Genomic DNA, 60,948 nt, shown 5'->3' with positions numbered 1-60,948 from the left:
TGCGTGGGTCGGGTTTCCTCCGTCTCCGGTAAACAAGGTGCTGGATATCGCCTTGTGATGTCACCAGGACCGGGCCCTCCACCAGCCCCTGATGCTGATTGGCTGAGCTCCACGCCTCCAGCCAATCACGGGGCTGTGTGGTGACGGGATGAGACGTTCGCTGTCACTTCTAGGAATAATCTTCCGTGACGCGCGGAGATGTGGCACTTTCCACCCGGTGTCAGCAGGAACACCGTGACCACGGCAGCAGGACATCAGCCCCCGGCCTCCTATTATTATCAGACATTTTATAGCGCCATTTATTCCACGGCGCTTTACATGTGAAAGGGGCAGAGATAGACAAGCACAATAAACATGAGTGAAACAAGAAGGCACACGGGTACATAAGGAGAGAGGAACCTGCCCGCGAGGGCTCACAGTCTGCAGGAGGAGAGAGGAACTTGCCCGCGAGGGCTCACAGTCTGCAGGGGGAGAGAGAACCTTGCCCGCGAGGGCTCACAGTCTGCAGGAGGAGAGAGGAACCTGCCCGCGAGGGCTCACAGTCTGCAGGAGGAGAGAGGAACCTGCCTGCGAGGGCTCACAGTCTGCAGGAGGAGAGAGGAACCTGCCCGCGAGGGCTCACAGTCTGCAGGGGGAGAGAGAACCTTGCCCGCGAGGGCTCACAGTCTGCAGGAGGAGAGAGGAACCTGCCTGCGAGGGCTCACAGTCTGCAGGAGGAGAGAGGAACCTTGCCCGCGAGGGCTCACAGTCTGCAGGAGGAGAGAGGAACCTGCCTGCGAGGGCTCACAGTCTGCAGGAGGAGAGAGGAACCTGCCTGCGAGGGCTCACAGTCTGCAGGAGGAGAGAGGACCCTGCCCGCGAGGGCTCACAGTCTGCAGGAGGAGAGAGGACCCTGCCCGTGAGGGCTCACAGTCTGCAGGGGGAGAGAGGACCCTGCCCGCGAGGGCTCACAGTCTGCAGGGGGAGAGAGGACCCTGCCCGCGAGGGCTCACAGTCTGCAGGAGGAGGGAGGACCCTGCCCGCGAGGGCTCACAGTCTGCAGGGGGAGAGAGGACCCTGCCCGCGATGGCTCACAGTGTGCAGGGGGAGAGAGGACCCTGCCCGCGAGGGCTCACAGTCTGCAGGGGGAGAGAGGACCCTGCCCGCGAGGGCTCACAGTGTGCAGGGGGAGAGAGGACCCTGCCCGCGAGGGCTCACAGTCTGCAGGGGGAGAGAGGACCCTGCCCGCGAGGGCTCACAGTCTGCAGGGGATGGTGAGGGCACAGCAGGCGAGGGGAGAGCTGGGGAAGATGGACGACAACAAACATGGCGGCCGCTCTGTCCTGTAGTAGATCTGTCTGACAACCTCTATAATGCCGTGTGGCCATAGGGTTGTCAGACAGCTTTCCCCGTGACCCCGTCCGCCATGGTCCTAGAGGCTGCCACTGATCCGCCAATGTTTACCATAGCGGGGTCTCACCCGCAGCCACTGACCCCCTGTTCACCCCACAAAGGGGCGATCCGATGATACACCACCAGACGAAATGCAATGTTATTACCCCACCCCGATGACACCACAGGTTAGGGCGAAGTCTCCATAAATCCAGCTGCTCACAGCCCAGGACGTGCCCCATAATGGGATCGTTGGCAGCAGGCGCTGGCGTGTCTCTGTGGCAAGTACAGAAGTGGGTGTGGGCCCCGACCTGGAAATATGAGGATGCGGGGAAGACATAGACTGTGTCCCCCCCTACATTACTGGAGGAGCAAAGAAATGTCCCGGCCATGACGGCCATTATTACCAAAGGAACAGGAGACGCCCCTCTAACCTCACCCAGGCCTTGTGGAAAAACACAGACCGTGTGCCACCAGTAACGCCCCTCAGAGGTCCCTCACAGGTTAATACCTTTTTATGCCCTTCACACAGTACGATACCCCAACATTGCCCCCACACATGACGCCCACACAGTGCCTTCTTTTCATAATATGATGACCCTGCAGTGCCCCCTGATGCCCCAAGAATCCTCTTACACAATATGATGCCCCCAGAGTCCACCTACAGAAATTGATTTCCCCAGAGTGCCCCTTCACAGTATGATGCCCCACAGCCCCTACACACAGTATGATGCCCCACAGGCAGTCCCTACACACAGTATGATGCCCCACAGCCCCACACACAGTATGATGGCCCACACACAGTATGATGCCCCACAGTCCCCACACACAGTATGATGCCCCATACACAGTATGATGCCCCACAGCCCCACACACAGTATGATGCCCCACAGCCCCACACACACAGTATGATGCCCCACACACAGTATAATGCCCCACAGCCCCCACACACAGTATGATGCCCCACAGCCCCCCACACACAGTATGATGCCCCACAGCCCCCACACACAGTATGATGCCCCACAGCCCCCACACACAGTATGATGCCCCACAGCCCCCACACACAGTATGATGCCCCACAGCCCCCACACACAGTATGATGCCCCACAGCCCCCACACTCAGTATGATGCCCCATAGCCCCACACACAGTATGATGCCCCACACACACAGTATGATGCCCCCACACACAGTATGATGCCCCATACACAGTATGATGCCCCACAGCCCCCACACACAGTATGATGCCCCACAGCCCCACACACAGTATGATGCCCCACAGCCCCACACACAGTATGATGCCCCACAGCCCCACACACAGTATGATGCCCCACAGCCCCACACACAGTATGATGCCCCACAGCCCCCACACACAGTATGATGCCCCACAGCCCCCACACACAGTATGATGCCCCACAGCCCCCACACACAGTATGATGCCCCACAGCCCCCACACACAGTATGATGCCCCACAGCCCCCACACACAGTATGATGCCCCACAGGCCCCACACACAGTATGATGCCCCACAGCCCCCACACACAGTATGATGCCCCACAGCCCCACACACAGTATGATGCCCCACAGCCCCACACACAGTATGATGCCCCACAGCCCCACACACAGTATGATGCCCCACAGCCCCACACACAGTATGATGCCCCACAGCCCCCACACACAGTATGATGCCCCACAGCCCCACACACAGTATGATGCCCCACAGCCCCACACACAGTATGATGCCCCGCACACAGTATGATGGTCCCTGCACACCGTATGATGCCTCCAGTGTGTTTCTACATAGTGCCCATCTCTCCTCCGCTCCACCACTATGTTCACTATGTATCTGCACCTAAAGACCTAGATGCAGCTGAAAGCAGGACAAGACCCCAAAACCAGGGACTGTGCCCCTGGATCCGAGATGGTTGGTGGGGCCCGGGGGTAGTCTTGTTACTACCATTACAGCTCTCGCCAGGACTGTCACCAAGCTTTCCCAAACTCCAAATTTGTAAGAAGAACTCCAGAAAGACCCATTTCGAAATGTAACCCCATGAGTACCGTCATTTTTCACTATAGGGGATGGAACGCATATTGGACAGACATAATATAGAACTTTGGTTCCGGTCCAGGGTCAGTGTGAACGAGGCCTGAGCTCTTTGTGCTTTGTTCTGTCACACACACTGATTTACACAAGTGACAAGTGATCCGTGTTTTCGGCCCCTGTTCCAGGAGATGTTGTAATTAGATGAGGCTGCTGTGCCCAAAATATAAAAGCGAAGGTCCCACGAGTCAACACTGGACTCAGAGCGAGAGAGAGACGCAGCGAGACCAGGAGCGTGGACCATAGGTAGGAAGGGAAAATGTGGGAAGAGAAATAATACAATGAGAATGTATGGAAAATATAATAATAATAATAGTAATAATAATATAACGAAACATAAATTATAATGTAAAAATAATGTAAAATAATATAATCAACTAAGCTACAGAAAATATACATATTATAAATGATAATAATAATAGAAAATGTTATATAATATAAAATAACATAATCATTTAAATTACAAATAGACCAGAAAATGGCCTCCTCCATAAAGAATAATGTAATATAAAAAAAAACATGACCATATAAATGGTTGTAATAAGAGAATATGCATCATTATTATTATATTATTTTTATTTAAAATAATTATTAAATATATTGAAAAATAAAAATATATTATATTTAAAAATAAATTAAAAAATATACATAAAACACTAATCTATAAAATATAGATGTATCATTCATATTTACAGAACTTTCAAAAAGATGAAATATATTGTATATTAATTTTGTTAGTTTTCATCAATCATCACTGTTTCGTTGGGATTATTTCCAATCAATATATATCATAGGCCAATATACCCTATGGAGAGTAAGAAAAATAAATAATGAAAAAAAATAAAATATATATATTTAAAAAAAAAATAAAAAAGGTTAAAAAAAAATTTATAAAAAAATAAATATATTCAATATTACTACACACATGATGTATTACAATTAAAAATTAACGAGTTCATTAGGAAATATAATCGAAATGCCACAATTGTTGTTTTTTCAGTCACCCAAAAATTGCAAAAAAGAGCAACCAAAACATTGCATGCACCACAATTCTGTATCAATACAAACAACAGCTAAAAAAAAAACAGATCCAAAGTAAAAATGTTACGAAACTCCAAAAATGGAAACATAACATTTTTTTTTTTTTTTACAAAGTTCTGCATTTTTATTCACCACTTATGTAATCTGTCACCGTAATGATACTGAGCCGGAGAACCATAATGTCGGATCAATTTTCCTTCCCTAATGAACTCTGCAAAACACAAAAACAGCGGAATTTTGTTTATTTTTTCACCATTTCACTGCAATTGAATTTTTTTTTCTAATTTTTCAGTACATTATAGGATAAAATAAACTTTTTTTTCCAAATATTTTAAAATCCCTAATTTCCCGCTCCCCTAAATTGTCATAAAATTGGATAAAACTCATGTGCAGAATCCTTCCTGTATTTTCGGCGACATCCCTGGGTTCTTTCCCGGCCCCCGGGATTATTCAGTGAATGTTTTCAGCACCTCTGTACGTACATCGGCACCTGTACTCGTGGGGTTTCAGTCCCGCCCGCCTCGGGATTAAGAAGATCTATAAAAAGAAAGGAATTTACTGTCTTGTCTTTCCGTCTTTCTATCCTCAGTCCTGAGAATGAGACCGTTCTATTCTCTAGAGAGATTTCGGTTTAAGTCTCCGGACAGAATAGAATAGAAAGAATGAATCAGATCTGACGTAAAATGAAGGGTTGAAAGGCCGCCCCCGCCGCCCGAGGCGAGGGCTTGGGAACTGATGTAAAAATAAGCCCCAAAACAAATATATATATATATATATATACGGTGTACATACACCCATAGAATATCGGTGAGATGATGTCTCCAGACCACAGAGTAGCCTCTTCCGGAAAGTCAGGTAATTTTTTCCATTTTTTTAATAAAATAATTTATTTGTATAATTAGAGCTACAAGCACGCGGTGGTCGCACGACCGGTCGCCTGTGGTCCTCATAGGACCCCGATCCTACCCATCTCCATATGTCAGACTTTACGAATAGAATTCCAAGACGGCGGTGACAACTGACACAATTTTTGAAGAAATTTCTATTTTCACCAAGATTAAAACCTCTGTGATGTTCTGGTGCCGGTGACCACAGAGGACGTCGGGTCAGCGGAGGACGTGAGCGCAGATCTGACTTGGCAGGGGGAAAGGCTTCACATATGTCAGTGATCAGCACACCCGGGTAAGGTCACAAGTCATGGCACCCGGTGATTATATACGTGTCAACAAGTCTCACCCTTCACCCAGATTCCGTCCACAGATCTCCTAGAGGCCGGGTGCCCCCGCACTAGCACATTACCCCCAAAATACTACATTTCCCAGTGAGTCCCTTCCATTCAGCTGTTTTCTGCAAAATGTCACAAAATGTCCTGCTGCAAACTGGTTATATATATAATGGGGGCAGTCTGGTCTGTGGCACTTATTAAAGGGGTCTGGATTGGTGTTATGGAGACTGATGTCTGTAGTTTTGGGGGACTTTCATTAATCTAGAAACCTGATCTCAGATCTGCATTGGTGTAAGAGGTCTGGTCTTGGTTCTGGCATTTGTGTTAGTTTAGGGGCTCTGGGCTGAGGGTCTGTATATATTTAGGGGTCTGGGTTGAGGGTCTGTATATATTTAGGGGTCTGGGCTGAGGTCTGTGTTTATTTAGAGGTCTACTCTGGGGGTTGTATATAGTCAGGGGTCTGGTCTGGTGTCTGCATTAGTTTATGGGGTCTGGTTTGGGGTCTATATTTACTTAGGGGTCTGGTCTGGGGGTTGTATATATTCAGGGATCTGGTCTGGGGTCTGTATTTATCTGTAGGGTCCGGTCCGGGGTCTCTATTTATCTGCGGGGTTCGGTATGGGGTCTGTATTTATCTGCGGGGTCCGGTCTGGGGTCTGTATTTATCTGCAGGGTCCGGTCCGGGGTCTGTATTTATCTGCAGGGTCCGGTCCGGGGTCTGTATTTATCTGCAGGGTCCGGTCCGGGGTCTGTATTTATCTGCAGGTTCCAGTCTGGGGTCTGTATTTATCTGCAGGGTCCGGTCTGGGGTCTGTATTTATCTGCAGGGTCCGGTCTGGGGTCTGTATTTATCTGCAGGGTCCGGTCAGGGTCTGTATTTATCTGCAGGGTCCGGTCTGGTGTCTGTATTTATCTGCAGGGTGCGGTCCGGGGTCTGTATTTATCTGCAGGTTCCAGTCTGGGGTCTGTATTAATCTGCAGGGTCCGGTCTGGGGTCTGCATTTATCTGCAGGGTCCGGTCTGGGGTCTGTATTTATCTGCAGGGTCCGGTCAGGGTCTGTATTTATCTGCAGGGTCCGGTCCGGGTCTGTATTTATCTGCAGGGTCCGGTCCGGGGTCTGTATTTATCTGCAGGGTCCAGTCTGGGGTCTGTATTTATCTGCAGGGTCCGGTCCGGGGTCTGTATTTATCTGTGGGGTCCAGTCCGGGGTCTGTATTTATCTGCAGGGTCTGGTCTGGGGTCTGTATTTATCTGCAGGGTCCGGTCTGGTGTCTGTATTTATCTGCAGGGTCCGGTCCGGGGTCTGTATTTATCTGCAGGGTCCAGTCTGGGGTCTGTATTTATCTGCAGGGTCCGGTCAGGGTCTGTATTTATCTGCAGGGTCCGGTCTGGGGTCTGTATTTATCTGCAGGGTCCGGTCCGGGGTCTGTATTTATCTGCAGGGTCCGGTCCGGGGTCTGTATTTATCTGCAGGGTCCGGTCTGGTGTCTGTATTTATCTGCAGGGTCCGGTCCGGGGTCTGTATTTATCTGCAGGGTCCGGTCTGGGTTCTGTATTTATCTGCCGGATCCGATCTGGGGTCTGTATTTATCTGCGGGTTCCGGTCTGGGGTCTGTATTTATCTGCAGGGTCCAGTCTGTGGTCTGTATTTATCTGCAGGGTCCGGTCTGGTGTCTGTATTTATCTGCAGGGTCCGGTCTGGGGTCTGTATTTATCTGCAGGGTCCGGTCCGGGGTCTGTATTTATCTGCGGGGTCCGGTCTGGGGTCTGTATTTATCTGCAGGGTGCGGTCCGGGATCTGTATTTATCTGCAGGGTCCAGTCTGGGGTCTGTATTTATCTGCAGGGTCCGGTCAGGGTCTGTATTTATCTGCAGGGTCCGGTCAGGGTCTGTATTTATCTGCAGGGTCCGGTCTGGTGTCTGTATTTATCTGCAGGGTCCGGTCTGGGGTCTGTATTTATCTGTGGGGTCTGGTCCGGGGTCTGTATCTATCTGCAGGGTCCGGTCTGGGTTCTGTATTTATCTGCAGGGTCCGGTCTGGGGTCTGTATTTATCTGCGGGGTCTGGTCCGGGGTCTGTATTTATCTGCAGGGTCCGGTCTGGGGTCTGTATTTATCTGCGGGGTCTGGTCCGGGGTCTGTATTTATCTGCAGGGTCCGGTCTGGGGTCTGTATCTATCTGTGGGGTCCGGTATGGGGTCTGTATTTATCTGTGGGGTCCAGTCTGGGTTCTGTATTTATCTGCAGGGTCCGGTCTGGGGTCTGTATTTATCTGCAGGGTCCGGTCTGGGTTCTGTATTTATCTGCAGGGTCCAGTCTGGGGTCTGTATTTATCTGCTGGGTCCGCTCTGGGGTCTGTATTTATCTGCAGGGTCCGGTCCGGGTCTGTATTTATCTGCAGGGTCCGGTCCGGGGTCTGTATTTATCTGCAGAGACCGGTCCGGGGTCTGTATCTATCTGCAGGGTCCAGTCCGGGTCTGTATTTATCTGCAGGGTCCGGTCTGGGTTCTGTATTTATCTGCAGGGTCCGGTCCGGGGTCTGTATTTATCTGCGGGGTCCGCTCTGGGGTCTGTATTTATCTGCAGGGTCTGGTCTGGGTTCTGTATTTATCTGCAGGGTCCGGTCTGGGGTCTGTATTTATCTGCAGGGTCCGCTCTGGGGTCTGTATTTATCTGCAGGGTCCGGTCCGGGGTCTGTATTTATCTGCAGGGTCCAGTCCGGGGTCTGTATTTATCTGCAGGGTCCGGTCTGGGTTCTGTATTTATCTGCAGGGTCCGGTCTGGGGTCTGTATTTATCTGCGAGGTTCGGTCCGGGGTCTGTATTTATCTGCAGGGTCCGGTCTGGGGTCTGTATTTATCTGCAGGGTCCGGTCTGGGTTCTGTATTTATCTGCAGGGTCCGGTCTGGGGTCTGTATTTATCTGCAGGGTCCGGTCCGGGGTCTGTATTTATCTGCGGGGTCCGGTCTGGGGTCTGTATTTATCTGCAGGGTCCGGTCCGGGGTCTGTATTTATCTGCGGGGTCCGGTCTGGGGTCTGTATTTATCTGTAGGGTCCGGTCCGGGGTCTGTATTTATCTGCGGGGTCCGGTCCGGGGTCTGTATTTATCTGCAGGGTCCGGTCTGGGGTCTCTATTTATCTGCAGGGTCTGGTCTGGGGTCTGTATTTATCTGCAGGGTTCTGGTCTGGGGTCTGTATTTATCTGCAGGGTCCGGTCTGGGGTCTGAATTTATCTGCGGGGTCCGCTCTGGGGTCTGTATTTATCTGCAGGGTCCGGTCCGGGGTCTGTATTTATCTGTGGGGTCCGGTCCGGGGTCTGTATTTATCTACAGGGTCCGGTCTGGGGTCTGTATTTATCTGCAGGGTCCGGTCCGGGGTCTGTATTTATCTGCAGGGTCCGGGGTCTGTATTTATCTGCAGGGTCCGGTCTGGGTTCTGTATTTATCTGCAGGGTCCGGTCTGGGTTCTGTATTTATCTGCAGGGTCCGGTCTGGGGTCTGTATTTATCTGCAGGGTCCGGTCTGGGGTCTGTATTTATCTGCGGGGTTCGGTCCAGGGTCTGTATTTATCTGCAGGGTCCGGTCTGGGGTCTGTATTTATCTGCAGGGTCCGGTCTGGGTTCTGTATTTATCTGCAGGGTCCGGTCTGGGGTCTGTATTTATCTGCAGGGTCCGGTCCGGGGTCTGTATTTATCTGCGGGGTCCGGTCTGAGGTCTGTATTTATCTGCAGGGTTCGGGGTCTGTATTTATCTGCAGGGTCCGGTCTGGGGTCTGTATTTATCTGCAGGGTCCGGTCTGGGGTCTGTATTTATCTGCAGGGTCCGGTCTGGGGTCTGTATTTATATGCGGGGTCCGCTCTGGGGTTTGTATTTATCTGCAGGGTCCGGGGTCTGTATTTATCTGTGGGGTCCGGTCCGGGGTCTGTATTTATCTGCAGGGTCCGGTCCGGGGTCTGTATTTTTCTGCAGGGTCCGGTCCGGGGTCTGTATTTATCTGCAGGGTCCGGTCCGGGGTCTGTATTTATCTAAAGGGTCCGGTCCGGGGTCTGTATTTATCTGCAGGATCCGGTCTGGGGTCTGTATTTATCTGCAGGGTCTGGTCTGGGGTCTGTATTTATCTGCAGGGTCCGGTCCGGGTCTGTATTTATCTACAGGGTCCGGTCTGGTGTCTGTATTTATCTGCAGGGTCCGGTCCGGGGTCTGTATTTATCTGCAGGGTCCGGTCTGGGGTCTGTATTTATCTGCAGGGTCCGGTCTTGGGTCTGTATTTATCTGCAGGGTCCGGTCTGGGGTCTGTATTTATCTGCAGGGTCCGGTCTGGGGTCTGTATTTATCTGTAGGGTCCGGTCCGGGGTCTATATTTATCTGCGGGGTCCGGTCCGGGGTCTGTATTTATCTGCAGGGTCCGGTCTGGGGTCTGTATTTATCTGCAGGGTCCGGTCTTGGGTCTGTATTTATCTGCAGGGTCCGGTCTGGGGTCTTTATTTATCTGCGGGGTCCGCTCTGGGGTCTGTATTTATCTGCAGGGTCCGGTCTGGGGTCTGTATTTATCTGCAGGGTCCGGTCTGGGTTCTGTATTTATCTGCAGGGTCCGGTCTGGGGTCTGTATTTATCTGCAGGGTCCGGTGTGGGTTCTGTATTTATCTGCAGGGTCCGGTCCGGGGTCTGTATTTATCTGCGGGGTCCGGTCTGGTGTCTGTATTTATCTGCAGGGTCCGCTCTGGGGTCTGTATTTATCTGCAGGGTCCGGTCCGGGGTCTGTATTTATCTGTGGGGTCCGGTCTGGGGTCTGTATTTATCTGCAGGGTCTGGTCTGGGGTCTGTATTTATCTGCAGGGTCCGGTCCGGGTCTGTATTTATCTGCAGGGTCCGGTCTGGTGTCTGTATTTATCTGCAGGGTCCGGTCTGGGTTCTGTATTTATCTGCAGGGTCCGGTCTGGGGTCTGTATTTATCTGCAGGGTCCGGTCCGGGGTCTGTATTTATCTGCAGGGTCCGGTCTGGGTTCTGTATTTATCTGCAGGGTCCGGTCTGGGTTCTGTATTTATCTGCAGGGTCCGGTCTGGGGTCTGTATTTATCTGCAGGGTCCGGTCTGGGGTCTGTATTTATCTGCGGGGTTCGGTCCGGGGTCTGTATTTATCTGCAGGGTCCGGTCTGGGGTCTGTATTTATCTGCAGGGTCCGGTCTGGGTTCTGTATTTATCTGCAGGGTCCAGTCTGGGGTCTGTATTTATCTGCAGGGTCCGGTCTGGGGTCTGTATTTATCTGCGGGGTTCGGTCCGGGGTCTGTATTTATCTGCAGGGTCCGGTCTGGGGTCTGTATTTATCTGCAGGGTCCGGTCTGGGTTCTGTATTTATCTGCAGGGTCCGGTCTGGGGTCTGTATTTATCTGCAGGGTCCGGTCCGGGGTCTGTATTTATCTGCGGGGTCCGGTCCGAGGTCTGTATTTATCTGCAGGGTTCGGGGTCTGTATTTATCTGCAGGGTCCGCTCTGGGGTCTGTATTTATCTGCAGGGTCCGGTCCGGGGTCTGTATTTATCTGTGGGGTCCGGTCTGGGGTCTGTATTTATCTGCAGGGTCTGGTCTGGGGTCTGTATTTATCTGCAGGGTCCGGTCCGGGTCTGTATTTATCTGCAGGGTCCGGTCTGGTGTCTGTATTTATCTGCAGGGTCCGGTCTGGGTTCTGTATTTATCTGCAGGGTCCGGGGTCTGTATTTATCTGCAGGGTCCGGTCCGGGGTCTGTATTTATCTGCAGGGTCCGGTCTGGGTTCTGTATTTATCTGCAGGGTCCGGTCTGGGTTCTGTATTTATCTGCAGGGTCCGGTCTGGGGTCTGTATTTATCTGCAGGGTCCGGTCTGGGGTCTGTATTTATCTGCGGGGTTCGGTCCGGGGTCTGTATTTATCTGCAGGGTCCGGTCTGGGGTCTGTATTTATCTGCAGGGTCCGGTCTGGGTTCTGTATTTATCTGCAGGGTCCAGTCTGGGGTCTGTATTTATCTGCAGGGTCCGGTCTGGGGTCTGTATTTATCTGCGGGGTTCGGTCCGGGGTCTGTATTTATCTGCAGGGTCCGGTCTGGGGTCTGTATTTATCTGCAGGGTCCGGTCTGGGTTCTGTATTTATCTGCAGGGTCCGGTCTGGGGTCTGTATTTATCTGCAGGGTCCGGTCCGGGGTCTGTATTTATCTGCGGGGTCCGGTCCGAGGTCTGTATTTATCTGCAGGGTTCGGGGTCTGTATTTATCTGCAGGGTCCGGTCTGGGGTCTGTATTTATCTGCAGGGTCCGGTCTGGGGTCTGTATTTATCTGCAGGGTCCGGTCTGGGGTCTGTATTTATCTGCGGGGTCCGCTCTGGGGTTTGTATTTATCTGCAGGGTCCGGGGTCTGTATTTATCTGTGGGGTCCGGTCCGGGGTCTGTATTTATCTGCAGGGTCCGGTCCGGGGTCTGTATTTTTCTGCAGGGTCCGGTCCGGGTCTGTATTTATCTGCAGGGTCCGGTCCGGGGTCTGTATTTATCTAAAGGGTCCGGTCCGGGGTCTGTATTTATCTGCAGGATCCGGTCTGGGGTCTGTATTTATCTGCAGGGTCTGGTCTGGGGTCTGTATTTATCTGCAGGGTCCGGTCCGGGTCTGTATTTATCTACAGGGTCCGGTCTGGTGTCTGTATTTATCTGCAGGGTCCGGTCCGGGGTCTGTATTTATCTGCAGGGTCCGGTCTGGGGTCTGTATTTATCTGCAGGGTCCGGTCTTGGGTCTGTATTTATCTGCAGGGTCCGGTCTGGGGTCTGTATTTATCTGCAGGGTCCGGTCTGGGGTCTGTATTTATCTGTAGGGTCCGGTCCGGGGTCTATATTTATCTGCGGGGTTCGGTCCGGGGTCTGTATTTATCTGCAGGGTCCGGTCTGGGGTCTGTATTTATCTGCAGGGTTCTGGTCTGGGGTCTGTATTTATCTGCAGGGTCCGGTCTGGGGTCTTTATTTATCTGCGGGGTCCGCTCTGGGGTCTGTATTTATCTGCAGGGTTCGGTCTGGGGTCTGTATTTATCTGCAGGGTCCGGTCTGGGTTCTGTATTTATCTGCAGGGTCCGGTCTGGGGTCTGTATTTATCTGCAGGGTCCGGTGTGGGTTCTGTATTTATCTGCAGGGTCCGGTCCGGGGTCTGTATTTATCTGCGGGGTCCGGTCTGGTGTCTGTATTTATCTGCAGGGTCCGCTCTGGGGTCTGTATTTATCTGCAGGGTCCGGTCCGGGGTCTGTATTTATCTGTGGGGTCCGGTCTGGGGTCTGTATTTATCTGCAGGGTCTGGTCTGGGGTCTGTATTTATCTGCAGGGTCCGGTCCGGGTCTGTATTTATCTGCAGGGTCCGGTCTGGTGTCTGTATTTATCTGCAGGGTCCGGTCTGGGTTCTGTATTTATCTGCAGGGTCCGGTCTGGGGTCTGTATTTATCTGCAGGGTCCGGTCCGGGGTCTGTATTTATCTGCAGGGTCCGGTCTGGGTTCTGTATTTATCTGCAGGGTCCGGTCTGGGGTCTGTATTTATCTGCGGGGTTCGGTCCGGGGTCTGTATTTATCTGCAGGGTCCGGTCTGGGGTCTGTATTTATCTGCAGGGTCCGGTCTGGGTTCTGTATTTATCTGCAGGGTCCGGTCTGGGGTCTGTATTTATCTGCAGGGTCCGGTCCGGGGTCTGTATTTATCTGCGGGGTCCGGTCTGAGGTCTGTATTTATCTGCAGGGTTCGGGGTCTGTATTTATCTGCAGGGTCCGGTCTGGGGTCTGTATTTATCTGCAGGGTCCGGTCTGGGGTCTGTATTTATCTGCAGGGTCCGGTCTGGGATCTGTATTTATCTGCGGGGTCCGCTCTGGGGTTTGTATTTATCTGCAGGGTCCGGGGTCTGTATTTATCTGTGGGGTCCGGTCCGGGGTCTGTATTTATCTGCAGGGTCCGGTCCGGGGTCTGTATTTTTCTGCAGGGTCCGGTCCGGGGTCTGTATTTATCTGCAGGGTCCGGTCCGGGGTCTGTATTTATCTAAAGGGTCCGGTCCGGGGTCTGTATTTATCTGCAGGATCCGGTCTGGGGTCTGTATTTATCTGCAGGGTCAGGTCTGGGGTCTGTATTTATCTGCAGGGTCCGGTCCGGGTCTGTATTTATCTACAGGGTCCGGTCTGGTGTCTGTATTTATCTGCAGGGTCCGGTCCGGGGTCTGTATTTATCTGCAGGGTCCGGTCTGGGGTCTGTATTTATCTGCAGGGTCCGGTCTTGGGTCTGTATTTATCTGCAGGGTCCGGTCTGGGGTCTGTATTTATCTGCAGGGTCCGGTCTGGGGTCTGTATTTATCTGTAGGGTCCGGTCCGGGGTCTATATTTATCTGCGGGGTCCGGTCCGGGGTCTGTATTTATCTGCAGGGTCCGGTCTGGGGTCTGTATTTATCTGCAGGGTTCTGGTCTGGGGTCTGTATTTATCTGCAGGGTCCAGTCTGGGGTCTTTATTTATCTGCGGGGTCCGCTCTGGGGTCTGTATTTATCTGCAGGGTCCGGTCTGGGGTCTGTATTTATCTGCAGGGTCCGGTCTGGGTTCTGTATTTATCTGCAGGGTCCGGTCTGGGGTCTGTATTTATCTGCAGGGTCCGGTGTGGGTTCTGTATTTATTTGCAGGGTCCGGTCCGGGGTCTGTATTTATCTGCGGGGTCCGGTCTGGTGTCTGTATTTATCTGCAGGGTCCGCTCTGGGGTCTGTATTTATCTGCAGGGTCCGGTCCGGGGTCTGTATTTATCTGTGGGGTCCGGTCTGGGGTCTGTATTTATCTGCAGGGTCTGGTCTGGGGTCTGTATTTATCTGCAGGGTCCGATCCGGGTCTGTATTTATCTGCAGGGTCCGGTCTGGTGTCTGTATTTATCTGCAGGGTCCGGTCTGGGTTCTGTATTTATCTGCAGGGTCCGGTCTGGGGTCTGTATTTATCTGCTGGATCCGGTCTGGGGTCTGTATTTATCTGCAGGGTCCGGTCTGGGTTCTGTATTTATCTGCAGGGTCCGGTCTGGGGTCTGTATTTATCTGCAGGGTCTGGTCTGGGGTCTGTATTTATCTGCAGGGTGCGGTCCGGGGTCTGTATTTATCTGCAGGGTCCGGTCTGGGGTCTGTATTTATCTGTGGGGTCCAGTCTGGGTTCTGTATTTATCTGCAGGGTCCGGTCTGGGTTCTGTATTTATCTGCAGGGTCCGGTCCGGGGTCTGTATTTATCTGCGGGGTCCGCTCTGGGGCCTGTATTTATCTGCAGGGTCCGGTCCGGGGTCTGTATTTATCTGCAGGGTCCGGTCTGGGGCCTGTATTTATCTGCAGGGTCCGGTCTGGGGTTTGTATTTATCTGCAGGGTCCAGTCCGGGGTCTGTATTTATCTGCAGGGTCCGGTCTGGGTTCTGTATTTATCTGCAGTGTCCGGTCCGGGGCCTGTATTTATCTGCAGGGTGCGGTCCGGGGTTTGTATTTATCTGCAGGGTCCAGTCCGGGGTCTGTATTTATCTGCAGGGTCCGGGGTTTGTATTTATCTGCAGGGTCCAGTCCGGGGTCTGTATTTATCTGCAGGGTCCGGTCTGGGTTCTGTATTTATCTGCAGGGTCCGGTCCGGGGCCTGTATTTATCTGCAGGGTGCGGTCCGGGGTTTGTATTTATCTGTGGGGTCCAGTCTGGGTTCTGTATTTATCTGCAGGGTCCGGTCTGGGGTCTGTATTTATCTGCGGGGTCTGGTCCGGGGTCTGTATCTATCTGCAGGGTCCGGTCTGGGTTCTGTATTTATCTGCAAGGTCCAGTCTGGGGTCTGTATTTATCTGCGGGGTCTGGTCCGGGGTCTGTATTTATCTGCAGAGTCCGGTCTGGGGTCTGTATTTATCTGCGGGGTCTGGTCCGGGGTCTGTATTTATCTGCAGGGTCGGGTCTGGGGTCTGTATCTATCTGTGGGGTCCAGTCTGGGTTCTGTATTTATCTGCAGGGTCCGGTCTGGGGTCTGTATTTATCTGCAGGATCCGGTCTGGGTTCTGTATTTATCTGCAGGGTCCAGTCTGGGGTCTGTATTTATCTGCTGGGTCCGCTCTGGGGTCTGTATTTATCTGCAGGGTCCGGTCCGGGGTCTGTATTTATCTGCAGGGTCCGGTCCGGGGTCTGTATTTATCTGCAGAGACCGGTCCGGGGTCTGTATCTATCTGCAGGGTCCAGTCCGGGTCTGTATTTATCTGCAGGGTCCGGTCTGGGTTCTGTATTTATCTGCAGGGTCCGGTCCGGGGTCTGTATTTATCTGCGGGGTCCGCTCTGGGGTCTGTATTTATCTGCAGGGTCTGGTCTGGGTTCTGTATTTATCTGCAGGGTCCGGTCTGGGGTCTGTATTTATCTGCAGGGTCCGCTCTGGGGTCTGTATTTATCTGCAGGGTCCGGTCCGGGGTCTGTATTTATCTGCAGGGTCCAGTCCGGGGTCTGTATTTATCTGCAGGGTCCGGTCTGGGTTCTGTATTTATCTGCAGGGTCCGGTCTGGGGTCTGTATTTATCTGCGAGGTTTGGTCCGGGGTCTGTATTTATCTGCAGGGTCCGGTCTGGGGTCTGTATTTATCTGCAGGGTCCGGTCTGGGTTCTGTATTTATCTGCAGGGTCCGGTCTGGGGTCTGTATTTATCTGCAGGGTCCGGTCCGGGGTCTGTATTTATCTGCGGGGTCCGGCCTGGGGTCTGTATTTATCTGCAGGGTTCGTGGTCTGTATTTATCTGCAGGGTCCGGTCTGGGGTCTGTATTTATCTGCAGGGTCCGGTCTGGGGTCTGTATTTATCTGCAGGGTCCGGTCTGGGGTCTGTATTTATCTGCAGGGTCCGGTCTGGGGTCTGTATTTATCTGTAGGGTCCGGTCCGGGGTCTGTATTTATCTGCGGGGTCCGGTCCGGGGTCTGTATTTATCTGCAGGGTCCGGTCTGGGGTCTGTATTTATCTGCAGGGTCTGGTCTGGGGTCTGTATTTATCTGCAGGGTTCTGGTCTGGGGTCTGTATTTATCTGCAGGGTCCGGTCTGGGGTCTGAATTTATCTGCGGGGTCCGCTCTGGGGTCTGTATTAATCTGCAGGGTCCGGTCCGGGGTCTGTATTTATCTGTGGTGTCCGGTCCGGGGTCTGTATTTATCTACAGGGTCCGGTCTGGGGTCTGTATTTATCTGCAGGGTCCGGTCCGGGGTCTGTATTTATCTGCAGGGTCCGGTCCGGGGTCTGTATTTATCTGCAGGGTCCGGTCTGGGTTCTGTATTTATCTGCAGGGTCCGGTCTGGGTTCTGTATTTATCTGCAGGGTCCGGTCTGGGGTCTGTATTTATCTGCAGGGTCCGGTCTGGGGTCTGTATTTATCTGCAGGGTCTGGTCCGGGGTCTGTATTTATCTGCGGGGTCCGGTCTGAGGTCTGTATTTATCTGCAGGGTTCGGGGTCTGTATTTATCTGCAGGGTCCGGTCTGGGGTCTGTATTTATCTGCAGGGTCCGGTCTGGGGTCTGTATTTATCTGCAGGGTCAGGTCTGGGGTCTGTATGTATCTGCGGGGTCCGCTCTGGGGTTTGTATTTATCTGCAGGGTCCGGGGTCTGTATTTATCTGTGGGGTCCGGTCCGGGGTCTGTATTTATCTGCAGGGTCCGGTCCGGGGTCTGTATTTATCTGCAGGGTCCGGTCCGGGGTCTGTATTTATCTGCAGGGTCCGGTCCGGGGTCTGTATTTATCTAAAGGGTCCGGTCCGGGGTCTGTATTTATCTGCAGGATCCGGTCTGGGGTCTGTATTTATCTGCAGGGTCTGGTCTGGGGTCTGTATTTATCTGCAGGGTCCGGTCCGGGTCTGTATTTATCTACAGGGTCCGGTCTGGTGTCTGTATTTATCTGCAGGGTCCGGTCCGGGGTCTGTATTTATCTGCAGGGTCCGGTCTGGGGTCTGTATTTATCTGCAGGGTCCGGTCTGGGGTCTGTATTTATCTGCAGGGTCCAGTCTGGGTTCTGTATTTATCTGCAGGGTCCGGTCTGGGGTCTGTATTTATCTGCAGGGTCCGGTCTGGGTTCTGTATTGATCTGCAGGGTCCAGTCTGGGTTCTGTATTTATCTGCAGGGTCCGGTCTGGGTTCTGTATTTATCTGCAGGGTCCAGTCTGGGTTCTGTATTTATCTGCAGGGTCCGGTCTGGGGTCTGTATTTATCTGCAGGGTCCGGTCTGGGTTCTGTATTTATCTGCAGGGTCCAGTCTGGGTTCTGTATTTATCTGCAGGGTCCGGTCTGGGTTCTGTATTTATCTGCAGGGTCCAGTCTGGGGTCTGTATTTATCTGCAGGGTCCGGTCTGGGGTCTGTATTTATCTGCAGGGTCCGGTCTGGGTTCTGTATTTATCTGCAGGGTCCGGTCTGGGGTCTGTATTTATCTGCAGGGTCCAGTCTGGGGTCTGTATTTATCTGCAGAGTCCGGTCTGGGGTCTGTATTTATCTGCAGGGTCCGGTCTGAGGTCTGTATTTATCTGCAGGGTCCGGTCCGGGGTCTGTATTTATCTGCAGGGTCCGGTCTGGGGTCTGTATTTATCTGCAGGGTCCGGTCTGGGTTCTGTATTTATCTGCAGGGTCCGGTCTTGGTTCTGTATTTATCTGCAGGGTCCAGTCTGGGTTCTGTATTTATCTGCAGGGTCCGGTCTGGGTTCTGTATTTATCTGCAGGGTCCAGTCTGGGGTCTGTAATTATCTGCAGGGTCCGGTCTGGGTTCTGTATTTATCTGCAGGGTCAGGTCTGGGTTCTGTATTTATCTGCAGGGTCCAGTCTGGGGTCTGTAATTATCTGCAGGGTCCAGTCTGGGTTCTGTATTTATCTGCAGGGTCCGGTCTGGGTTCTGTATTTATCTGCAAGGTCCAGTCTGGGTTCTGTATTTATCTGCAGGGTCCAGTCTGGGGTCTGTAATTATCTGCAGGGTCCGGTCTGGGGCCTGTATTTATCTGCAGGGTCCGGTCTGGGTTCTGTATTTATCTGCAGGGTCCAGTCTGGGTTCTGTATTTATCTGCAGAGTCAGGTCTGGGTTCTGTATTTATCTGCGGGGTCCGCTCTGGGGTCTGTATTTATCTGCAGGGTCCGGTCTGGGTTCTGTAATTATTTGCAGGGTCCGGTCTGGGTTCTGTATTTATCTGCAGGGTCAGGTCTGGGTTCTGTATTTATCTGCAGGGTCCAGTCTGGGGTCTGTAATTATCTGCAGGGTCCGGTCTGGGTTCTGTATTTATCTGCAGGGTCCAGTCTGGGTTCTGTATTTATCTGCAGGGTCCGGTCTGGGTTCTGTATTTATCTGCAGGGTCCAGTCTGGGGTCTGTATTTATCTGCAGGGTCCGGTCTGGGGTCTGTATTTATCTGCAGGGTCCGGTCCGGGGTCTGTATTTATTTGCAGGGTCCAGTCTGGGGTCTGTATTTATCTGCAGGGTCCGGTCTGGGTTCTGTATTTATCTGCAGGGTCCGGTCTGGGTTCTGTATTTATCTGCAGGGTCCAGTCTGGGGTCTGTATTTATCTGCAGGGTCTGGTCTGGGGTCTGTATTTATCTGCAGGGTCCAGTCTGGGGTCTGTATTTATCTGCAGGGTCCAGTCTGGGTTCTGTATTTATCTGCAGGGTCCGGTCTGGGTTCTGTATTTATCTGCAGGGTCCGGTCTGGGTTCTGTATTTATCTGCAGGGTCCGGTCCGGGGTCTGTATCCATTTTTTGGTGATGGGGGTATGCTTAGATCTGTCCCGATTTTCATTCACTGACAGGAAGCAGAAGTCTTGTAAGGAAAATGGAAGCATTTATTGGACGATGTCCTTTAATTTGAGGTTTCTGACTTTGTCACTAAGGAACATATCGAAAACTTTCACCGAGTTTTATTTAATGACCAAGCAGAAAATTAACTGATCGAAACGGGAAGTCGTGTGAAGAAATGTGAGATCAGCGATGATCGGAGTCACCGTTACGCTCCAGCTTCCCTTCTGCACACAATGCAGAATCCCTTTAATCTGGCATCCAACAGTCCAATAATTCTGATAGTCCGGCACCATATCTTAGCCCACTAGTCCAGAATATCTGACAATCCAGCACCTCTGTTGGTCCCGGAGACCACATGAAAACAATGAGTAATTAAAGGGATTGTTTTAGTAACTTTTTTTGTGTTTATATCCACGTATTTGGGTCATCTGTGGTCATAAGATAGCCTGTAAAAGGCAAACGGTGCAAAATGTGTAATGAAACCCAATAGCAAATACTTTATTTTTAGCCCGAAATACAGGTATATAAGTGGAGAAAAAAACGTCTGTCCCCAGGCCCTTTAAGCGTTATTTAAAGGGACTGTCCCTTTAAGAACATGAATGGAATGTATGGAGACGTACTCCACTACATGATGATAATGTCAGAATATTCTATCTTCACAGGTAACGTGTGAAGAGTATCACTGGTCGACGACTACAAAACCTACAAAAGTAAAGATGGTGGGACTGAAGCCCTCCGAGGTTCCCCCCACGCTGATGGTGAAGTTTGTGGGCGCTGGCACGGCGGCCTGTATTGCCGATTTGCTCACATTCCCCTTAGACACGGCGAAAGTCCGACTGCAGGTAAATAAGGTGACCCGATGGGGGGAGGGGTGTAAATATATGAAAAAGTCTTCACTCCCTGTCCCACCTGCAGATCCAAGGGGAGGGTCCGGCGCAGCCCAGCGTCCGAGTCGTGCAGTACAAGGGGGTGATGGGGACGATCTCCACCATGGTGAAGATGGAGGGGCCGGCCAGTCTCTACAATGGGCTGGTGGCCGGGCTGCAGCGGCAGATGACCTTCGCCTCTATCCGCATCGGGATGTACGACTCCGTGAAGCAGTTTTACTGTCGGCAGTCAGAAAGTGAGCGGCGGCCATCACCCCGCATCTGTGTGAATGGAGGACAACCTTCATTATGTTTTGTAAAGACCTCACTCTAATGTGGGATCTTCTTGGGGGGAAACGTTACAAAGGCCCTAAATAATCAAATGTGCCCCATATCGGTGGCAGCCACAGTATATCTAAAATAGTAAAATCACAGTGACCCCATAACAGTGACCCCATAACAATGACCCCATAACAGTGACATCACAGTGACCCCATAACAGTGACATCACTGTGACGACATAAGAGTGACATCACAGTGACGACATAAGAGTGACATCACAGTGACCTCATAACAGTGACATCATAGTGACCCCATAACAGTGACATCATAGTGACCCCATAACAGTGACATCACAGTGACCCCATAACAGTGACATCATAGTGACCCCATAACAGTGACATCACATCGAGTCCATAACAGTGACATCATAGTGACCCCATAACAGTGACATCACAGTGACCCCATAACAGTGACATCACAGTGACGACATAAGAGTGACATCACAGTGACCTCATAACAGTGACATCACAGTGACCTCATAACAGTGTCCCCATAACAATGACCCCATAACAGTGACATCATAGTGACCCCATAACAGTGACATCACAGCGAGCCCATAACAGTGACATCATAGTGACCCCATAACATTGACATCATAGTGACCCCATAACATTGACATCATAGTGACCCCATAACAGTGACATCATAGTGACCCCATAACAGTGACATCACATCGAGCCCATAACAGTGACATCATAGTGACCCCATAACAGTGACATCATAGTGACCCCATAACAGTGACATCACATCGAGCCCATAACAGTGACATCACAGCGAGCCCATAACAGTGACATCATAGTGACCCCATAACAGTGACATCACATCGAGCCCATTACAGTGACATCACAGTGACCCCATAACAGTGACATCATAGTGACCCCATAACAGTGACATCACAGTGACCTCATAACAGTGACATCATAGTGACCCCATAACAGTGACATCATAGTGACCCCATAACAGTGACATCACAGTGACCCCATAACAGTGACATCATAGTGACCCCATAACAGTGACATCACATCGAGTCCATAACAGTGACATCATAGTGACCCCATAACAGTGACATCACAGTGACCCCATAACAGTGACATCATAGTGACCCCATAACAGTGACATCACATCGAGCCCATAACAGTGACATCACAGCGAGCCCATAACAGTGACATCATAGTGACCCCATAACAGTGACATCACATCGAGCCCATTACAGTGACATCACAGTGACCCCATAACAGTGACATCATAGTGACCTCATAACAGTGTCCCCATAACAATGACCCCATAACAGTGACATCACAGTGACCCCATAACAGTGACATCATAGTGACCCCATAACAGTGACATCACAGCGAGCCCATAACAGTGACATCATAGTGACCCCATAACATTGACATCATAGTGACCCCATAACAGTGACATCATAGTGACCCCATAACAGTGACATCACATCGAGCCCATAACAGTGACATCACAGCGAGCCCATAACAGTGACATCATAGTGACCCCATAACAGTGACATCACATCGAGCCCATTACAGTGACATCACAGTGACCCCATAACAGTGACATCATAGTGACCCCATAACAGTGACATCATAGTAAACCCATAACAGTGACATCACAGCGAGCCCATAACAGTGACATCATAGTGACCCCATAACATTAACATCATAGTGACCCCATAACAGTGACATCATAGTGACCCCATAACAGTGACATCACAGCGAGCCCATAACAGTGACATCACAGTGACCCCATAACATTAACATCATAGTGACCCCATAACAGTGACATCATAGTGACCCCATAACAGTGACATCACAGCGAGCCCATAACAGTGACATCACAGTGACCCCATAACAGTGACATCACAGCGAGCCCATTACAGTGACATCATAGTGACCCCATAACAGTGACATCACAGCGAGCCCATTACAGTGACATCATAGTGACCCCATAACAGTGACATTACAGCGAGCCCATAACAGTGACATCATAGTGACCCCATAACATTGACATCATAGTGACCCCATAACAGTGACATCATAGTGACCCCATAACAGTGACATCACAGTGACCCCATAACAGTGACATCATAGTAACCCCATAACAGTGACATCATAGTGACCCCATAACAGTGACATCATAGTGACCCCATAACAGTGACATTACAGCGAGCCCATAACAGTGACATCATAGTGACCCCATAACATTGACATCATAGTGACCCCATAACAGTGACATTACAGCGAGCCCATAACAGTGACATCATAGTGATCCCATAACAGTGATATCATAGTGACCCCATAACAGTGACATCACAGTGACCCCATAACAGTGACATCATAGTAACCCCATAACAGTGACATCATAGTGACCCCATAACAGTGACATCATAATAACTCCATAACAGTGACATCACAGTGACCCCATAACAGTGACATCATAGTAACTCCATAACAGTGACATCACAGTGACCCCATAACAGTGACATCATAGTAACCCCATAACAGTGACATCATAGTGACCCCATAACAGTGACATCATAGTGACCCCATAACAGTGACATCACATCGAGCCCATAACAGTGACATCACAGCGAGCCCATAACAGTGACATCATAGTGACCCCATAACAGTGACATCATAGTGACCCCATAACAGTGACATCATAGTAACCCCATAACAGTGACATCATAGTAACCCCATAACAGTGACATCATAGTAACCCCATAACAGTGACATCATAGTGACCCCATAACAGTGACATCATAGTGACCCCATAACAGTGACATCACATCGAGCCCATAACAGTGACATCACAGCGAGCCCATAACAGTGACATCATAGTGACCCCATAACAGTGATATCATAGTGACCCCATAACAGTGACATCACAGTGACCCCATAACAGTGACATCATAGTAACCCCATAACAGTGACATCATAGTGACCCCATAACAGTGACATCATAGTAACTCCATAACAGTGACATCACAGTGACCCCATAACAGTGACATCATAGTGACCCCATAACAGTGACATCATAGTGACCCCATAACAGTGACATCACATCGAGCCCATAACAGTGACATCACAGCGAGCCCATAACAGTGACATCACAGCGAGCCCATAACAGTGACATCATAGTGACCCCATAACAATGACATCACAGTGACCCCATAACAGTGATATCATAGTGACCCCATAACAGTGACATCACAGTGACCCCATAACAGTGATATCACAGTGACCCCATAACAGTGACATCATAGTAACCCCATAACACTGACATCATAGTGACCCCATAACAGTGACATCACAGTGACCCCATAACAGTGATATCATAGTAACCCCATAACAGTGACATCATAATGACCCCATAACAGTGACATCACAGTGACCCCATAACAGTGACATCACAGTGACCCCATAACAGTGACATCATAGTAAACCCATAACAGTGGCATCATAGTGACCCCATAATAGTGACATCATAGTGACCCCATAACAGTGACATCACATCAAGCCCATTACAGTGACATCACATCGAGCCCATAACAGTGACATCATAGTGACCCCATAACAGTGATATCATAGTGACCCCATAATAGTGACATCACAGTGACCCCATAACAGTGACATCATATTAACCCCATAACAGTGACATCATAGTAACCCCATAACAGTGACATCACAGTGACCCCATAACAGTGATATCATAGTTACCCAATAACAGTGACATCATAGTGACCCCATAACAGTGACATCATAGTGACCCCATAACAGTGACATCACATCGAGCCCATAACAGTGACATCACAGTGAGCCCATAACAGTGACATCATAGTAACCCCATAACAGTGACATCATAGTGACCCCATAACAGTGACATCACAGCGAGCCCATAACAGTGACATCATAGTGACCCCATAACATTAACATCATAGTGACCCCATAACAGTGACATCATAGTGACCCCATAACAGTGACATCACAGCGAGCCCATAACAGTGACATCATAGTGACCCCATAACAGTGACATTACAGCGAGCCCATAACAGTGACATCATAGTGACCCCATAACATTGACATCATAGTGACCCCATAACAGTGACATCATAGTGACCCCATAACAGTGACATCACAGTGACCCCATAACAGTGACATCATAGTAACCCCATAACAGTGACATCATAGTGACCCCATAACAGTGACATCATAGTGACCCCATAACAGTGACATTACAGCGAGCCCATAACAGTGACATCATAGTGACCCCATAACATTGACATCATAGTGACCCCATAACAGTGACATCATAGTGACCCCATAACAGTGACATCACATCGAGCCCATAACAGTGACATCACAGCGAGCCCATAACAGTGACATCATAGTGACCCCATAACAGTGATATCATAGTGACCCCATAACAGTGACATCACAGTGACCCCATAACAGTGACATCATAGTAACCCCATAACAGTGACATCATAGTGACCCCATAACAGTGACATCATAGTAACTCCATAACAGTGACATCACAGTGACCCCATAACAGTGACATCATAGTGACCCCATAACAGTGACATCATAGTGACCCCATAACAGTGACATCATAGTGACCCCATAACAGTGACATCACATCGAGCCCATAACAGTGACATCACAGCGAGCCCATAACAGTGACATCATAGTGACCCCATAACAATGACATCACAGTGACCCCATAACAGTGATATCATAGTGACCCCATAACAGTGACATCACAGTGACCCCATAACAGTGATATCACAGTGACCCCATAACAGTGACATCATAGTAACCCCATAACACTGACATCATAGTGACCCCATAACAGTGACATCACAGTGACCCCATAACAGTGATATCATAGTAACCCCATAACAGTGACATCATAATGACCCCATAACAGTGACATCACAGTGACCCCATAACAGTGACATCACAGTGACCCCATAACAGTGACATCATAGTAAACCCATAACAGTGGCATCATAGTGACCCCATAATAGTGACATCATAGTGACCCCATAACAGTGACATCACATCAAGCCCATTACAGTGACATCACATCGAGCCCATAACAGTGACATCATAGTGACCCCATAACAGTGATATCATAGTGACCCCATAACAGTGACATCATAGTGACCCCATAACAGTGACATCACAGTGACCCCATAACAGTGACATCATATTAACCCCATAACAGTGACATCATAGTAACCCCATAACAGTGACATCACAGTGACCCCATAACAGTGATATCATAGTTACCCAATAACAGTGACATCATAGTGACCCCATAACAGTGACATCATAGTGACCCCATAACAGTGACATCACATCGAGCCCATAACAGTGACTTCACAGTGAGCCCATAACAGTGACATCATAGTAACCCCATAACAGTGACATCATAGTGACCCCATAACAGTGACATCACAGTGACCCCATAACAGTGACATCACAGCGAGCCCATAACAATGACATCATAGTGACCCCATAACAGTGATATCATAGTTACCCCATAACAGTGATATCATAGTAACCCCATAACAGTGACATCACAGCGAGCCCATAACAGTGACATCACATCGAGCCCATAACAGTGACATCACAGCGAGCCCATAACAGTGACATCATAGTGACCCCATAACATTAACATCATAGTGACCCCATAACAGTGACATCATAGTGACCCCATAACAGTGACATCACAGCGAGCCCATAACAGTGACATCACAGTGACCCCATAACAGTGACATCACAGCGAGCCCATTACAGTGACATCATAGTGACCCCATAACAGTGACATTACAGCGAGCCCATAACAGTGACATCATAGTGACCCCATAACATTGACATCATAGTGACCCCATAACAGTGACATCATAGTGACCCCATAACAGTGACATCACAGTGACCCCATAACAGTGACATCATAGTAACCCCATAACAGTGACATCATAGTGACCCCATAACAGTGACATCATAGTGACCCCATAACAGTGACATTACAGCGAGCCCATAACAGTGACATCATAGTGACCCCATAACATTGACATCATAGTGACCCCATAACAGTGACATCATAGTGATCCCATAACAGTGATATCATAATAACTCCATAACAGTGACATCACAGTGACCCCATAACAGTGACATCATAGTAACCCCATAACAGTGACATCATAGTGACCCCATAACAGTGACATCATAATAACTCCATAACAGTGACATCACAGTGACCCCATAACAGTGACATCATAGTAACCCCATAACAGTGACATCATAGTGACCCCATAACAGTAACATCATAGTAACTCCATAACAGTGACATCACAGTGACCCCATAACAGTGACATCATAGTAACCCCATAACAGTGACATCATAGTGACCCCATAACAGTGACATCATAGTGACCCCATAACAGTGACATCACATCGAGCCCATAACAGTGACATCACAGCGAGCCCATAACAGTGACATCATAGTGACCCCATAACAGTGATATCATAGTGACCCCATAACAGTGACATCACAGTGACCCCATAACAGTGACATCATAGTAACCCCATAACAGTGACATCATAGTGACCCCATAACAGTGACATCATAGTAACTCCATAACAGTGACATCACAGTGACCCCATAACAGTGACATCATAGTGACCCCATAACAGTGACATCATAGTGACCCCATAACAGTGACATCATAGTGACCCCATAACAGTGACATCACATCGAGCCCATAACAGTGACATCACAGTGAGCCCATAACAGTGACATCACAGCGAGCCCATAACAGTGACATCATAGTGACCCCATAACAATGACATCACAGTGACCCCATAACAGTGATATCATAGTGACCCCATAACAGTGACATCACAGTGAGCCCATAACAGTGATATCACAGTGACCCCATAACAGTGACATCATAGTAACCCCATAACACTGACATCATAGTGACCCCATAACAGTGACATCACAGTGACCCCATAACAGTGATATCATAGTAACCCCATAACAGTGACATCACAGTGACCCCATAACAGTGACATCACAGTGACCCCATAACAGTGACATCATAGTAAACCCATAACAGTGGCATCATAGTGACCCCATAATAGTGACATCATAGTGACCCCATAACAGTGATATCATAGTAACCCCATAACAGTGACATCACAGTGACCCCATAACAGTGACATCACAGTGACCCCATAACAGTGACATCATAGTAAACCCATAACAGTGGCATCATAGTGACCCCATAATAGTGACATCATAGTGACCCCATAACAGTGACATCACATCGAGCCCATAACAGTGACATCATAGTGATCCCATAACAGTGACATCATAGTGACCCCATAATAGTGACATCACAGTGACCCCATAACAGTGACATGATAGTAACCCCATAACAGTGATATCATAGTGACCCCATAACAGTGACATCACATCGAGCCCATAACAGTGACATCACAGCGAGCCCATAACAGTGACATCATAGTGACCCCATAACAGTGACATCATAGTGACCCCATAATAGTGACATCACAGTGACCCCATAACAGTGACATCATATTAACCCCATAACAGTGACATCATAGTAACCCCATAACAGTGACATCACAGTGACCCCATAACAGTGATATCATAGTTACCCAATAACAGTGACATCATAGTGACCCCATAACAGTGACATCATAGTGACCCCATAACAGTGACATCACATCGAGCCCATAACAGTGACATCACAGTGAGCCCATAACAGTGACATCATAGTAACCCCATAACAGTGACATCATAGTGACCCCATAACAGTGACATCACAGTGACCCCATAACAGTGACATCACAGCGAGCCCATAACAATGACATCATAGTGACCCCATAACAGTGGCATCATAGTTACCCCATAACAGTGACTTTACAGAGACCCCATAACAGTGACATGATAATGACCCCATAACAGTGACATCATAGTAACCCCATAACAGTGACATCATAGTGACCCCATAACAGTGACATCATGGTCACCCCATAACAGTGACATCATAGTGACCTCATAACAGTGACATCAATTTTGACCCCATAACAGTGACATCATAGTGACCCCATAACAGTGACATCAATTTTGACCCCATAACAGTGACATCATGGTGACCCCATAACAGTGACATCATAGTGACCTCATAACAGTGACATCATAGTGACCCCATAACAGTGACATCAATTTTGACCCCATAACAGTGACATCATGGTGACCCCATAACAGTGACATCATGGTGACCCCATAACAGTGACATCAATTTTGACCCCATAACAGTGACATCATGGTGACCCCATAACAGTGATATCACAGTGTGCACCTGATGCTCAGAACACAAGGACGGCCATGAGGGCACATATATGGGCACCTGTTACGCGGGACACAGGGGCGGCCATGAGGGCACATATATGTGCACCTGATACGCAGGACACAGGGGCGGCCATGGGGGCACATATATGGGCACCTGATACACAGAACACAGGGGCGGCCATGAGGGCACATATATGGGCACCTGATACACAGAACACAGGGGCGGCCATCAGGGCACATATAGGGCACCTGATACGCAGGACACAGGGGCGGCTATGAGGGCACATATATGGGCACATGATACGCAGGACACAGGGGCGGCCATAAGGGCACGTATATGGGCACCTGATACGAAGGACACAGGGGCGGCCATGAGGGCACATATATGGGCACCTGATACGCAGGACACAGGGGCGGCCATGAGGGCACATATATGGGTACCTGATACGCAGGACACAGGGGCAGCCATGAGGGCACATATATGGGCACCTGATACACAGAACACAGGGGCGGCCATCAGGGCACATATATGGGCACTTGATACGCAGGACACAGGGGCAGCCATGATGGTGCAGCGCCCCAGAGACCTGGTCGTTGCAGTATGACGCTCTGCCACTAAGGGGAGTGATGGTACGTCTGATGGCACTGAAGGAATTCTCCTGACCAGGTATCACCAGCACACATTACACTTCACACTCCGGCCACTAGGGGGAGCAAAAGGCTTTATTTATTGGGCCACTCCTCACACTGGTAAAACTAGGGGTTGGGGAGGAAGTTAGTCAGAAGCTGACTGGGTTGGATTCAGGCAACATCCCGTGGCAGGGGGTGTTGCAGGGAGAAGACACAGGGGGGGTCCTGTCAGGCGTGGGAACTTGGCAGGTGCCTAGCGAACAGAACAGAACGTTACGGAACTGCGCCTACACACCCCGCGGCGGTATCCTAAGAAAGAGACACGAAGCGAAGGATATTATGGAACAGTGAGAAACGAGATGAAGCAAACAGGAGAGCCAGTAGGAGTCGTGCCCCGAGACCGAGGCAACATCCTACTGAGGCGCGTAGCCGGTGCCCGGAACACCGAGGAAGTAACTGACTCTAGGCCTTACTTCAAACTCCGCAGGACAGTTAATTATAGGTTGGCTGTCTCACCTAAACACCTACGAAGACATAGGGGGCAACAGAGGGAGAGGGGCGTCTCTAGGGTCCCGGAAGACCTCCAGGCCTTCCCGTCATACGGGTGCGTCCTAGCCATAACATACCTGGGGGACGTTAGAAACTAGTAACATCTGGAACTAAAGAAAGAGAGAGAGCTGTAGAGAACGAACGAACGAGAACAGAAGTTGTGAGGACTATTCCGGATGCTCAGCAGGGTAGGACTACAACACACAGGCGCTAGTGGTGGGCAACGATTTCCACCTGCAAAGGGAACTCTGGATGTGCCCATCGGACCGGCCGGTCTCAGAGAGCCCTGTTAAACGTTCTCTGGACTGTGGATGCTGAAGTCTTCAGTAAAGAGGTAAAGAGACTGCAACCCTGTGTCCTCGTTATTGACTGCACCTCACACCATTACCATCCACCTTACTGGGAAGCCCTGGGGACATACTTCACCTGTGGGAAGGTATACCATCCAGCTGCCATTCCATCACCCCAGCGGACCCCACAGCAGCGTCGGTCACCCTGACCGAACACCACAGGTGGCGTCACGAATCCCTGACAGACTGTACCACCTTTATTGGACGCCCCTTAGCAGGGTCGCGGACCAGGTCTAGCCACCGTGACAGCCTCAGAACCGAACCAGAGAGGCCCGGTACCGAGAACGTGTGGCCCTGTGTCTGGGGGCGCTCCAATGGCACATATATGGGCACCTGATATGCAGGACACAGGGGCGGCCATGATGGCACATGTATGGGCACCTGATACGCAGGACACAGGATCGGCCATGAGGGCACATATATGGACACCTGATACCGGGTGAGACTGTTGTCCTGGTGATGTACCGCCGGCCTGCTCCTTTATTCATCAGCTTCTCTTTTCCCAGATTCCGGGGTCACATGCCGACTTCTCGCTGGATCCACAACCGGGGCCCTGGCCGTCACCTGCGCTCAGCCAACGGATGTGGTGAAAGTGAGATTCCAGGCCGACATCAGAGTCATAGATGGACACAGGAGGTATAATGGCACCGTGGACGCCTACAAGACAATCGCCAAGGAGGAGGGGGTCCGAGGACTCTGGAAAGGTGGGAGACAAGAATAACAAAAGCGCTGATGTTCACTGCTTTACTCTGTAGCGTCCCTTGATCTTCACGCACTTATGGCCATCAGGGGGCGCTAGGCCATTATAATATTCATGTCGGCCACTTACTGTATATATTGTATAGATCTGTATGGGTTATAACCACAGGTGAACTTTTTTCTACACAGGAACCGTACCGAACATTACCCGCAACGCCATCGTGAACTGCGCAGAATTGGTGACCTACGACCTGATCAAAGAGGCCATCCTCACCCGCCAGCTCATGACAGGTGAGGACCGCTCTGTCCAGACATCAGCGCCTATCATATCTACCGGCCCTGACGTCCTGGACACATTGTTCTGTCACCAGAGTGAATGGCAGCACATTGTACCGATATATGGTGATAATAGAGATCAACAGGCACAATCATTATTACCTGCACCTGAGAAAGGTACTGAGATAAGAGAGGACACCAGGTCCACGGCGAAACGGTACTCCTGATAACAAATCTCATCACTCCCAAGCCATAAAAATAACACCGCACGTACAGAGAAATAAAACAGTACAAACTCCAACTAAGGTTCACATATTTACATATATAGGAGCAGTATTATAGTTATATTCCTGTACATAGGAGCAGTATTATAGTAGTTATATTCTTGTACATAGGGGACAGTATTATAGTAGTTATATTCTTGTACATAGGGGCAGTATTATAGTAGTTATATTCTTGTACATAGGGGACAGTATTATAGTAGTTATATTCTTGTACATAGGGGACAGTATTATAGTAGTTATATTCTTGTACATAGGAGCAGTATTATAGTAGTTATATTCTTGTACATAGGGGCAGTATTATAGTAGTTATATTCTTGTACATAGGAGCAGTATTATAGTAGTTATATTCTTGTACATAGGGGGCAGTATTATAGTAGTTATATTCTTGTACATAGGAGCAGTATTATAGTAGTTATATTCTTGTACATAGGGGCAGTATTATAGTAGTTATATTCTTGTACATAGGGGCAGTATTATAGTAGTTATATTCTTGTACATAGGGGCAGTATTATAGTAGTTATATTCTTGTACATAGGAGCAGTATTATAGTAGTTATATTCTTGTACATAGGGGCAGTATTATAGTAGTTATATTCTTGTACATAGGGGGCAGTATTATAGTAGTTATATTTTTGTACATAGGAGCAGTATTATAGTAGTTATGTTCTTGTACATAGGAGCAGTATTATAGTAGTTATGTTCTTTTATATAGGAGCAGTATTATAGTAGTTATATTCTTGTACATAGGAGCAGTATTATAGTAGTTATATTCTTGTACATTGGAGCAGTATTATAGTAGTTATATTCTTGTACATAGGAGCAGTATTATAGTAGTTATATTCTTGTACATAGGAGCAGTATTATAGTAGTTATATTCTTGTACATAAGGGCAGTATTATAGTAGTTATATTCTTGTACATAGGAGCAGTATTATAGTAGTTATATTCTTGTACATAGGGAGCAGTATTATAGTAGTTATATTCTTGTACATAGGAGCAGTATTATAGTAGTTATATTCTTGTACAAAGGAGCAGTATTATAGCAGTTATATTCTTGTACATAGGAGCAGTATTATAGTAGTTATATTCTTGTACATAGGAGCAGTATTATAGTAGTTATATTCTTGTACATAAGGGCAGTATTATAGTAGTTATATTCTTGTACATAGGGGGCAGTATTATAGTAGTTATATTCTTGTACATAGGAGCAGTATTATAATAGTTATATTCTTGTACATAGGAGCAGTATTATAATAGTTATATTCTTGTACATAGGAGCAGTATTATAGTAGTTATATTCTTGTACATAGGAGCAGTATTATAGTAGTTATGTTCTTGTACATAGGGGGCAGTATTATAGTAGTTATGTTCTTTTATATAGGAGCAGTATTATAGTAGTTATATTCTTGTACATAGGAGCAGTATTATAGTAGTTATATTCTTGTACATAGGAGCAGTATTATAGTAGTTATATTCTTGTACATAGGGGCAGTATTATAATAGTTATATTCTTGTACATAGGAGCAGTATTATAGTAGTTATGTTCTTTTATATAGGAGCAGTATTATAGTAGTTATATTCTTGTACATAGGGGCAGTATTATAGTAGTTATATTCTTGTACATAGGAGCAGTATTATAGTAGTTATATTCTTGTACATAGGGGCAGTATTATAGTAGTTATATTCTTGTACATAGGAGCAGTATTATAGTAGTTATATTCTTGTACATAGGAGCAGTATTATAGTAGTTATATTCTTGTACATGGGAGCAGTATTATAGTAGTTATATTCTTGTACATAGGGGCAGTATTATAGTAGTTATATTCTTGTACATAGGAGCAGTATTATAGTAGTTATATTCTTGTACATAGGGGCAGTATTATAGTAGTTATATTCTTGTACATAGGAGCAGTATTATAGTAGTTATATTCTTGTACATAGGAGCACTATTATAGTAGTTATATTCTTGTACATAGGAGCAGTATTATAGTAGTTATATTCTTGTACATAGGAGCAGTATTATAGTAGTTATATTCTTGTACATAGGGGGCGGTAATATTGGATTATTATTGAGCCTCTGTATTATCATTGTTTCCAGATAACCTTCCGTGTCATTTCGTGGCTGCGTTTGGTGCTGGTTTCTGCACGACAGTTGTGGCGTCTCCGGTGGATGTGGTGAAGACTCGGTACATGAACTCTACGGCTGGGCAGTACAAGAACGCACTGAATTGCGCCTTTACCATGTTGGTTAATGAGGGCAGCCTGGCGTTTTACAAGGGGTAAGCTGACCGTGTTGACACAGTCATGCCACACATGTAGTAAGACTGCACTGTCATGAAAATGTAATACAATGTCGTTGAGATACATTGTTGGATGACGCATACTTTGTATATGTAAAATCTCTGCTTGCTGTCGGTTGATTGAACCGTTCTCATTTTCATCCGGCCCCAGACGTCTCATTGTAACAAATCCTCAGCTGTGAGAAGTAATAAGTCAGGATGGATCCAGTGAACACCAGAATGCTCCCGTTCACTGACAGCATGCAGAGATCTTGCTTAATTCTAATGGTTTGGTTCCTTTCCTTAGGTTTGTCCCGGCTTTTCTCAGACTCGGCTCCTGGAATATCGTCATGTTCGTGAGTTACGAGCAGCTGAAGAGGGCGATGATGATGGTTCATGGCTCCTGGGAAGACCCCCACTAACGAGCAATGACATTTTGGGGGTCACAATATTTCCGGCTGACCAGGTTAAGCTGTTTGCCCCTGGGTGAGGGGTGAGCGGTTGTAACTTCTGGGTCCTGCCCCTATGGCGGCCACATATAGAGTGGGCACAGTCCGAGGTACCAGGTCCTGCAGGATTATGTATTGGATGGTGGACTATACAGCTCTGCGGGGGGACGGCCATTTACCGCCAGTATCTGGCTGCTTAGAATCTGCTTTGTTAGCGCCTAATATTAACTTTCAAGGTGCCATGTGGTTATAAGACCGGTCAAGGTCTAAGAGGGCATAGAGCAGACAGCGGCGGTAATATGTACTGTATATATGGAGGTTTACGGACTTTCACACCATGTCGCAATACATTGCTGCCCCTGGCGCCCATTACAGTCACACGGCACAGCCACAAGGGGGCCTAGAGCATGGGAGCAACAGCGGGCCCCTATCTGCCGGTACAAATGGCGCGGTGCCCCCTGTACTTCGCCAGTAGGGAGCAGGATGATCGCGTTACATGAGCCATCGATCAGCAGATCCCACCAATAAAAAAAACAAATGTCTGGATGCCGGAGAGACTCGGGTTGGGAAATACACTGGCAGCATCCAACACCGCGACCAATGGGCGCCACTGCCAGAAATGATGACTCACGAGCCGGCGATCAACGCCTGATATTCAGGATCCATTCCACGTCCCCGTACCACGCGAGTGTCTGTTTACTAATAAAAATGATCAAATGCTGAAAGACTCTGATGTTACTGCTGTGCCTAAGCCCGCCCCGTGAAGATTTACACAATTCTTCCCGTTACACCCAGAAACCTAAATGTATGTTATTGGGAATTTATGTGACACCAACACAAAGTAACAAGTATCTGTGAGGTAAAGGAAATGATACAGGGTGTACTATTTATTTTACAAAAGCGCTGGCAGGACTTTTAGGGTCCTTGTCCTACTGAAAAGTGAACCTGCGCCCCAGTCCCAAGTCTTTTGCAGCCTCTAACAGGTTTTCCTCCAGGATTGCCCTGTATTTAGCTCCAGCCATCTTCCCATCAATTCTGACCAGCTTCCCTGCCCCTGCTGAAGAAAAGCCTCCCCACAGCGTGATGCTGCTACCATCATGTGTGACGGTGGGGATGGTGTTTTCAGGGTTATACATACTCATAGCATTTTGCATTTAGCCCAAAAAGGTCTCATTTGTCCAAAGTCCCTTCTTCAACATGTTAGCTGTGTCCCCTACATGGTTTTTTGCAAACTGCAAACAGGATTTCTTATGACTTTCAAAAATGTCTTTCTTCTTGCCACTCCTCCATAAAGGCCAGATTTGTGGAGTACATGACTCATAGTTGTCCTGTGGATATATTGTCCCACTTGAGCTGTGGATATCTGCAGTTATTCCAGTGACCATGGACATCTTGGCTGATTCCCTAATTAGTGTTCTCCTTGCTTGGGATGTCGGTTAGGTGGACGGTCATCTCTTGGTAGGTTTGCAGTTTTTGGATAATGGATTAGACAGCGCTCTGTGAGATGTTCAGAGGTTGGGCTATTTTTTTTATAACCTAACCCTGCTTTACTCTTCTCCACAACTTTATCCCTGACCTGTCTGGTGGGCTCCTTGGTTTTCATGATGTTGTTTAATCCCTAATGTTCTCACACAAACCTCTGAGGTCTTCACAGAACAACTGTAGTTATAATGAGAAGGAATCACACCCAGGTGGACACAATATACTGATTATGTGACTTCTGGAGGTGATTGGTCACTCAGGATTTCATTTAGGGTATCAGACTATAGGGGGCTGAATAGATATGCACGTCACAATGTTCAGGAGTCAAGATGTATGAAGACTTTTTTCGTGACTCTGTAATCGTATCATGAACATGTGTGTACGGTGTATCTAATCCTCTCCTGTGTGATACTGCTGAGCTGTGTATCTAATCCTATCATGTGTGATACTGTTTACTGAGCTGTGTATCTAATCCTATCATGTGTGATACTGTTTGCTGAGCAGTGTATCTAATCCTATCCTGTGTGATACTGTCTGCTGAGCAGTGTATCTAATCCAATCCTGTGTGAAACTGACTGCTGAGCTGTGTATCTAATCCTATCCTGTGTGATACTGTATGCTGATCAGCTGTGTATCTAATCCTATCATGTGATACTGACTGCTGAGCTGTGTATCTAATCCTATCCTGTGTGATACTGAATGCTGAGCTGTGTATCTAATCCTATCCTGTGTGATACAGTCTGTTGAGCTGTGTATCTAATCCTATCCTGTGTGATACAGTCTGCTGAGCTGTGTATCTAATCCTATCCTGTGTAATACTGTCTGCTGAGCCGTGTATCTAATCCTATCCTGTGTGAAACTGACTGCTGAGCCGTGTATCTAATCCTATCCTGTGTGATACTGTCTGCTGAGCTGTGTATCTAATCCTATCCTGTGTGATACTGTCTGCTGAGCTGTGTATCTAATCCTATCCTGTGTGATACTGTCTGCTGAGCCGTGTATCTAATCCTATCCTGTGTGATACTGTCTGCTGAGCCGTGTATCTAATCCTATTCTGTGTGATACAGTCTGCTGAGCTGTGTATCTAATCCTATCCTGTGTGATACTGTCTGCTGAGCTGTGTATCTAATCCTATCCTGTGTGATACTGTCTGCTGAGCCGTGTATCTAATCCTATACTGAGTGATACTGTCTGCTGAGCTGTGTATCTAACCCTCTCCTGTGTGATACTGTCTGCTGAGCTGTGTATCTAATCCTATCCTGTGTGATACAGTCTGCTGAGCTGTGAATCTAATCCTATCCTGTGTGATACAGTCTGCTGAGCTGTGTATCTAATCCTATCCTGTGTGATACTGTCTGCTGAACCGTGTATCTAATCCTATCCTGTGTGATACTGTCTGCTGAGCTGTGTATCTAATCCTATCCTGTGTGATGCTGACTGCTGAGAAGTGTATCTAATCCTATCCTGTGTGATATTGACTGCTGAGCTGTGTATCTAATCCTATCCTGTGCGATACTGTCTGCTGAGCCGTGTATCTAATCCTATCCTGTGCGATACTGTCTGCTGATCTGTGTATCTAATCCTATCCTGTGCGATACTGTCTGCTGAGCTGTGTATCTAATCCTCTCCTGTGTGATACTGTCTGCTGAGCCGTGTATCTAATCCCATCCTGTGATATACTGTCTTCTGAGCCGTGTATCTAATCCTCTCCTGTGTGATACTGTCTGCTGAGCCGTGTATCTAATCCTATCCTGTGAGATACTGTCTGCTGAGCCGTGTATCTAATCCTATCCTGTGTGATACTGACTGCTGAGCCGTGTATCTAATCCTCTCCTATGTGATACTGTCTGCTGAGCTGTGTATCTAATCCTCTTCTGTGTGATACTGTCTGCTGAGCCGTGTATCTAATCCCATCCTGTGTGATACTGTCTGCTGAGCCGTGTATCTAATCCTCTCCTGTGTGATACTGTCTGCTGCGCTGTGTATCTAATCCTCTCCTGTGTGATACTGACTGCTGAGCCGTGTATTTACTCCTCTCCTGTGTGATACTGACTGCTGAGCCGTGTATCTAATCCTATCCTGTGTGATACTGTCTGCTGAGCCGTGTATGTAATCCTCTCCTGTGTGATACTGACTGCTGAGCCGTGTATCTAATCCTCTCCTGTGTGATACTGACTGCTGAGCCGTGTATCTAATCCTCTCCTGTGTAATACTGACTGCTGAGACGTGTATCTAATCCTATCCTGTGTGATACTGTCTGCTGAGCTGTGTATCTAATCCTATCCTGTGTGATACTGTCTGCTGAGCCGTGTATCTAATCCTCTCCTGTGTGATACTGACTGCTGAGCTGTGTATCTAATCCTATCCTGTGTGATACTGTCTGCTGAGCCGTGTATCTAATCCCATCCTGTGTGATACTGTCTGCTGAGCCGTGTATCTAATCCTCTCCTGTGTGATACTGTCTGCTGAGCTGTGTATCTAATCCCATCCTGTGTGATACTGTCTGCTGAGCCGTGTATCTAATCCTCTCCTGTGTGATACTGACTGCTGAGCTGTGTATCTAATCCTCTCCTGTGTGATACTGACTGCTGAGCCGTGTATCTAATCCTCTCCTGTGTGATACTGACTGCTGAGCCGTGTATCTAATCCTCTCCTGTGTGATACTGACTGCTAAGCTGTGTATCTAATCCTATCCTGTGTGATACTGACTGCTGAGCTGTGTATCTAATCCTATCCTCTGTGATACTGACTGCTGAGCTGTGTATCTAATCCTATCCTATGTGATACTGTCTGCTGAGCCGTGTATCTAATCCTATCCTCTGTGATACTGACTGCTGAGCCGTGTATCTAATCCTATCCTGTGTGATAACTGTCTGCTGCGCTGTATCTGATCCTATCCTGTGTGATACTGTCTGCTGAGCTGTGTATCTAATCCTATCCTGTGTGATACTGTCTGCTGAGCCGTGTATCTAACCCTATCCTGTGTGATACTAACTGCTGAGCTGTGTATCTAATCCTATCCTGTGTGATACTGACTGCTGAGCTGTGTATCTAATCCTATCCTGTGTGATACTGTCTGCTGAGCCGTGTATCTAATCCTCTCCTGTGTGATACTGTCTGCTGAGCTGCGTATCTAATCCCATCCTGTGTGATACTGTCTGCTGAGCCATGTATCTAATCCCATCCTGTGTGATACTGTCTGCTGAGCCGTGTATCTAATCCTATCCTGTGTGATACTGACTGCTGAGCCGTGTATCTAATCCCATCCTGTGTGATACTGTCTGCTGAGCCGTGTATCTAATCCTATCCTGTGTGATACTGTCTGCTGAGCCGTGTATCTAATCCTATCCTGTGTGATACTGTCTGCTGAGCTGTGTATCTAATCCTCTCCTGTGTGACACTGACTGCTGAGCTGTGTATCTAATCCTATCCTGTGTGATACTGTCTGCTGAGCCGTGTATCTAATCCTCTCCTGTGTGATACTATCTGCTGAGCCGTGTATCTAATCCTCTCCTGTGTGATACTGACTGCTGAGCCGTGTATCTAATCCTCTCCTGTGTGATACTGACTGCTGAGCCGTGTATCTAATCCTCTCCTGTGTGATACTATCTGCTGAGCCGTGTATCTAATCCTCTCCTGTGTGATACTATCTGCTGAGCCGTGTATCTAATCCTCTCCTGTGTGACACTGACTGCTGAGCCGTGTATCTAATCCTATCCTGTGCGATACTGTCTGCTGAGCCGTGTATCTAATCCTCTCCTGTGTGATACTGACTGCTGAGCCGTGTATCTAATCCCATCCTGTGTGATACTGTCTGCTGAGCCGTGTATCTAATCGCATCCTGTGTGATACTGACTGCTGAGCCGTGTATCTAATCCTATCCTGTGTGATACTGACTGCTGAGCCGTGTATCTAATCCCATCCTGTGTGATACTGTCTGCTGAGCCGTGTATCTAATCCTATCCTGTGTGATACTGACTGCTGAGCCGTGTATCTAATCCTATCCTGTGTGATACTGTCTGCTGAGCCGTGTATCTAATCCTATCCTGTGTGATACTGACTGCTGAGCCGTGTATCTAATCCCATCCTGTATGATACTGACTGCTGAGCCATGTATCTAATCCTATCCTGTGTGATACTGTCTGCTGAGCCGTATATCTAATCCTATCCTGTGTGATACTGTCTGGTGAGCCGTGTATCTAATCCTCTCCTGTGTGATACTGTCTGCTGAGCCGTGTATCTAATCCTATCCTGTGAGATACTGTCTGCTGATCCATGTATCTAATCCTATCCTGTGTGATACTGACTGCTGAGCCGTGTATCTAATCCTCTCCTATGTGATACTGTCTGCTGAGCTGTGTATCTAATCCTCTCCTGTGTGATACTGTCTGCTGAGCCGTGTATCTAATCCTATCCTGTGTGATACTGTCTGCTGAGCCGTGTATCTAATCCCATCCTGTGTGATACTGTCTGCTGAGCTGTGTATCTAATCCTCTCCTGTGTGATACTGTCTGCTGCACTGTGTATCTAATCCTCTCCTGTGTGATACTGTCTGCTGAGCCGTGTATCTAATCCTATCCTGTGAGATACTGTCTGCTGATCCGTGTATCTAATCCTATCCTGTGTGATACTGACTGCTGAGCCGTGTATCTAATCCTATCCTGTGTGATACTGTCTGCTGAGCCGTGTATCTAATCCCATCCTGTGTGATACTGTCTGCTGAGCTGTGTATCTAATCCTCTCCTGTGTGATACTGTCTGCTGCGCTGTGTATCTAATCCTCTCCTGTGTGATACTGTCTGCTGAGCCGTGTATCTAATCCTATCCTGTGAGATACTGTCTGCTGAGCCGTGTATCTAATCCTCTCCTGTGTGATACTGACTGCTGAGCTGTGTATCTAATCCTATCCTGTGTGATACTGACTGTTGAGCTGTGTATCTTATACTATCCTGTGTGATATTGACTGCTGAGCTGTGTATCTAATCCTATCCTGTGTGATACTATCTGCTGAGCAGTGTATCCAATCCTCTCCTGTGTGATACTGTCTGCTGAGCTGTGTATCTAATCCCATCCTGTGTGATACTGTCTGCTGAGCCGTGTATCTAATCCTCTCCTGTGTGATACTGACTGCTGAGCCGTGTATCTAATCCTCTCCTGTGTGATACTGACTGCTGAACCGTGTATCTAATCCTCTCCTGTGTGATAATGACTGCTGAGCCGTGTATGTAATCCTATCCTGTGTGATACTGTCTGCTGATCTACTGTATCTGATCCTATCCTGTGTGATACTGACTGCTGAGCCGTGTATCTAATCCTCTCCTGTGTGATACTGACTGCTGAGCCGTGTATCTAATCCTCTCCTGTGTGATACTGTCTGCTGAGCTGTGTATCTAATCCTATCCTGTGTGATACTGACTGCTGAGCTGTGTATCTAATCCTATCCTGTGTGATACTGTCTGCTGAGCCGTGTATCTAATCCTCTCCTGTGTGATACTGTCTGCTGAGCTGTGTATCTAATCCCATCCTGTGTGATGCTGTCTGCTGAGCCGTGTATCTAATCCTCTCCTGTGTGATACTGACTGCTGAGCCGTGTATCTAATCCTATCCTGTGTGATACTGACTGCTGAGCTGTGTATCTAATCCTCTCCTGTGTGACACTGTCTGCTGAGCCGTGTATCTAATCCTCTCCTGTGTGACACTGACTGCTGAGCCGTGTATCTAATCCTATCCTGTGTGATACTGTCTGCTGAGCCGTGTATCTAATCCTCTCCTGTGTGACACTGACTGCTGAGCCGTGTATCTAATCCTATCCTGTGTGATACTGTCTGCTGAGCCGTGTATCTAATCCTCTCCTGTGTGATACTGACTGCTGAGCCGTGTATCTAATCCTCTCCTGTGTGATACTGACTGCTGAGCCGTGTATCTAATCCTATCCTGTGTGATACTGACTGCTGAGCTGTGTATCTAATCCTCTCCTGTGTGATACTGTCTGCTGAGCCGTGTATCTAATCCTCTCCTGTGTGATACTGACTGCTGAGCCGTGTATCTAATCCTCTCCTGTGTGATACTGACTGCTGAGCCGTGTATCTAATCCTATCCTGTGTGATACTGACTGCTGAGCTGTGTATCTAATCCTCTCCTGTGTGATACTGTCTGCTGAGCCGTGTATCTAATCCTCTCCTGTGTGACACTGACTGCTGAGATGTGTATCTAATCCTATCTTGTGTGATACTGACTGCTGAGCTGTGTATCTAATCCTCTCCTGTGTGATACTGTCTGCTGAGCCGTGTATCTAATCCTCTCCTGTGTGATACTGACTGCTGAGCCGTGTATCTAATCCTCTCCTGTGTGATACTGACTGCTGAGCCGTGTATCTAATCCTATCCTGTGTGATACTGACTGCTGAGCTGTGTATCTAATCCTCTCCTGTGTGATACTGTCTGCTGAGCCGTGTATCTAATCCTCTCCTGTGTGACACTGACTGCTGAGATGTGTATCTAATCCTATCCTGTGTGATACTGACTGCTGAGCTGTGTATCTAATCCCATCCTGTGTGATACTGTCTGCTGAGCCGTGTATCTAATCCTCTCCTGTGTGATACTGTCTGCTGAGCTGTGTATCTAATCCTCACCTGTGTGATACTGTCTGCTGAGCCGTGTATCTAATCCTATCCTGTGTGATACTGACTGCTGAGCCGTGTATCTAATCCTATCCTGTGTGATACTGTCTGCTGATCTACTGTATCTGATCCTATCCTGTGTGATACTGTCTGCTGAGCTGTGTATCTAATCCCATCCTGTTTGATACTGACTGCTGAGCCGTGTATCTAATCCTATCCTGTGTGATACTGACTGCTGAGCTGTGTATCTAATCCTCACCTGTGTGATACTGTCTGCTGAGCCGTGTATCTAATCCTATCCTGTGTGATACTGACTGCTGAGCCGTGTATCTAATCCTATCCTGTGTGATACTGTCTGCTGAGCCGTGTATCTAATCCTCTCCTGTGTGACACTGACTGCTGAGCTGTGTATCTAATCCTATCCTGTGTGATACTGACTGCTGAGCCGTGTATCTAATCCTATCCTGTGTGATACTGACTGCTGAGCCGTGTATCTAATCCTCTCCTGTGTGATACTGACTGCTGAGCCGTGTATCTAATCCTCTCCTGTGTGATACTGTCTGCTGAGCCGTGTATCTAATCCTATCCTGTGTGATACTGTCTGCTGAGCTGTATCTAATCCTATCCTGTGTGATACTGTCTGCTGAGCCGTGTATCTAATCCTCTCCTGTGTGATACTGACTGCTGAGCTGTGTATCTAATCCCATCCTGTGTGATACTGACTGCTGAGCTGTGTATCTAATCCTATCCTGTGTGATACTGACTGCTGAGCTGTGTATCTAATCCTCCCCTGTGTGATACTGTCTGCTGAGCCGTGTATCTAATCCTCTCCTGTGTGACACTGACTGCTGAGCTGTGTATCTAATCCTATCCTGTGTGATACTGACTGCTGAGCAGTGTTTCTAATCCCATCCTGTGTGATACTGTCTGCTGAGCTGTGTATCTAATCCCATCCTGTGAGATACTGTCTTCTGAGCCGTGTATCTAATCCTCTCCTGTGTGATACTGTCTGCTGAGCCGTGTATCTAATCCTATCCTGTGAGATACTGTCTGCTGAGCTGTGTATCTAATCCTATCCTGTGTGATACTGTCTGCTGAGCCGTGTATCTAACCCTATCCTGTGTGATACTAACTGCTGAGCTGTGTATCTAATCCTATCCTGTGTGATACTGACTGCTGAGCTGTGTATCTAATCCTATCCTGTGTGATACTGTCTGCTGAGCCGTGTATCTAATCCTCTCCTGTGTGATACTGTCTGCTGAGCTGCGTATCTAATCCCATCCTGTGTGATACTGTCTGCTGAGCCGTGTATCTAATCCCATCCTGTGTGATACTGTCTGCTGAGCCGTGTATCTAATCCTCTCCTGTGTGATACTGACTGCTGAGCCGTGTATCTAATCCTATCCTGTGTGATACTGACTGCTGAGCCGTGTATCTAATCCTCTCCTGTGTGATACTGTCTGCTGAGCCGTGTATCTAATCCTATCCTGTGTGATACTGTCTGCTGAGCTGTGTATCTAATCCTCTCCTGTGTGACACTGACTGCTGAGCTGTGTATCTAATCCTATCCTGTGTGATACTGTCTGCTGAGCCGTGTATCTAATCCTCTCCTGTGTGATACTATCTGCTGAGCCGTGTATCTAATCCTCTCCTGTGTGATACTATCTGCTGAGCCGTGTATCTAATCCTCTCCTGTGTGATACTGACTGCAGAGCCGTGTATCTAATCCTCTCCTGTGTGATACTGACTGCTGAGCCGTGTATCTAATCCTCTCCTGTGTGATACTGTCTGCTGAGCCGTGTATCTAATCCTCTCCTGTGTGATACTATCTGCTGAGCCGTGTATCTAATCCTCTCCTGTGTGATACTATCTGCTGAGCCGTGTATCTAATCCTCTCCTGTGTGACACTGACTGCTGAGCTGTGTATCTAATCCTATCCTGTGCGATACTGTCTGCTGAGCCGTGTATCTAATCCTCTCCTGTGCGATACTGACTGCTGAGCCGTGTATCTAATCCCATCCTGTGTGATACTGTCTGCTGAGCCGTGTATCTAATCCCATCCTGTGTGATACTGACTGCTGAGCCGTGTATCTAATCCCATCCTGTGTGATACTGACTGCTGAGCCATGTATCTAATCCTATCCTGTGTGATACTGTCTGCTGAGCCGTGTATCTAATCCTATCCTGTGTGATACTGTCTGGTGAGCCGTGTATCTAATCCTATCCTGTGTGATACTGTCTGCTGAGCCGTGTATCTAATCCTATCCTGTGAGATACTGTCTGCTGATCCATGTATCTAATCCTATCCTGTGTGATACTGACTGCTGAGCCGTGTATCTAATCCTCTCCTATGTGATACTGTCTGCTGAGCTGTGTATCTAATCCTCTCCTGTGTGATACTGTCTGCTGAGCCGTGTATCTAATCCTATCCTGTGTGATACTGTCTGCTGAGCCGTGTATCTAATCCTCTCCTGTGTGATACTGTCTGCTGAGCCGTGTATCTAATCCTATCCTGTGTGATACTGTCTGCTGAGCCGTGTATCTAATCCCATCCTGTGTGATACTGTCTGCTGAGCTGTGTATCTAATCCTCTCCTGTGTGATACTGTCTGCTGCGCTGTGTATCTAATCCTCTCCTGTGTGATACTGTCTGCTGAGCCGTGTATCTAATCCTATCCTGTGAGATACTGTCTGCTGATCCATGTATCTAATCCTCTCCTGTGTGATACTGACTGCTGAGCTGTGTATCTAATCCTATCCTGTGTGATACTATCTGCTGAGCAGTGTATCCAATCCTCTCCTGTGTGATACTGTCTGCTGAGCTGTGTATCTAATCCCATCCTGTGTGATACTGTCTGCTGAGCCGTGTATCTAATCCTCTCCTGTGTGATACTGACTGCTGAGCCGTGTATCTAATCCTCTCCTGTGTGATACCGACTGCTGAACCGTGTATCTAATCCTCTCCTGTGTGATACTGACTGCTGAGCCGTGTATGTAATCCTATCCTGTGTGATACTGTCTGCTGAGCTACTGTATCTGATCCTATCCTGTGTGATACTGTCTGCTGAGCTGTGTATCTAATCCTATCCTGTGTGATACTGACTGCTGAGCTGTGTATCTAATCCTATCCTGTGTGATACTGTCTGCTGAGCCGTGTATCTAATCCTCTCCTGTGTGATACTGACTGCTGAGCCGTGTATCTAATCCTATCCTGTGTGATACTGACTGCTGAGCTGTGTATCTAATCCTCTCCTGTGTGATACTGTCTGCTGAGCCGTGTATCTAATCCTCTCCTGTGTGACACTGACTGCTGAGCCGTGTATCTAATCCTATCCTGTGTGATACTGTCTGCTGAGCCGTGTATCTAATCCTCTCCTGTGTGATACTGACTGCTGAGCCGTGTATCTAATCCTATCCTGTGTGATACTGTCTGCTGAGCCGTGTATCTAATCCTCTCCTGTGTGATACTGACTGCTGAGCCGTGTATCTAATCCTCTCCTGTGTGATACTGACTGCTGAGCCGTGTATCTGATCCTATCCTGTGTGATACTGACTGCTGAGCTGTGTATCTAATCCTCTCCTGTGTGATACTGTCTGCTGAGCCGTGTATCTAATCCTCTCCTGTGTGATACTGACTGCTGAGCCGTGTATCTAATCCTCTCCTGTGTGATACTGACTGCTGAGCCGTGTATCTAATCCTATCCTGTGTGATACTGACTGCTGAGCTGTGTATCTAATCCTCTCCTGTGTGATACTGTCTGCTGAGCCGTGTATCTAATCCTCTCCTGTGTGACACTGATTGCTGAGATGTGTATCTAATCCTATCCTGTGTGATACTGACTGCTGAGCTGTGTATCTAATCCCATCCTGTGTGATACTGTCTGCTGAGCCGTGTATCTAATCCTCTCCTGTGTGATACTGTCTGCTGAGCTGTGCATCTAATCCCATCCTGTGTGATACTGTCTGCTGAGCCGTGTATCTAATCCCATCCTGTGTGATACTGTCTGCTGAGCCGTGTATCTAATCCTATCCTGTGTGATACTGTCTGCTGAGCCGTGTATCTAATCCCATCCTGTGTGATACTGTCTGCTGAGCTGTGTGACACTGACTGCTGAGCTGTGTATCTAATCCTATCCTGTGTGATACTGTCTGCTGAGCCGTGTATCTAATCCTCTCCTGTGTGATACTGTCTGCTGAGCCGTGTATCTAATCCCATCCTGTGTGATACTGACTGCTGAGCCATGTATCTAATCCCATCCTGTGTGATACTGACTGCTGAGCCATGTATCTAATCCTATCCTGTGTGATACTGTCTGCTGCGCCATGTATCTAATCCTCTCCTGTGTGATACTGACTGCTGAGCCGTGTATCTAATCCTCTCCTGTGTGATACTGTCTGCTGAGCTGTGTATCTAATCTTCTCCTGTGTGATACTGGGTGCTGAGCTGTGTATCTAATCCTATCCTGTGTGATACTGTCTGCTGAGCTACTGTATCTGATCCTATCCTGTGTGATACTGTCTGCTGAGCTGTGTATCTAATCCTATCCTGTGTGATACTGACTGCTGAGCTGTGTATCTAATCCTATCCTGTGTGATACTGTCTGCTGAGCCGTGTATCTAATCCTCTCCTGTGTGATACTGTCTGCTGAGCTGTGTATCTAATCCCATCCTGTGTGATACTGTCTGCTGAGCTGTGTATCTAATCCTATCCTATGTGATACTGACTGCTGAGCTGTGTATCTAATCCTATCCTGTGTGATACTGTCTACTGAGCCGTGTATCTAATCCTCTCCTGTGTGATACTGACTGCTGAGCCGTGTATCTAATCCTATCCTGTGTGATACTGACTGCTGAGCTGTGTATCTAATCCTCTCCTGTGTGATACTGTCTGCTGAGCCGTGTATCTAATCCTATCCTGTGTGATACTGACTGCTGAGCCGTGTATCTAATCCTATCCTGTGTGATACTGACTGCTGAGCTGTGTATCTAATCCTCTCCTGTGTGATACTGTCTGCTGAGCCATGTATCTAATCCTATCCTGTGTGATACTGACTGCTGAGCCGTGTATCTAATCCTATCCTGTGTGATACTGTCTGCTGAGCCGTGTATCTAATCCTCTCCTGTGTGACACTGACTGCTGAGCTGTGTATCTAATCCTATCCTGTGTGATACTGACTGCTGAGCCGTGTATCTAATCCTATCCTGTGTGATACTGACTGCTGAGCCGTGTATCTAATCCTCTCCTGTGTGATACTGTCTGCTGAGCCGTGTATCTAATCCTATCCTGTGTGATACTGTCTGCTGAGCTGTATCTAATCCTCTCCTGTGTGACACTGACTGCTGAGCCGTGTATCTAATCCTATCCTGTGTGATACTGACTGCTGAGCCGTGTATCTAATCCTCTCCTGTGTGATACTGACTGCTGAGCCGTGTATCTAATCCTATCCTGTGTGATACTGACTGCTGAGCTGTGTATCTAATCCTCTCCTGTGTGATACTGTCTGCTGAGCCGTGTATCTAATCCTATCCTGTGTGATACTGACTGCTGAGCCGTGTATCTAATCCTATCCTGTGTGATACTGACTGCTGAGCTGTGTATCTAATCCTCTCCTGTGTGATACTGTCTGCTGAGCCATGTATCTAATCCTATCCTGTGTGATACTGACTGCTGAGCCGTGTATCTAATCCTATCCTGTGTGATACTGTCTGCTGAGCCGTGTATCTAATCCTCTCCTGTGTGACACTGACTGCTGAGCTGTGTATCTAATCCTATCCTGTGTGATACTGTCTGCTGAGCCGTGTATCTAATCCTCTCCTGTGTGATACTGACTGCTGAGCCGTGTATCTAATCCTCTCCTGTGTGATACTGTCTGCTGAGCCGTGTATCTAATCCTATCCTGTGTGATACTGTCTGCTGAGCTGTATCTAATCCTATCCTGTGTGATACTGTCTGCTGAGCCGTGTATCTAATCCTCTCCTGTGTGATACTGACTGCTGAGCTGTGTATCTAATCCCATCCTGTGTGATACTGACTGCTGAGCTGTGTATCTAATCCTATCCTGTGTGATACTGACTGCTGAGCTGTGTATCTAATCCTCCCCTGTGTGATACTGTCTGCTGAGCCGTGTATCTAATCCTCTCCTGTGTGACACTGACTGCTGAGCTGTGTATCTAATCCTATCCTGTGTGATACTGACTGCTGAGCCGTGTATCTAATCCTCTCCTGTGTGATACTGTCTGCTGAGCCGTGTATCTAATCCTCTCCTGTGTGATACTGTCTGCTGAGCCGTGTATCTAATCCTATCCTGTGTGATACTGACTGCTGAGCCGTGTATCTAATCCTCTCCTGTGTGATACTGACTGCTGAGCCGTGTATCTAATCCTCTCCTGTGTGATACTGTCTGCTGAGCCGTGTATCTAATCCTATCCTGTGTGATACTGTCTGCTGAGCTGTATCTAATCCTATCCTGTGTGATACTGTCTGCTGAGCCGTGTATCTAATCCTCTCCTGTGTGATACTGACTGCTGAGCTGTGTATCTAATCCCATCCTGTGTGATACTGACTGCTGAGCTGTGTATCTAATCCTATCCTGTGTGATACTGACTGCTGAGCTGTGTATCTAATCCTCCCCTGTGTGATACTGTCTGCTGAGCCGTGTATCTAATCCTCTCCTGTGTGACACTGACTGCTGAGCTGTGTATCTAATCCTATCCTGTGTGATACTGACTGCTGAGCCGTGTATCTAATCCTATCCTGTGTGATACTGTCTGCTGAGCTGTGTATCTAATCCTATCCTGTGTGATACTGACTGCTGAGCAGTGTATCTAATCCCATCCTGTGTGATACTGTCTGCTGAGCTGTGTATCTAATCCCATCCTGTGTGATACTGTCTGCTGAGCTGTGTATCTAATCCTATCCTGTGTGATACTGACTGCTGAGCCGTGTATCTAATCCTCTCCTGTGTGATACTGACTGCTGAGCTGTGTATCTAATCCTCTCCTGTGTGATACTGTCTGCTGAGCCGTGTATCTAATCCTCTCCTGTGTGATACTGTCTGCTGAGCCGTGTATCTAATCCTATCCTGTGTGATACTGACTGCTGAGCCGTGTATCTAATCCTATCCTGTGCGATACTGTCTGCTGAGCCGTGTATCTAATCCCATCCTGTGTGATACTGTCTGCTGAGCTGTATATCTAATCCTATCCTATGTGATACTGACTGCTGAGCTGTGTATCTAATCCTATCCTGTGTGATACTGTCTACTGAGCCGTGTATCTAATCCTATCCTGTGTGATACTGTCTGCTGAGCCGTGTGTCTAATCCTATCCTGTGTGATACTGTCTGCTGAGCCGTGTATCTAATCCTATCCTGTGTGATACTGTCTGCTGAGCTGTGTATCTAATCCTATCCTGTGTGATACTGTCTGCTGAGCTGTATATCTAATCCTATCCTGTGTGATACTGACTGCTGAGCCGTGTGTCTAATCCTATCCTGTGTGATACTATCTGCTGAGCCGTGTATCTAATCCTATCCTGTGTGATACTGTCTGCTGAGCTGTGTATCTAATCCTATCCTGTGTGATACTGTCTGCTGAGCTGTATATCTAATCCTATCCTATGTGATACTGACTGCTGAGCTGTGTATCTAATCCTATCCTGTGTGATACTGTCTACTGAGCCGTGTATCTAATCCTATCCTGTGTGATACTGTCTGCTGAGCCGTGTATCTAATCCTATCCTGTGTGATACTGTCTGCTGAGCCGTGTATCTAATCCTCTCCTGTGTGATACTGTCTGCTGAGCCGTGTATCTAATCCTCTCCTGTGTGATACTGTCTGCTGAGCCGTGTATCTAATCCTATCCTGTGTGATACTGTCTGCTGAGCCGTGTATCTAATCCTCTCCTGTGTGATACTGTCTGCTGAGCTGAGTATCTAATCCTCTCCTGTGTGATACTGTCTGCTGAGCCGTGTATCTAATCCTCTCCTGTGTGATACTGTCTGCTGAGCCGTGTATCTAATCCTCTCCTGTGTGATACTATCTGCTGAGCCGTGTATCTAATCCTATCCTGTGTGATACTGTCTGCTGAGCCGTGTATCTAATCCTCTCCTGTGTGATACTGTCTGCTGAGCCGTGTATCTAATCCTCTCCTGTGTGATACTGTCTGCTGAGCCGTGTATCTAATCCTCTCCTGTGTGATACTGTCTGCTGAGCCGTGTATCTAATCCTCTCCTGTGTGATACTGTCTGCTGAGCCGTGTATCTAATCCTCTCCTGTGTGATACTGTCTGCTGAGCCGTGTATCTAATCCTATCCTGTGTGATACTGACTGCTGAGCCGTGTATCTAATCCTATCCTGTGTGATACTGTCTGCTGAGCCGTGTATCTAATCCCATCCTGTGTGATACTGTCTGCTGAGCTGTATATCTAATCCTATCCTATGTGATACTGACTGCTGAGCTGTGTATCTAATCCTATCCTGTGTGATACTGTCTACTGAGCCGTGTATCTAATCCTATCCTGTGTGATACTGTCTGCTGAGCCGTGTATCTAATCCTATCCTGTGTGATACTGTCTGCTGAGCCGTGTATCTAATCCCATCCTGTGTGATACTGTCTGCTGAGCTGTATATCTAATCCTATCCTATGTGATACTGACTGCTGAGCTGTGTATCTAATCCTATCCTGTGTGATACTGTCTACTGAGCCGTGTATCTAATCCTATCCTGTGTGATACTGTCTGCTGAGCCGTGTATCTAATCCTATCCTGTGTGATACTGTCTGCTGAGCCGTGTATCTAATCCCATCCTGTGTGATACTGTCTGCTGAGCTGTATATCTAATCCTATCCTATGTGATACTGACTGCTGAGCTGTGTATCTAATCCTATCCTGTGTGATACTGTCTACTGAGCCGTGTATCTAATCCTATCCTGTGTGATACTGTCTGCTGAGCCGTGTATCTAATCCTATCCTGTGTGATACTGTCTGCTGAGCCGTGTATCTAATCCTCTCCTGTGTGATACTGTCTGATGAGCTGTGTATCTAATCCTCTCCTGTGTGATACTGTCTGCTGAGCCGTGTATCTAATCCTATCCTGTGTGATACTGTCTGCTGAGCCGTGTATCTAATCCTCTCCTGTGTGATACTGTCTGCTGAGCTGAGTATCTAATCCTCTCCTGTGTGATACTGTCTGCTGAGCCGTGTATCTAATCCTCTCCTGTGTGATACTATCTGCTGAGCCGTGTATCTAATCCTATCCTGTGTGATACTGTCTGCTGAGCCGTGTATCTAATCCTCTCCTGTGTGATACTGTCTGCTGAGCCGTGTATCTAATCCTCTCCTGTGTGATACTGTCTGCTGAGCCGTGTATCTAATCCTCTCCTGTGTGATACTGTCTGCTGAGCCGTGTATCTAATCCTCTCCTGTGTGATACTGACTGCTGAGCCGTGTATCTAATCCTCTCCTGTGTGATACTGACTGCTGAGCCGTGTATCTAATCCTCTCCTGTGTGATACCGTCTGCTGATCCGTGTATCTAATCCTATCCTGTGTGATACTGTCTGCTGAGCCATGTATCTAATCCTATCCTGTGTGATACTGTCTGCTGAGCCGTGTATCTAATCCTCTCCTGTGTGATACTGTCTGCTGAGCCGTGTATCTAATCCTCTCCTGTGTGATACTGTCTGCTGAGCCGTGTATCTAATCCTATCCTGTGTGATACTGTCTGCTGAGCCGTGTATCTAATCCTCTCCTGTGTGATACTGTCTGCTGAGCCGTGTATCTAATCCTCTCCTCTGTGATACTGTCTGCTGAGCCGTGTATCTAATCCTATCCTGTGTGATACTGTCTGCTGAGCCGTGTATCTAATCCTCTCCTGTGTGATACTGTCTGCTGAGCCGTGTATCTAATCCTATCCTGTGTGATACTGTCTGCTGAGCTGTGTATCTAATCCTCTCCTGTGTGATACTGTCTGCTGAGCCGTGTATCTAATCCTCTCCTGTGTGATACTGTCTGCTGAGCCGTGTATCTAATCCATCCTGTGTGATACTGTCTGCTGAGCCGTGTATCTAATCCTATCCTGTGTGATACTGTCTGCTGAGCTGTGTATCTAATCCTCTCCTGTGTGATACTGTCTGCTGAGCCGTGTATCTAATCCTCTCCTGTGTGATACTGACTGCTGAGCCGTGTATCTAATCCATCCTGTGTGATACTGTCTGCTGAGCCGTGTATCTAATCCTCTCCTGTGTGATACTGTCTGCTGAGCCGTGTATCTAATCCTATCCTGTGTGATACTGTCTGCTGAGCCGTGTATCTAACCCTATCCTGTGTGATACTAACTGCTGAGCTGTGTATCTAATCCTATCCTGTGTGATACTGGCTGCTGAGCCGTGTATCTAATCCATCCTGTGTGATACTGTCTGCTGAGCCGTGTATCTAATCCTCTCCTGTGTGATACTGTCTGCTGAGCCGTGTATCTGATCCTATCCTGTGTGATACTGTCTGCTGAGCTGTGTATCTAATCCTATCCTGTGTGATACTGACTGCTGAGCTGTGTATCTAATCCTATCCTGTGTGATGCTGTCTGCTGAGCCGTGTATCTAATCCTCTCCTGTGTGATACTGTCTGCTGAGCTGTGTATCTAATCCCATCCTGTGTGATACTGTCTGCTGAGCTGTATATCTAATCCTATCCTATGTGATACTGACTGCTGAGCTGTGTATCTAATCCTATCCTGTGTGATACTGTCTACTGAGCCGTGTATCTAATCCTCTCCTGTGTGATACTGACTGCTGAGCCGTGTATCTAATCCTATCCTGTGTGATACTGACTGCTGAGCTGTGTATCTAATCCTCTCCTGTGTGATACTGTCTGCTGAGCCGTGTATCTAATCCTATCCTGTGTGATACTGACTGCTGAGCCGTGTATCTAATCCTATCCTGTGTGATACTGACTGCTGAGCTGTGTATCTAATCCTCTCCTGTGTGATACTGTCTGCTGAGCCATGTATCTAATCCTATCCTGTGTGATACTGACTGCTGAGCCGTGTATCTAATCCTATCCTGTGTGACACTGACTGCTGAGCTGTGTATCTAATCCTCTCCTGTGTGACACTGACTGCTGAGCCGTGTATCTAATCCTCTCCTGTGTGACACTGACTGCTGAGCCGTGTATCTAATCCTATCCTGTGTGATACTGACTGCTGAGCCGTGTATCTAATCCTCTCCTGTGTGATACTGACTGCTGAGCCGTGTATCTAATCCTATCCTGTGTGATACTGACTGCTGAGCTGTGTATCTAATCCTCTCCTGTGTGATACTGTCTGCTGAGCCGTGTATCTAATCCTATCCTGTGTGATACTGACTGCTGAGCCGTGTATCTAATCCTATCCTGTGTGATACTGACTGCTGAGCTGTGTATCTAATCCTCTCCTGTGTGATACTGTCTGCTGAGCCATGTATCTAATCCTATCCTGTGTGATACTGACTGCTGAGCCGTGTATCTAATCCTATCCTGTGTGATACTGTCTGCTGAGCCGTGTATCTAATCCTCTCCTGTGTGACACTGACTGCTGAGCTGTGTATCTAATCCTATCCTGTGTGATACTGTCTGCTGAGCCGTGTATCTAATCCTCTCCTGTGTGATACTGACTGCTGAGCCGTGTATCTAATCCTCTCCTGTGTGATACTGTCTGCTGAGCCGTGTATCTAATCCTATCCTGTGTGATACTGTCTGCTGAGCTGTATCTAATCCTATCCTGTGTGATACTGTCTGCTGAGCCGTGTATCTAATCCTCTCCTGTGTGATACTGACTGCTGAGCTGTGTATCTAATCCCATCCTGTGTGATACTGACTGCTGAGCTGTGTATCTAATCCTATCCTGTGTGATACTGACTGCTGAGCTGTGTATCTAATCCTCCCCTGTGTGATACTGTCTGCTGAGCCGTGTATCTAATCCTCTCCTGTGTGACACTGACTGCTGAGCTGTGTATCTAATCCTATCCTGTGTGATACTGACTGCTGAGCCGTGTATCTAATCCTCTCCTGTGTGATACTGTCTGCTGAGCCGTGTATCTAATCCTCTCCTGTGTGATACTGTCTGCTGAGCCGTGTATCTAATCCTATCCTGTGTGATACTGACTGCTGAGCCGTGTATCTAATCCTCTCCTGTGTGATACTGACTGCTGAGCCGTGTATCTAATCCTCTCCTGTGTGATACTGTCTGCTGAGCCGTGTATCTAATCCTATCCTGTGTGATACTGTCTGCTGAGCTGTATCTAATCCTATCCTGTGTGATACTGTCTGCTGAGCCGTGTATCTAATCCTCTCCTGTGTGATACTGACTGCTGAGCTGTGTATCTAATCCCATCCTGTGTGATACTGACTGCTGAGCTGTGTATCTAATCCTATCCTGTGTGATACTGACTGCTGAGCTGTGTATCTAATCCTCCCCTGTGTGATACTGTCTGCTGAGCCGTGTATCTAATCCTCTCCTGTGTGACACTGACTGCTGAGCTGTGTATCTAATCCTATCCTGTGTGATACTGACTGCTGAGCCGTGTATCTAATCCTATCCTGTGTGATACTGTCTGCTGAGCTGTGTATCTAATCCTATCCTGTGTGATACTGACTGCTGAGCAGTGTATCTAATCCCATCCTGTGTGATACTGTCTGCTGAGCTGTGTATCTAATCCCATCCTGTGTGATACTGTCTGCTGAGCTGTGTATCTAATCCTATCCTGTGTGATACTGACTGCTGAGCCGTGTATCTAATCCTCTCCTGTGTGATACTGACTGCTGAGCTGTGTATCTAATCCTCTCCTGTGTGATACTGTCTGCTGAGCCGTGTATCTAATCCTCTCCTGTGTGATACTGTCTGCTGAGCCGTGTATCTAATCCTATCCTGTGTGATACTGACTGCTGAGCCGTGTATCTAATCCTATCCTGTGTGATACTGTCTGCTGAGCCGTGTATCTAATCCCATCCTGTGTGATACTGTCTGCTGAGCTGTATATCTAATCCTATCCTATGTGATACTGACTGCTGAGCTGTGTATCTAATCCTATCCTGTGTGATACTGTCTACTGAGCCGTGTATCTAATCCTATCCTGTGTGATACTGTCTGCTGAGCCGTGTATCTAATCCTATCCTGTGTGATACTGTCTGCTGAGCCGTGTATCTAATCCCATCCTGTGTGATACTGTCTGCTGAGCTGTATATCTAATCCTATCCTATGTGATACTGACTGCTGAGCTGTGTATCTAATCCTATCCTGTGTGATACTGTCTACTGAGCCGTGTATCTAATCCTATCCTGTGTGATACTGTCTGCTGAGCCGTGTATCTAATCCTATCCTGTGTGATACTGTCTGCTGAGCCGTGTATCTAATCCTCTCCTGTGTGATACTGTCTGCTGAGCTGTGTATCTAATCCTCTCCTGTGTGATACTGTCTGCTGAGCCGTGTATCTAATCCTATCCTGTGTGATACTGTCTGCTGAGCCGTGTATCTAATCCTCTCCTGTGTGATACTGTCTGCTGAGCTGAGTATCTAATCCTCTCCTGTGTGATACTGTCTGCTGAGCCGTGTATCTAATCCTCTCCTGTGTGATACTGTCTGCTGAGCCGTGTATCTAATCCTCTCCTGTGTGATACTATCTGCTGAGCCGTGTATCTAATCCTATCCTGTGTGATACTGTCTGCTGAGCCGTGTATCTAATCCTCTCCTGTGTGATACTGTCTGCTGAGCCGTGTATCTAATCCTCTCCTGTGTGATACTGTCTGCTGAGCCGTGTATCTAATCCTCTCCTGTGTGATACTGTCTGCTGAGCCGTGTATCTAATCCTCTCCTGTGTGATACTGTCTGCTGAGCCGTGTATCTAATCCTCTCCTGTGTGATACTGTCTGCTGAGCCGTGTATCTAATCCTATCCTGTGTGATACTGACTGCTGAGCCGTGTATCTAATCCTATCCTGTGTGATACTGTCTGCTGAGCCGTGTATCTAATCCCATCCTGTGTGATACTGTCTGCTTAGCTGTATATCTAATCCTATCCTATGTGATACTGACTGCTGAGCTGTGTATCTAATCCTATCCTGTGTGATACTGTCTACTGAGCCGTGTATCTAATCCTATCCTGTGTGATACTGTCTGCTGAGCCGTGTATCTAATCCTATCCTGTGTGATACTGTCTGCTGAGCCGTGTATCTAATCCCATCCTGTGTGATACTGTCTGCTGAGCTGTATATCTAATCCTATCCTATGTGATACTGACTGCTGAGCTGTGTATCTAATCCTATCCTGTGTGATACTGTCTACTGAGCCGTGTATCTAATCCTATCCTGTGTGATACTGTCTGCTGAGCCGTGTATCTAATCCTATCCTGTGTGATACTGTCTGCTGAGCCGTGTATCTAATCCCATCCTGTGTGATACTGTCTGCTGAGCTGTATATCTAATCCTATCCTATGTGATACTGACTGCTGAGCTGTGTATCTAATCCTATCCTGTGTGATACTGTCTACTGAGCCGTGTATCTAATCCTATCCTGTGTGATACTGTCTGCTGAGCCGTGTATCTAATCCTATCCTGTGTGATACTGTCTGCTGAGCCGTGTATCTAATCCTCTCCTGTGTGATACTGTCTGCTGAGCTGTGTATCTAATCCTCTCCTGTGTGATACTGTCTGCTGAGCCGTGTATCTAATCCTATCCTGTGTGATACTGTCTGCTGAGCCGTGTATCTAATCCTCTCCTGTGTGATACTGTCTGCTGAGCTGAGTATCTAATCCTCTCCTGTGTGATACTGTCTGCTGAGCCGTGTATCTAATCCTCTCCTGTGTGATACTGTCTGCTGAGCCGTGTATCTAATCCTCTCCTCTGTGATACTGTCTGCTGAGCCGTGTATCTAATCCTCTCCTGTGTGATACTATCTGCTGAGCCGTGTATCTAATCCTATCCTGTGTGATACTGTCTGCTGAGCCGTGTATCTAATCCTCTCCTGTGTGATACTGTCTGCTGAGCCGTGTATCTAATCCTCTCCTGTGTGATACTGTCTGCTGAGCCGTGTATCTAATCCTCTCCTGTGTGATACTGTCTGCTGAGCCGTGTATCTAATCCTCTCCTGTGTGATACTGACTGCTGAGCCGTGTATCTAATCCTCTCCTGTGTGATACTGACTGCTGAGCCGTGTATCTAATCCTCTCCTGTGTGATACCGTCTGCTGATCCGTGTATCTAATCCTATCCTGTGTGATACTGTCTGCTGAGCCATGTATCTAATCCTATCCTGTGTGATACTGTCTGCTGAGCCGTGTATCTAATCCTCTCCTGTGTGATACTGTCTGCTGAGCCGTGTATCTAATCCTCTCCTGTGTGATACTGTCTGCTGAGCCGTGTATCTAATCCTATCCTGTGTGATACTGTCTGCTGAGCCGTGTATCTAATCCTCTCCTGTGTGATACTGTCTGCTGAGCCGTGTATCTAATCCTCTCCTCTGTGATACTGTCTGCTGAGCCGTGTATCTAATCCTATCCTGTGTGATACTGTCTGCTGAGCCGTGTATCTAATCCTCTCCTGTGTGATACTGTCTGCTGAGCCGTGTATCTAATCCTATCCTGTGTGATACTGTCTGCTGAGCTGTGTATCTAATCCTCTCCTGTGTGATACTGTCTGCTGAGCCGTGTATCTAATCCTCTCCTGTGTGATACTGTCTGCTGAGCCATGTATCTAATCCTATCCTGTGTGATACTGACTGCTGAGCCGTGTATCTAATCCATCCTGTGTGATACTGTCTGCTGAGCCGTGTATCTAATCCTCTCCTGTGTGATACTGTCTGCTGAGCCGTGTATCTAATCCTATCCTGTGTGATACTGTCTGCTGAGCCGTGTATCTAACCCTATCCTGTGTGATACTAACTGCTGAGCTGTGTATCTAATCCTATCCTGTGTGATACTGGCTGCTGAGCCGTGTATCTAATCCATCCTGTGTGATACTGTCTGCTGAGCCGTGTATCTAATCCTCTCCTGTGTGATACTGTCTGCTGAGCCGTGTATCTAATCCTATCCTGTGTGATACTGTCTGCTGAGCCGTGTATCTAACCCTATCCTGTGTGATACTAACTGCTGAGCTGTGTATCTAATCCTATCCTGTGTGATACTGGCTGCTGAGCCGTGTATCTAATCCTATCCTGTGTGATACTGTCTGCTGAGCCGTGTATCTAATCCTCTCCTGTGTGATACTGTCTGCTGAGCCGTGTATCTAATCCTATCCTGTGTGATACTGTCTGCTGAGCCGTGTATCTAATCCTTTCCTGTGTGATGCTGACTGCTGAGCCGTGTATCTAATCCTCTCCTGTGTGATACTGTCTGCTGAGCCGTGTATCTAATCCTCTCCTGTGTGATACTGTCTGCTGAGCCATGTATCTAATCCTATCCTGTGTGATACTGTCTGCTGAGCCGTGTATCTAATCCTCTCCTGTGTGATGCTGACTGCTGAGCTGTGTATCTAATCCTATCCTGTGAAATACTGTCTACTGAGCCGTGTATCTAATCCTCTCCTGTGTGATGCTGACTGCTGAGCCGTGTATCTAATCCTATCCTGTGAAATACTGTCTGCTGAGCCGTGTATCTAATCCTATCCTGTGTGATACTGACTGCTGAGCCGTGTATCTAATCCTATCCTGTGTGATACTGACTGCTGAGCCGTGTATCTAATCCTATCCTGTGTGATACTGTCTGCTGAGCCGTGTATCTAATCCTCTCCTGTGTGATACTGTCTGCTGAGCCGTGTATCTAATCCTATCCTGTGTGATACTGTCTGCTGAGCCGTGTATCTAACCCTATCCTGTGTGATACTAACTGCTGAGCTGTGTATCTAATCCTATCCTGTGTGATACTGGCTGCTGAGCCGTGTATCTAATCCTCTCCTGTGTGATACTGTCTGCTGAGCCGTGTATCTCATCCTATCCTGTGTGATACTGTCTGCTGAGCCGTGTATCTAACCCTATCCTGTGTGATACTAACTGCTGAGCTGTGTATCTAATCCTATCCTGTGTGATACTGGCTGCTGAGCCGTGTATCTAATCCTATCCTGTGTGATACTGTCTGCTGAGCCGTGTATCTAATCCTCTCCTGTGTGATACTGTCTGCTGAGCCGTGTATCTAATCCTATCCTGTGTGATACTGTCTGCTGAGCCGTGTATCTAATCCTCTCCTGTGTGATGCTGACTGCTGAGCTGTGTATCTAATCCTATCCTGTGAAATACTGTCTACTGAGCCGTGTATCTAATCCTCTCCTGTGTGATGCTGACTGCTGAGCCGTGTATCTAATCCTATCCTGTGAAATACTGTCTACTGAGCTGTGTATCTAATCCTATCCTGTGAAATACTGTCTGCTGAGCCGTGTATCTAATCCTATCCTGTGTGATACTGTCTGCTGAGCCGTGTATCTAATCCTATCCTGTGTGATACTGTCTGCTGAGCCGTGTATCTAATCCTCTCCTGTGTGATACTGTCTGCTGAGCCGTGTATCTAATCCTCTCCTGTGTGATACTGTCTGCTGAGCCGTGTATCTAATCCTCTCCTGTGTGATACTGTCTGCTGAGCCGTGTATCTAATCCTCTCCTGTGTTATACTGACTGCTGAGCCGTGTATCTAATCCCATCCTGTGATACCGTCTGCTGAGCCGTGTATCTAATCCTCTCCTGTGTGATACTGTCTGCTGAGCCGTGTATCTAATCCTCTCCTGTGTGATACTGTCTGCTGAGCCGTGTATCTAATCCTCTCCTGTGTGATACTGTCTGCTGAGCTGTGTATCTAATCCTCTCCTGTGTGATGCTGACTGCTGAGCCGTGTATCTAATCCTATCCTGTGAAATACTGTCTACTGAGCTGTGTATCTAATCCTATCCTGTGAAATACTGTCTGCTGAGCCGTGTATCTAATCCTATCCTGTGTGATACTGTCTGCTGAGCCGTGTATCTAATCCTATCCTGTGTGATACTGTCTGCTGAGCCGTGTATCTAATCCTCTCCTGTGTGATACTGTCTGCTGAGCCGTGTATCTAATCCTCTCCTGTGTGATACTGTCTGCTGAGCCGTGTATCTAATCCTCTCCTGTGTGATACTGTCTGCTGAGCCGTGTATCTAATCCTCTCCTGTGTTATACTGACTGCTGAGCCGTGTATCTAATCCCATCCTGTGATACCGTCTGCTGAGCCGTGTATCTAATCCTCTCCTGTGTGATACTGTCTGCTGAGCCGT

The 60,948-nt window shown here is 47.9% G+C and overlaps 1 protein-coding gene across 2 annotated transcripts; it reads left to right on the top strand.

Annotated features, from left to right (window-relative positions):
• The first annotated feature begins 1,139 nt into the window (after positions 1 to 1,139).
• On the top strand, positions 1,140 to 35,349 carry LOC138672375 (dicarboxylate carrier UCP2-like). 2 transcript variants are annotated; one of them, XM_069760310.1, is made up of 7 exons: positions 1,140 to 1,253; positions 20,140 to 20,319; positions 20,393 to 20,600; positions 31,124 to 31,321; positions 31,506 to 31,607; positions 33,973 to 34,153; positions 34,461 to 35,349. In XM_069760310.1, exons 1-7 carry the CDS (start codon positions 1,251 to 1,253, stop codon positions 34,573 to 34,575), a joined length of 987 nt encoding a protein of 328 aa, XP_069616411.1. In that variant the 5' UTR covers positions 1,140 to 1,250; the 3' UTR covers positions 34,576 to 35,349. The 2 variants fall into 2 exon arrangements, with proteins under 2 accessions (XP_069616411.1, XP_069616412.1); XM_069760311.1 differs by lacking the exon at positions 1,140 to 1,253 and adding an exon at positions 3,581 to 3,715.
• The last annotated feature ends 25,599 nt before the right edge of the window (positions 35,350 to 60,948 follow it).

The sequence above is a fragment of the Ranitomeya imitator genome, chromosome 3 (genome assembly GCF_032444005.1).
Source record: "Ranitomeya imitator isolate aRanImi1 chromosome 3, aRanImi1.pri, whole genome shotgun sequence".
NCBI lineage: Eukaryota > Metazoa > Chordata > Amphibia > Anura > Dendrobatidae > Ranitomeya > Ranitomeya imitator.
This window is presented reverse-complemented; position numbering and strand designations above follow the sequence as displayed.

Excerpts from the sequence above, each read along its gene's own strand:
- LOC138672375 (XM_069760310.1), top strand. Across the intron at positions 31,608-33,972 it reads CACCCGCCAGCTCATGACAG|ATAACCTTCCGTGTCATTTC; the intron begins GTGAGGACCGCT and ends CATTGTTTCCAG. Across the intron at positions 34,154-34,460 it reads AGCCTGGCGTTTTACAAGGG|GTTTGTCCCGGCTTTTCTCA; the intron begins GTAAGCTGACCG and ends TCCTTTCCTTAG.